The sequence below is a fragment of the Amaranthus tricolor genome, chromosome 12, assembly GCF_026212465.1.
Source record: "Amaranthus tricolor cultivar Red isolate AtriRed21 chromosome 12, ASM2621246v1, whole genome shotgun sequence".
NCBI lineage: Eukaryota > Viridiplantae > Streptophyta > Magnoliopsida > Caryophyllales > Amaranthaceae > Amaranthus > Amaranthus tricolor.
In genome coordinates, this window is record NC_080058.1 from 5171282 (window position 1) to 5243370 (window position 72089).

The 72089-nt window shown below is 33.2% G+C and overlaps 4 protein-coding genes and 1 long non-coding RNA gene across 12 annotated transcripts; 2 read left to right on the top strand and 3 right to left on the bottom strand.

The window, feature by feature from the left end:
* Window positions 1–13349: 13349 nt before the first annotated feature.
* LOC130828267 (uncharacterized) lies at window positions 13350–19906 on the top strand. The gene is made up of 3 exons (XR_009047352.1): window positions 13350–13483; window positions 13598–13693; window positions 19234–19906. It is a non-coding gene; the product is annotated as an uncharacterized LOC130828267 (long non-coding RNA).
* A 2869-nt stretch (window positions 19907–22775) lies between these two features.
* Window positions 22776–36374, bottom strand: LOC130828268 (uncharacterized). Of its 3 annotated transcripts, XR_009047353.1 has the most exons (8): window positions 35639–36374; window positions 31978–35172; window positions 31564–31707; window positions 31382–31449; window positions 30763–30813; window positions 30628–30687; window positions 29336–30538; window positions 22776–24705 (listed from the first exon to the last, which is right to left on the bottom strand). XR_009047353.1 is itself a non-coding variant. In XM_057694134.1 (7 exons), the coding sequence occupies exons 3-7, from the start codon at window positions 31649–31651 to the stop codon at window positions 30137–30139; spliced, it is 669 nt and encodes a 222-aa protein (XP_057550117.1). In that variant the 5' UTR covers window positions 31652–31707; window positions 32609–35172; window positions 35639–36374; the 3' UTR covers window positions 29805–30136. The 3 variants fall into 3 exon arrangements, 2 of the variants coding, with proteins under 2 accessions (XP_057550117.1, XP_057550118.1); XM_057694134.1 differs by lacking the exon at window positions 22776–24705 and having other exon boundaries at window positions 29805–30538; window positions 32609–35172; XM_057694135.1 differs by lacking the exons at window positions 22776–24705; window positions 31978–35172; window positions 35639–36374 and having other exon boundaries at window positions 29805–30538; window positions 31564–31963.
* A 517-nt stretch (window positions 36375–36891) lies between these two features.
* LOC130828467 (extensin-like) lies at window positions 36892–37263 on the bottom strand. The gene has a single exon (XM_057694454.1). The coding sequence runs from the start codon at window positions 37261–37263 to the stop codon at window positions 36892–36894; it is 372 nt and encodes a 123-aa protein (XP_057550437.1).
* Window positions 37264–49967: 12704 nt separating this feature from the next.
* On the bottom strand, window positions 49968–55606 carry LOC130828270 (uncharacterized). Of its 3 annotated transcripts, none has more exons than XM_057694139.1 (7): window positions 55262–55606; window positions 52725–52868; window positions 52543–52610; window positions 51938–51988; window positions 51803–51862; window positions 51201–51713; window positions 49968–50755 (listed from the first exon to the last, which is right to left on the bottom strand). In XM_057694139.1, the coding sequence occupies exons 1-7, from the start codon at window positions 55389–55391 to the stop codon at window positions 50717–50719; spliced, it is 1005 nt and encodes a 334-aa protein (XP_057550122.1). In that variant the 5' UTR covers window positions 55392–55606; the 3' UTR covers window positions 49968–50716. The 3 variants fall into 3 exon arrangements, with proteins under 3 accessions (XP_057550122.1, XP_057550124.1, XP_057550125.1); XM_057694141.1 differs by having other exon boundaries at window positions 55289–55566; XM_057694142.1 differs by having other exon boundaries at window positions 49968–50742; window positions 55262–55566.
* A 5393-nt stretch (window positions 55607–60999) lies between these two features.
* Window positions 61000–70740, top strand: LOC130828269 (serine/threonine-protein phosphatase PP1-like). Of its 4 annotated transcripts, none has more exons than XM_057694138.1 (4): window positions 61000–61447; window positions 62410–62969; window positions 63279–63363; window positions 64964–65102. In XM_057694138.1, the coding sequence occupies exons 1-3, from the start codon at window positions 61273–61275 to the stop codon at window positions 63330–63332; spliced, it is 789 nt and encodes a 262-aa protein (XP_057550121.1). In that variant the 5' UTR covers window positions 61000–61272; the 3' UTR covers window positions 63333–63363; window positions 64964–65102. The 4 variants fall into 4 exon arrangements, 3 of the variants coding, with proteins under 3 accessions (XP_057550121.1, XP_057550120.1, XP_057550119.1); XR_009047354.1 differs by having other exon boundaries at window positions 61001–61447; window positions 63284–63363; XM_057694137.1 differs by lacking the exon at window positions 63279–63363 and adding an exon at window positions 70367–70740 and having other exon boundaries at window positions 61004–61447; window positions 64964–65233.
* Window positions 70741–72089: the final 1349 nt, after the last annotated feature.

A 72089-nucleotide genomic window follows, 5' to 3' on the forward strand; every position in this document is an offset into this window, starting at 1 on the left:
GTTTTAAAATGTATGAATAAAATTAAAAGGAAAATAATAAATTAATTTAAATTAGATCCATGCAAAATGGACAATTCTAAATAAAAAATGAGTTTCATTTTGTACTCTTATAAAACTGTTTTCCATTGGCGCATTTGCACGCGGATTGACTTTTCCTATCAATTGGAATTCACCTAATTAATTTCAGAACCTTTTCCTAAACATATTGTTCACCTAAGATAAATTTTTAAAAAATAATTTAAAAACATGTGGTTATGTAAAACATTCATCCATATATTAAACATATCGGACATGTTAAAAAAAATACATACTCAAACAAATAAAAACTTATTTTCACTAATAAAACTCATATTCTTTATTTTCACTAATTTAAAAAAATTAGTGTTGTTATTTTAGCAATTGATTAGTATAAGACAAATTTTGGCTTATTTTGAATTTTCATCAGGAGTTTATTATTTATACAACGTGAGTTTGTATCTATTTAATATTTAATTTCACTAAGAAGGGATTTATTTTTAATTATGCAAATTGTTGAATATTAATATTTACCTCCGTATTATGAAAGGTATACACTGCATTCATGAAGGATCATTGCCAAGCACATAAATTAAAATTAATTTTATTTATATTTAAAGTACATAAATTAATAAATAAGAGTTAAGTTTTTATAGTTTTTCATCCATTTTTAACAAATATTTCACTGATTTTAAAAAACTATCGCTCACATTCCCTGATATTTTCTTATTTTATATTTCCGTTTTCTCATTTAGTTTTGGCACATTATCCAATGCACAAATTTAATTCTAAATATATCTAAATGTACTTATTAAAAACTATAAAAATTTAATATTAATAAAATTTATATTTAGAGAAATCAAATAAAATCCCACTTAAATATATTTTAACATCTAAAATAAGAATAAAATGCAAATTAATAGTAATTAATAAAAAATGTCAAAAAAACTAAATTTGACAACTTAAAAAAGTTTGAGGGAGTATTATACATTGTCCGCTATAAAAAGTTTTCACATCACAAATACAAATATAGTAATTAGTAAATTCAACAAGAAGAATAACTTAACCAAAAACTCATAACATTATTTCAATTACAACTATAAATAATTATCAATAATAAGGTGGAGGCGGACGTGGTAGTGGTGCATACGGAGGCGTTGAGCACCGCGATGGTGGTGGAGGAGGAGATGGTTTAAAATAATGAGGCGGTTGATTCCGAAGAGGCGGCGGAGGGCGTTTTGGTGGCCGTCTTCTGGTCTCCTTCCTTGTCCTAGAAGCATGGCCCTGAAGCTGGGCTCTTATTTTATCAAGACTATAGTAATTTGAAGGCAGGCGACCTGCCATGGCAACTTCACCATAGAGAAGTATCAAAATCAGAAACAAGTTTATAATATTTTTAGAAACTTTCATGCTTGCTGAATGCTGATTTGATGTTATAATGGAATTAAATTTAGGAATTTTTGTGCAATTTATTTATAAATAACAAAGGTTCACTAGCCGCTATGAGGAAGTTTCTGGGATTTTTCATTTTGCAATTTTGTATTGCTGTTTTCCATTTCTCTTTTTTTTTTTTTTTTTTTAATTTTATTTTTTTGCGTGGACTTTCCATTTCTCGGTTTAGTATTGACTATTTGGCTTAATTCACAAATCAACAATAAATTATTTTATACCCCTTTTAAAGTTTTTTTTTTGTCTTATCTAATTGAATCTTATATGAATTTATTAAGGTAGATCAGATCTAATCTGATCTCATTCAGTCTGATATAATTTAATTAGTTATGTAATTACTTAATTAATTAATTATTAGTATTATTATTAGAATTATAATTTTTTTGTTTATTTTTTTTTATTATTTAATTAATTTATTAATTAATTAATATTATTATTGTTAGAATTATTATTTATTTATATATAGCTATTTTATTAGCTGAGTAATTAAGTATTAATTAAAATTAATATTAATTAATTAATTAAATTATTAATTAATAATAATAATAATAATAATAATAATAATAATAATAATAATAATAATAATAATAATAATAATAAGTAATCATGATCTGATTTGATCTGCTCTGGTCTGAACGAATCTTATGTGATCTGATTTCAATAAAAATAAGTAATAAGTTCAAAAAATAAGTTGAAGAGAACAACCTCTTAATTCAACCTACTTATTTCACACTTGTCGAGGTAATATTTCAAATCTTAATATCTCTAATTGTGTAAAATTTAAAATTATAAAAAATTGATATTAATAATCTTTGCTTTGAGACAAGTGAAACAAAATCTCACTTGACTATATTTAAACTTAAGAGTGATTAATGAATAATAACCAAAAAGTAAATGGGACAAGTAAGATAAATAGGACAATAAGAGAAAGTACGTTTTTATTGGATGGTAGATATCTTATTATTTATTTTATTAGATAATAAATTTAATGGAAAGAAGTGGCAACCATAAACATCTAAAAATTATTAAAAGAAAGTTAGAAGAAAAATATATGGGGATTACAACTATTAAAAATTATTTTTATACAATTAGTGGGAAACATCGTGAATATAAACAATATAAAAATGTTAAAATAAAGTTGGTGGTACATATATAGGGACTGTAAGCATTATGGAAATATTAAAATAATGAAGAATAAGATTACTTTTTGATTAAATTTGTGCTATAAATAAAAAGATTCTTTATGAAAACAACAAATAAAACAACTAAAAATTTCAAATGGGAATACCTTTAATGATAAGGAGTATTATTTTTTACTTAAATTATTTGATTTTACATGTTAAAAGGAAATCATATAATATTTAGAATATGCTTGTATTCAAGAGTAAATATTTAAGAAAGGAAATAAAAGTTAAACTATTAGTTTTTTATGCTAATGATCGAGCTTGTGTTGTAAAATGTAGACATGCAGGTTTAGCTTCGCTCATCTCTCTTATTGTAGAAATCTCTCTATTTGGGGTATTTCTCGAGCCGAGACACTCTTTGGTCACATCCTCCTTTATTGGTATGGGTTGTCGTCTTTTATCCCTCCTTAGACCTTGATCATAGTTCTTATGAGCGAGATACCATGGGTACGATGATAATGATTGGGGTTATTGAGTTAATTTCGGATCGATTGAAATCGAATCTAATCAAATTCGAATTCATTTATATGGTCAGGTAAATATCGAATCGTCGGATTTGTCTTAAATTCTCAATTAATTAGTCTAATTAATTTATCAATTATGCTAATCTGTAGTCTAATTTCTCAATTATTCTACTTGGTAGTCTAATTTCTCTATTATTGTTCTTGGTAATGTAATTTATTTTTTGTTGTAACTACAAGTGTGAATGCAAATATTTTAAGTCGGATTTGGTGAAGAAACATTTTTTAATTGACTAATTTTGTCTGGTAAACAACTATACTAATATTAATAGTCATTATTTAACTTTGCTCTCACATTACTCCACTTATTGATTGACAACTATGAAGCTTATTTTAAATTAATTAATTTTATCACTTTATATGATATACAGACTACAGCTTATAAAATGTTGGATTTGCAACATTATATTATAGCCTTAAAAAAAACCCTCTTGCGTTTACATTGTCCTCCAAAAGGTCAAAATTTTCTAGGAAGAAAAATTAACAAGACAAAGTTGATACTTGCTCCCTATACTCTACACCCTGGCTTTCACTAGAATAAAAAAAATTTATGATTATGATTAAGTCAAAAAACACATAATTATAAAAGTAATTATGTTACATAGAAAAGCAATTATGATAAAAAATATTTAGAAATTAGAATATTTTTACATTATAACATAGTATTCTTTTTTTATATATGATAACAAACAAAATTAAACAAAAATCCTTCTTATCTTTCTATATAAAAAAAAAATTCAAATATAATTTCAAAAAATAATAAATAGGATAATTATTCAAATATTAATACAATATATCAAGTAAAAAATTTAGAATACAACATAAATAATCTAAAAAATTGAGCCCCATGGTAGAAATTAATTAATGAACAAGAACGACCTGAAGAGAAGGAAGTAATAAAATATGGAAATGTGATTATTAATAAGGAGGTGGTGGATTCGGTGGTGGCGGCGGAGGAGGAGAAAATATCTACTTGTAACGCACTTGTCTGCATCGATTAGTTGGCGGCGGCGGCGTTGGTCCTAGTGATGAAAAATTCGGCGGAGGAGGATGCACTGATCTGTTGAGACTAGATGGAGGCGGCGGAGGCGGAGGAGGATAATTCCGCTTGTAATGCACTGGTTTGTTTTGATTGGTTGGTGGCGGCGGCGTCGGTCCTAGTGATGAGCAGTGTGGCGGTGGAGGCGGAGGAGGAGGTTGAGGTGGAGGTGGAGATGGAGATGGAGATGGAGGCGGAGGAGGATATACTCGCTTGAAATGGACTGGTCGGTTTGCAATAGGCGATGGTGGGCGTCTAGGCGGCGGTTTCCTTCTGGGCTTGGGTGATGCAGCAAGCTGTAGAAGGTGGTCCTTATCCTTAATTTCATCAATATAATTGTAGAAATGCGATAATTGACCATAAATTAAAGTTGGTACTCTACAAGAAACTTGAAATATTGTAGCATGTTGTTGTAGTTGTACTATGAATAACACTAAAACTCTTATTTGTATTTTTGCTATTTTCATATTTGTTTGAATTGGACCAACAAATTCAAGGTAATGAATACTCAATACTCATGCACCCAACTTCTCTACTTGACACCCAACGTATATAGGCGGAATTTCTATTCCACTTGTATTTCTTTTATTTACTTCATCTGAATTTTAATAATTATTATAGTTTCTGTAATAATGATTAATAACTAACTGATTTTAATTGACTTATATTTCTCCATATACAATGTAAAATATAATTAAGGGAGTAGATTATTGTTTGATTCGTCTTAATGCATATTTTTTCATAATATTAACTTTTTAGAATTTTTGATGATTAAAATTATACATTGGATAACTTAAAAAACAAATTTGCAACAACTATTAACAATCAGAGGAAGAATATACATACTATACATTGAAGGGATAGGTAAAATCCAAGGGCAAATCAAAGATAACCGATGTCATGTTTAATTTTCGTGTAGTTTTAAAATTGGAGCCCTTCATTGTTAAAGTTGTTAGCTACATTAAAATCTTCATTATAAAACTACTTCTTATTCATTATAATTGTTCCATTTGATTTTTGCACGTTTTTCAATTCGCATATTCAATCATAAATTTCTCAAACTGTGTTTAATTAAAAAATATAAAATTACATTGAAACCAATTAAACAAGATCTCACTTGACTATAATTTAACTTATAGATAAAGAATAAAATACAAATTAAGAGTTATCGATATCAATAATAATGGGTTTGAGAAAGTATAATTGAATAAAAACTAACAACTTTCTAACTAAATTAAAATTGATTTTATAAATATCTTAAATTAAGTGTTTAAAAATTAAATAATTTTCGTCCCTAATGTAAGGAAGAGAGAAAAAAAAGTATTATTTTTATGGCTAACTATTATAATAAAGAAGTGTAAAATTTTAAGAATTGAGAAATTAAGAAATATTAATTTTTTATATTTAAGGTCTTTAATATGATCATTGATATGTTAAGTAAAACTTCAACCATCTATTTTATATATTTTTTTTTTTATGTATATGAGGTCTTTTAACTTTGGGGATTCTGTATGGATGGGCACTCTGACACCCATACTAAAGTCATATCCAATACGTTGAAAATTAATACTTGCTTTGCAAGTGAAATAAGACTCAATTTTTAATTCAACAAGAGAATATCACGTGTTACAGCAGTTGGTCTTTTAGATATTTTAAACGTAAAATAAATAAACCCTCTCAAATGATAATGTATCTTGCAAATGAGATGGTTTGATGATGAGACCGTTTTAAGAATTTGCATTTTGCTTTGTCTCCAACTTAACTGCTTCATTGGGATGATGACGACTTACATTCTTAACTAAGAACTTTTTGATTACAGTTTTATCAATGTTATATTGTGAAGTGTAAAAGTTGTTCATATTCTTACCCAGTGTATTCCGTTTATAGAAAAACTATGATCAGAATCTGGGGAGGGAAGAAAGACGACAAATAATATCCATGAAGGAGAGTGCGGTCAAAGAGTCCCTCGAATCAGGAAAAGAATCTTCAATGAGAGTGAAGCCTGCAACTACTCTGAAACCTGCAACTTACGACACACATTTACCTTTAAAAATAAATAAATGAATAAATAAAATAAAAATAAAAATAAAAATAAAATAAAATAAACATAAAAGTAAAAAGTAAAAGGTAAAAGGAGGTAGTAAGATAAAAATGAGTAAAAGAGCTATATATATAAAGGTAAGAAACTATACTAACGACGGGTAAGATGGACATGTTCAGTAATCTAAAACGTGAATAAGGCGCCGCCAACTAATCCTATCCCTAGTCAGATCCATAGAGAGGTGTAGTTCGTTCAAGTAACTTTTAATTTGTTCTTCCTGTAAGAATGATTCGGGTTGCATTCTCATTAGGAATAATGTTAATATATACAAGATTACAAACTATACTTTAGAAAACTAAATATTTTCCTAATATTCTACACAATCATAAGGATTTTACAAAATACGCAAGTAATCAAAAAGATATTATTCTACTATATTCTAAGACACCTCCGCAGTCGAATCGGGAGGTTTAGAGACGCTGAGACTGGAACGAAAAATCATAAAATAATACTTGAGGAAGGCCTTTGGTGAAAATGTCAGCAATCTGATAACGAGTTGGTACATGAAGCACCCAAACATCACCATGTTTTACTTTTTCACGAACAAAGTGAATGTCGATCTCAATATGCTTAGTGCGCTGATGATGGACGGGATTACCAGCTAAATATACGGCACTAACATTGTCACATAGACAAGAGTAGCTGTAGAAATAGGACAGTGTAGCTCAAGAAGTAAATTGCGAATCCAACTAGTTTCAGAAACAGCATTAGCAACACCACGATATTCAGCTTTAGCACTAGATTTGGAAAAAGTGGGTTGTCTTTTAGCGGACCATGAAATTAAATTATCACCCAGAAAAACACAGTAACCAGAAGTGGAGTGGCGAGTGTCAGGACAGCCACCCCAATCAGCATCAGTATACGACAAAAGAGTCGAAATATTAGAACGATATAACTGCAGACCATAGTGAATAGTGTCTTTAACATAGCGAAGAATGCGGTGAATAGCAGCCATATGTTCAATTCGAGGATCATGCATAAAAAGACAAACCTGCTGAACAACATATGAAATATCTGGTCAGGTGAATGTGAGATACTGCAAAGCACTACCTAGGCTACGATACAAGGTAGGATCAACACAAGGAGAACCAGCAGTAGCAGAAAGTTTGCCGGAGGTAGCAACAGGAGTAGCAACTGGGTTACAGTGAGACATGCCAGCCTTTTCAAGAATTTCAGAAGCATACCTTAGTTGAGAGAGAAAGAGGCCCGAAGAAGTACGATTAACAGCAATTCCCAAAAAATAATTAAGAGGGCCCAAATCCTTCATGGCAAATTCAGAGCTAAGTTTGGACATAAGAGACTCGCGGTGTAAATCAGAAGAAGCCTTAAGAATAATATCATCCACATATAATAGCAGATAAGCAATATCAGAATCATGACAATAAACAAAAAGGGAATTATCATAAATGCTGTTAGAAAATCCAATAGTAGTCGCAAAAGTGGCAAATCGGTGGTACCAAGCACGAGGAGCCTGTTTGAGACCATAAAAAGACTTACGAAGAAGACAAACATGATCAGGACGAGTAGGATCACGAAAACCCAGAGACTGATGCATATAAACAGTTTCAGTCAAGTGACCATGTAGAAAAGCATTCTTAACATCTAGTTGATGAATAGACCAAAACCTAGAAAGAGCAATACTTAAAACAATGCGAATAGAAGCAGGTTCCACAACCGGACTAAAAGTCTCATCACAATCAATGTCTTCCCTTTGAGATTTACCATCACCAACAAGACGCGCTTTATAGCGCTTAAAAGAACCATCGGACTTGGTCTTGACACGAAATACCCACAAGGACCGAATGATATTAGCAGTAGGTGGACGAGGTACCAGATCCCAAGTGTGATTCTCAATTAAGGCATCAAATTCCTCTTGCATGGCTAACTTCCAGTTCGGGTCACGAAGGGCATGAAGGGGAGATTTGGGTAAGGGAGAAAAGGAAACGGATAGGGCTTGGGAATAGTATTTGGGATTGGGTTTGAAAATACCATGTTTACTATGCGTAACCATACCGGGTGGTGAGGGTAAAGATGTAGTAGGGGAAAGAGTGGGAAAATTGGGTTGGCAAGGTACTGGACTGCGTGAGGCAGGCCCAGTAGAGGTAAAAGGGGGGTTTGGGAGTGCAGTTGAGCCGGAAGTGGAAGCAGGCCCAGAAGGGAAAGGAAAGCATGAAGAAGATTCTGATGGGCTGGAGGAAAATGCGGATGGGCTGGGAGCAAGCCCAGCAGATTGCTGAGGCTGGGAACAGGCCCAGTAGGTGGCTGCTGAGGTCGGGAAAGAGAGGATTGGAATGATGGGCTGGACGAAGGAGCAGGCCCAGTAGATTGTGGCTGGTTTGTTTGGGTTGTGACAAGCAAACGAAGAGAAATATTATCATCTAAGAATTGGTAGTTGTGAGGAGACGGTGAAGAAGATTGAGAAAAAGGGAAGGTGACCTCATCAAATAGAACATGGCGAGATATAATGATTTTACGGGATGAAAGATCATAACACTTGTAACCTCGATGAGAAGACGGGTATCCGAGAAATACACAAGGAGTGGAACGAGGGTGGAGTTTGTGGATAGTATTAGAGGGAAAGAGAGGGAAACATAAACACCCAAAAACCCGTAGATGAGTGTAGGTAGGAGACTTACGATATAGAAAATGAGTGGGAGTGAGATTATCAAGAAGTTTAGAGGGAAGAATATTAAGAAGATAAGTAGCCGTGTTTAAGGCGTGAGGCCAAAAAGACGGAGGAAGGGAAGCATGACATAAAAGAGTACGAATGATGTTATTGATGGAGCGGATTTTGAGTTCGGATTTGCCATTTTAAGAAGATGTGTAAGGACAAGAAAAACGAAGAGTAATACCCCGATTATTACAAAATTGATGAAACATATTATTGTCAAATTCACCCCCGTTATCACATTGGAAAGATTTTATATTAAGGTCAAATTGAGTATGAACAAAATTATGGAAATTCACAAACACATCATAAACTTGAGATTTGCAAAATAAAGGAAAACTCCACAAAAAATTAGTATAATTATCAAGAAAAAGAACATAGTATTTATACCCCGATGGACTAGAAATAGGAGATGTCCACAAATCACTATGAATAATATCAAAAGGTTTAGTACTCATAGACATAGAATTAGCAAAAGGTAATTGAATGTGTTTTCCTAAAGGACAAGAATGGCAAACGAAATGAGGATCTTTATTACATTGAATTAAACGAGAAGAATACAAGGAATTTAAAACCGCATTGCCCGGATGTCCTAAACGGGAATGCCAAAGACTAGAAGAAAAAACGGAAAAAGCCGATGATGTGGAAGACGAAGGAGAAGCTCCATGTGTAGATGGGAAAGGATAAAGGTCACCCGTGCTATTAGATCTCAGAACGATGCTCCCCGTGACCAAATCCTTCACAGAAAAGCCAAAAGGATCAAATTCAACAGAAACCATATTATCATGAGTGAATTTACGAACGAAAATAAGGTTTTTAATAAGTTTAGGTGCATGTAAGACATTTTTTAGAGTAAGAGATTTTTGGGAGGAAGGAAAAGAGATGTGTCCGTGACCAAGAACTGGAATTAAATTAGCATTACCAACAACAATAGCATTATTGAAATGATGCTTTAAAGGAAAATAAGGAAGTAAAGTACCTTGAGAGCGAGTCATGTGAGATGTGGCACCGGTATCCATATAAAATTGCTCATCCGGAGTAGACAAAGAGAGAGTGTTCATAGCATGATCGATGTCCGTAGGAATATAATTCATAGAAGCATTAGTCCTGGTGTGATAACTTTGTGCCGGTCGCGGACCAAGAAGACCAGCAGAAGATCCATTACTTGAAGGAGGAGGAGGAGCCCAAGATGTAGTGGGAAAGGAGGCAGCAGGCTGGGCCCAATGGTGTCCGGCCCAAGATTGCCATCCAGAATAAGGAGAAGAGGAAAAAGAGGATGGGCCATGATAGTTGCTGGGCCGAGAATAATTAAAAACATTGGGCCTGGAATAGTGTTGCTGCCAGGGGCCAGACGCATTGGCTGAGCCATGGTGGCTGCCACGGTGGGTCCGGCCACCATGACGAGAGCGGCGGTGGCCACCACGGTGGTGGGAAGAGCCGCGATTGTTAAAATGAGCGGAATTTTCAGAAAACGAACCTTTGGTTGTGGTAATAAGAGTCGAATCTTGAGCGGGAGAATTGTGTTTATGGTTGGAGCGTTCTTCCAATTCGAGCATAGAACGAAGAGTATCAAAAGAGGGAATGGGATTCATATGTTGAACCAAAGACCGAAAATTTTTATATTTCGAAGTCAACCCATGAAGAACTTGAAGAGCCAATCGATTATCGGTGATGGAAGTGCCAAGATTATTAAGAGAAGTAGCAATAGTTTCAAGTTCATTGCAATAAGCCTTTACATTGGAAAAAGTGGATAGAAAAATGTCATTAAATTAAGACTCAAGATGAAGAATTCGAGAAGTCTTATTATTTTTGAAATTGTTCTCAAGACGATTCCAAGCATCAAAGGCACAATCATCGGGACGAACTATAGATTGAAGGAGGGAGGGACTAATAGAGCCATAAATCCATGTGCGAACAATGTCATCAAGACGTTGCCATTTGGAATCTTTAGAAACTAAAGCTTTAGAGTAGTCATCGGGAAGAATATGAGAATCCACAAGGTGGGCTCGACAATGAAGTTTGAATTAATTGACCCAAGTATGGAAATTGGAACCATCTTCATTAAGTTGTATAGGGACACTAGTTTTAATGTTAGTAACCAAAGTAGCGGGATGAATTTTGGTAGGAGAGGCCATGGAAGAGAAAGAATAAAGAAAAGAAGGAGGAAGAATGATGGTGGCAGCCGTGAGATGAGCTGGCCGGCTGCAAGGGAAAGGAAGGGAGGGTCGGGATCAAAAAACCGAGGCTTCTGATACCATGTAAGAATGATTCGGGTTGCATTCTCATTAGGAATAATGTTAACATATACAAGATTACAAACTATACTTTAGAAAACTAAATATTTTCCTAATATTCTACACAATCATAAGGATTTTACAAAATGTGCAAGTAATCAAAAAGATATTATTCTACAATATTCTAAGACTTCCCACGTTCAGGGGCAGAGTAAAAATTGAATATTTCTATAAAGGCCCTGTGCAATTTTAAAAATTATGATATTTTTCTAACAATTTTGTATCTTTGAACACTTAACATATACTATATAATTTAATATTGAGACCTCAAATTTTTCCGGGCCTTATGCGATCGAATATGTTGAATATGCTCAGAACCTTTTATGCCCACGTTCTTCTAGGTCTACCTCGATGTGAATAAGGTAAAGTGTAAAAGTTAAATGTATAAATTAGTTCTTAATATCGAGTTAATTTGATTGTAACTGACTTATACCACTATACCAAATTTTAATACTTCTATTAATGATTACTTTAAATATCACTCTCTTTTCCGGCAAGATTAATCTCACTTAATTCTCTTTTGCTCAACTTACCTCATAATAAAAAAAATAGAAATATAATTATTACTTAAAAATATTTTGTTTTATTCTTTTTTGAAATGAGATTACTGAAAACTAATTGTTACTCCATATCAAACTTATAATCATACAAAACGAGAGGAAACTTAAAAAGAACTAAATAAACATTCATTAGAGATCAACATATGGCCATACATCTGATGAGATGATGCTTTAAAATTTCAGAAAAACAAGAGAAACTAATTATGCAAGAACTTTTATTATTACAAAATGACAACTGAAAGACTTGTTTAGTCTACATTAAAATATTGTCCTTTGGAGAAGGTGGTGTAGTGAGGAGTGGTCTTCTTGATCTTCTGTGTAAAGAAACAACTTCTGTGGTTGATGCCAAAAATGCATTCACCACTAAAATGGTTAGTATGAAATAAATAATCTTACTACTACCCATTTTGGTAGTGTTAGAAATGGGTACACAAAGCTGCTTTTATACTCCTTTCTATTAAATTTGTTGGTTACATTTTGATTAAAAAAGCTATTACAGTTTTAATTAAAGTGTAATCAATAAACTGGTCTTGACTTTTACACCTTCTTTAATTGTATTCACATATTTAAATTATCTTTTAAACATTATTTACGCCATTCAATTTCTCTCTCTACCATATATAGTACAACTGGTTTTGGACGAGACGACCTCATAATGGAACCGCACCGGCTCAATTTGCGCGTGTAACAACCTGGGCATTTTTTTCATTTTCTGGACATTTTTCAATTTTGATCTAAAAGTTATCAATTTTGACCTTAAAGGTATCAATTTTTCAAAATTGATAAATGCCCAAAAAATTGAAATGTTATTACTCGCGCGTGAAATGGGTCGACCCACACATCGTCTTAACTTGCGACGGTCTCGTCCAAGTTTTTGTGTATATAAAATACCAAAAAAAAAAAAGAGTTTCTCGTATTTTTCTTAAAAACTATTTCGATTCTAAATGATGCTAATTCAAGAGGACGGAATAGTATGGTGTAAAATAGGAAGAGGGGCATACTAAATTACTATTCAAAATTGAAAGTGGTGTTCATTTGAATCATTGTGTTAATTTAAAATCAGGTGTTTTAGGTCGATTTAAAATCGAATCTTGTATCCACATTAATTATTATATAAGTATAAATTTATTTTAAAGTTGAATCAAAATGAAAGTCGATTATATTGTGAAGTTATTTTGAGTGATCAAGTCTGGTTAGAACATCAACATCAAGTGATAAAGAAATTGAAAATATCATGATAATCTCAGTGAGAATTCCTCAAATAATACAAAAAACTAGAGTAGAGTAGTCCATACGGATGGTAATGGTATCCTTACAAAATGACAACTTAGAAAAATAGTGTACAAGTATTACTAGGGCTGAACATGGTTTGGTCTAAATCGTAAACCAAACCGGACCAAACCGTAATTTAAATATTTGGTCTGGTCTATGGTCTAAATGGTCTGGTCCGGTTTTTTTTTTTTTTAAACGGTTTACGGTCTGGTCCCGGTTTTAAAATTTACAAACCAAACCGGACCGGAAAACCGTATTAAAATCATATTTTAGGGGATTAGGGCAACTACTCATGAAATCCTGCTGGCTGCCTCTAATCTCCATCTCCATTTCAGATCGCGACATTCTCCTAATCTCCTCCCTTCCTCGCCTTCTCTCCGGTAAGTTGAATCCTCGCCTCCTCTCTCATTCCTTCTTCAAGGCTTTTGTGCTTCTGTGCTCTTGTTCTTCTCTGATAATCGCCTCCTCGCCTTCAACCCATCGACAATCGACAGTGCTTGTGTGCTTCTTCGACGCTTCGATGCTCCTCCTCCAATCTTCATTCTCCAATCTCAGCATTCACCACGGAATCAAGTGTAGAATCTCGTAATGTAAGTATATTGGTTGATTTTTTGATTTTTTAGGGTTTTTTCAAGATCTTTAACCGATTGTTTTATTGGGAAAGCCATGGGGAAAGCCTTCTGTTTTTACTGGTCAAAATGCCAAGTATCTGGTGAATGAATGTCGTAATGTTGAATGAATCTCTTAAGAAAAATGTGTAATTGCTTAATTTTCAGTTGAATGTTGAATGAATCTCGTAATGTTAAATTGTTTGATTGGAATTTGTTGGAATTTATCAGTTTTAGGGTTTGATTGGAATTTGGAATTCTGAATGTTAAATTGTTAATTATGTTGAATGTTGAATGTTGTTGATATGTTGTTGAATTCTGAATGTTGTTGAACTTCTGAATGTTCAAATGCAAGAAACTATCCTCACTCAATTAAAAAAATACAAAAAAAAACCGTAGACCAGACCAGACCGGACCGTTGGTCTGGTCCGGTCTGGTCTTTTGACTGGTCTGGTCTGGTCTGAAAAATTTCCAGACCGGAATTTCTGGTCTGGTCTGATTTTTCTGTCAAACCAGACCAGACCGGACCGTGTGCAGCCCTATGTATTACAAGTGGGGGCTCAATGCTCATACACTCAATATAAGACATGGCCACGACCAGAGGTGTTCATTCGATTGATCGGGTCGGTTTTGAACGGGTGTCATTCGGTTCGGTTGTATTTCGAATCGGTTATTTTTTAACTGTGCGTTACGACGGGTCACACTCGGGTCGAGTCAGTTAGTCACGGTTTGGTTGGAGATCGGTTATTCAAGCTATCGTGTTAGCATCGGTTCGGTGTCGGTTGAAGTTCGTGTTGAGTGTCAATCGGTCTCGGGTTATCATCGGTTACTAAATGGTTCGGTTTTGTCGGATACAGATCAGGTTCGGGCTTTTATTTTAAAAAAAAGAATTCGGCTACGTATTACTAATTACTATCGACCGAATCAATATCAGATTAAGTTGTTAGTCATTTTTTAATTGATGACAATATTCCCTTTATTTAAAGCAAAATAGTTAAAATGCAAATCAATTATTAATCATTATTACTTTGTTACTTTTACTTGTTTGACAGGAAATTATAATTATAAAGTTTTATCAATTTTCATCTAATTCGATTAAAAATAGTTAAATAAACATTGACCATTGATTATTAACTCTAAATATATGAAACCATGTATTTATAAAATTTAATTTATTAAAATATCTAACACTTTATTAGATTAACTAATAAGATGTTTGAATATGAGTCTATCATACTTCTATGTTAAAATTTGGATCAGGTCTACAACAGTTCGATATAAAATTCGTTGGGGTTAAGTCAGTTTTAGCCGGATCAAATTCGATTTCGAGCATAATTCGGGTCGGATATGACTCAGGTCGGTCATTAATAGGTTCGGGTAATCTCGGTTAAGGGTTATGTGTCGGTTATAAAAATCGGTTACAGCTCGGGTTCAGCTTTCCCATTTTCGGTTGTCAACCGGTTCGAATACTGTCGGTTCGATAAACCTAAAAAGGAACACACTTTTGGGTCGATTTACTTTCGGTTTCGGTTCTGATTTTCAAGTCGGGTCACTTTTGAACAGCTCTAGCCACAACTGTCGGTTTGGACAAATTTGTCCGTTTTCTCTTTATTAATATAGTGAAAATATCCAATTGCATTTCTATTCTGTGTAGGGCCCAAAATGTTCAGAACCGAGCGTGTACTTGCTTGACCTTTCATGCCTTTGGAAAAATGCTAACTTACCCCCAAATAAATCACTTTCATGAAAAGGATAACTTATTTTTTTTCTTGATTTTTGCTTGTTTGTTGTGTGCTTTTGAATTACTCTTAAGGGGCTGTTTTGGTATGGATGTTAAGAAATTAACTCAACTAAAAGTTTAAGTTGATGGTTTGGTCTTAATATATATTATATACTCTAACACGCTCTCTCACAAGAGAGTCTATTAGGCTAGAAGTGTGGATACGCAAAGGCGCTGAATATTTCACTTTAAAGGGATGGTTGAGATTCGAACCCGTAACCTCTTGTTACATTGGCTTCTGATTGAGTTAGTTCCTTAACAATAGAAACATAAAATGTAATGGGAAGGAAAATGATAAGGAAGACTAAGGGTAAAGGTAAGAGTTATAGTTATATATTATTTGGTATAACAATATAAGGGAAACACTTAGGACAACAACTACTCACAAAAGGAAATTTATTACTTGACATAAATGAGTGGTAACAAAATAAGGGTATCTACTACCCTAAAAAAAATTGGGTTAACCTAATAATGGTAATCAAATTTCTTACTTCACACTAAAATATTCATACCAAAGACTATCAAAGGTTCACTATTGTAAAATAAGTGTAAACTGTGCACTGCCATGCTTTGTACTGTTTTTGTACATTGTCCATTAATGACTATCTAAGTTAGGGCTATTTGTGCATCATTCTGTTTTCTTCTTTTACCTCCTTTTAGGGTGTGTGTGTCCATCAAATTGAAATTAAATGTGGCATTGCCCATGCTATTGTCACCACGAGCCGTGCCATGTAGTTGGCGTAAGCGGGTTGTGTTGTATCGTGTTTTGTCAAGTTAATATTAAAATCTTACAATGTATTATCGTTAGAAGAGATGGTATTAAGTGGTAATAAAAATTTGAAAACAAAAAAACCTTTTTGTGTCAAAGTTTCATTACCATAGAAATGACATGGAACTTATGATGAAGTTTTACACTATAAATCATTCTCATTACCAACATTTAGTACCAATAACCAAACAGACCGTATGTACACAATTCTAAAGAAATTCTCAAGAAACCACTAACCAGAGAAGAGCCAGAGGGCTGCCCATCTACGGATCCGTCCAGAGAGCCAAAACATAGTTGTTCTTCACATAAGCTAATTTTTTCTTCCCAGCAATCTTGTCATTAGACTTAGAGTCATGTCCAGTATTTCCTCTATACTCCCCCAGCGAGACGCCTTTGAACTTAATTGTTAAATAAAATAAAAATAAAAATAAAAATAAAAATAAAAGTAAAAAGTAAAAGGAGGTAGTAAGATAAAAATGAGTAAAAGAGCTATATATAAAGGTAAGAAATTATACTAACGACGGGTAAGATGGACATATTCAGTAATCTAAGACGTAAATAAGGCGCCGCTAACTAATCCTATCCCTAGTTAGATCCATAGAGAGGTGTAGTTCGTTCAAGTTACTTTTAATTTGTTCTTCCCACGTTCAGGGGCAGAGTAAAAATTGAAAAATTCTATGAAGGCCCTGTCCAATTTTAAAAATTATGATATTTTTATAACAATTTTGTATATTTAAACGCATAACAAATATTCTATATAATTTAATATTTAGACCTCAAATTTTTCGGAGCCTTATGCGGTCAAACGTGTTGAATATGCTCGAAACCTCTTATGCTCACATTCTCCTAGGTCTACCTCGACGTGAATAAGGTAAAGCTTAAAAGTTAAATGTATAAATTAGTTCTTAATATCGAGTTAATTTGATTGTAACCGACTTATACCACTATACCAAATTTTAATACTTCTATTAATGATTACTTTAAATACCACTCTCTTTTCTGGCAAGATCAATCTCACTTAACTCTCTTTTGCTCAACTTACCTTATAATAAAAAAATAAAAAAATAATTATTACTTAAAACTATTTTGTTTTATTCTTTTTTGAAATGAGATTACTGAAAACTGATTGTTACTCCATATCAAACTTATAATCATACAAAACGAGAGGAAACTTAAAAAGAACTAAATAAACATTCATTAGAGATCAACATATGGCCATACATTTGATGAGATGACGCTTGTTTCAGAAAAACAAGAGGAACTAATTATGCAAGAATTTCTATTATTACAAAATGACAACTGAAAGAATTGTTTAAACTTAGTCTACATTAATATATAAATATTGTACACTATTTTTAAATTTTTCTTATTTTCTATTTTAATATCGACTAATTTCATATAAAACTTTTACCGAAGAAGACAAATTGAAAAAAAGTTAAGACTTATTAGTGATTTGGTGGAGGATGTGGCAATGCCAAATGCGGAGGACGAAACCGTGGAGTCGGAGATGGAAAGGGGCATGGATAAGGTGGCGGAGGCGGAGGAGACGACGGTGGTGAAGGCGGAATAGGAGGAGGCGGGCTGAAGTGAATATGAGTATTGGGCTTTGGAGGAGGTGGTGTAGTTGGGAGTGGTCTTCTTGATCTTCTTTGTAAAGAAACAACTTCTGTGGTTGATGCCAATAATGCATTCATCACTAAAATGGTTAGTATGAAATAAATAATCTTACTACTACCCATTTTGGTAGTGTTAGAAATGAGTACACAAAGCTGGTTTTATATACCCCTTTCTATTCAATTTGTTAGGTTAAATTTTGATTAAAAAGCTATTACAGTTTTAATTAAAGTGTAACCAACAAACTGAAATGAAGAGTATATAATTTTCCAAGTATATTTATGTATATTTCTAATTCCTTTGTCTTGATAGAGTTTTATCAGAGAGAAAGGGTGAGATTTTTAAGAAAAAATAGATATTTGGAATAAATAAAGAGAGAGAATGAATTTCGTGAATAAAATTAAAAGAGAACTAAAGTATATAGATAAGATTTAAAGAAAATGGTAAGCCATTATCAAAAAAATAAAATTAATGTAAAATAAATAAAATAAATTAAAATGATAATTAATGCAAAATAAGTAGTACAGCTAAAGTAATTTATATCTTGAGCAGGTAATCAATTATAGGACTTAGTTGTAATGGTGGGAAGTTAGGTGGTAGAGTGGCAAATGATATAATAAATTAGTAGCAAATTGGTATGAGTTGCATATGGGTAAACCAATCCTGGATGCATCTACATATAAAAAATACTTCATATCCTAAAACAAGGGGCGGTGATTATTGTTGAAATTTTAGGTACTTCTACACTTGAATTTAATTTATAGAAAAATGTGTCTTGAACTAGATTGCTACCAACAATAATCGTTATCTTAAAAAATATTCTCATGTTTTTTATACTCTATAATTAAAAAGATATTTATATATTTGAATTTTAAGCGTAAATTTAAAGAGATAAATGAAGTATTTTCGTATGTCAATAATTTTAGTTTTACAATATTTAGTTAGGTTTTTTCTTATAAATTAACACACCACCCTATACTTGATGTTTACTATTGTGTTTATTGGGGTGGGTCGAGCCAACGGGTTAAGGGTCGAGTCACTTTTAAACGGGCTATAAACAGATTAGTTTGATAACATGTCGGGTTATTACCGGGCTTTGATGTGAAGACTTTTATTAGGTCGGACCGGGGCATTATTGGGCTTGATTTCCATAAAAAGATTTTAATATTTTTTTATATGACATTATTATATACATGCGAGTCGACCAACATGCTACAAAATTGAATTAAAAAATCATTGAATAAACTTTTTGTAATGGGTCAAGAGCGGGTCAAGTGTAAATGGGATTTGAACCGCCCAATCCATTTAAAATCCCGACCTGACTCGATCAGTTAAAATTCTGCGTTCGTTACTTGACAGATACACATCAAAGAACTGTGAATTGAAGATGAAACCTTAAGGAGCAAGGCATGCAATCAAACTAGCTAGAATAAGTGTAGAAATTAGACTAAAGGACATGAGGAAGAAGCAATAAATAGTGCTCAAACAAGCAATATGTGTGAGCAACATTTTGCGTTTGCTTTGTACTTCTTTGTAATTTTGTAGCATTATCCAATTTTAGTCAAATGCTTTATTTGAAATTGTTCAAAACTACAATAATTTATTATTAAGTTTAGTTTAGTCCATTGGTCAAAGTTTGACCTTTCAATCACGAATAAGATCAAATTTTACTACACCTAACATAGATTACATTCCCTTATCTTCTCCTTTAATATTTTACTACAATAATATAACATAAAAAGTATTTAAACAACAAGAAATAAATAAGTTAAAAAATTGCAAGTATAAATACAAAGTTCAATGCTTATATTAAAACTAATCAACACCTTAATCAAAACTCAAATGATCACCACATCTAATACCCAATTATTTTTTATCTTCACTATATTGAATGTCCTACAAAAATATAAAACAATAAATCATCCACACAAATAGCATTGCATGAGATTAGAGGATTTGCATGCTACATATTCTGTTGATTATACGATAATAGTAGAAAGAATTCAAAGGACTTATAAAATATACATACATCTTTTATTTATATAGGACAAACCATCCCAACAAGTCAAGCAGAAGGAACTGGACGATGGCCAGGTTCGTAATACCAATATATCGGGCCACCCGGTTTCGGAGGCGATAAGTGTGGAGGCTTTGGTGGTTTTGCTTTTGCCATCAAGATGATAGCTTTCCTTGGAGGAACCACAAAACATCCATTTAACACCAACACTAATATTGAAAATGACCAACAAATTTAACTTCATCTTTGTTATTGTAATGTGAAATTACTCTTGTTATTATGCTTTGTATATATAGAATTATAGATAATAAATAAGATTATAAATACACAAATTGTGCTCCATAAGTAGATGGATTGACTTTTACTTTGAATTAGTCATGCAATCAGAAATGCTCTATTGTAAATTTTGTTTCATACCTAAGATAAAACCAAATGCTTAAGTTATTGTCAAAGAACCATCTCAATCAAAAGCTTAAGTTAATAATTGAGGCTCCAGGATATATTATATACTCTAACACGCCTCTTCACACGAGAGTTTTTGAGCTAGAAGTGTGGACACATCACAAACTATCCATCTCATATCTGGCGCTAAATATTCCACTTTAATAAGGGGTGATTGAGATTCAAACTCGTGACCTTTTGTCACGCTGATTTCTTATATCATGTCAAAGAACCAATTCAACCAAAAACTTAGCCTCAAGATATGTTATACACTCTTACACTTATGCACTCTATCACGCTCAGTTACACAAGAGGCCGTTGAGTTGAAGTTTGAAGTTAAGATGTGACGTATTCCAATTCTCATATATGGTGTTAAAAATTTTGCTTCACACAAGAAATAATAGATTTAAACTTGTGACCTTTCCATTATGTTGACAATTCTATATCAAGAGATTAACTCAATCAAAACCTTTAAGCTGATAGATTGTTCTTAATTCATAATTCATCAAATCTATCACCAAGAAACAAGTTGACATAAATTACGTGTGGGTGTGTTGTTCTGTACAATTAAATATAGGACCACTAGATATTTATACGTTCATAATTTATATAATGCTTTTTAAAAGAATGAGAATTTGGAATTCATACATAAATGGGTAACAATTCAAAACCAACCCATTAATAAAATTCAGGTCAGGCTGATGAGCTAAATCTTAAATGAGTTTTATTCAACAACATTCTATTATTTCAATGTTATCAAATGAAATTCTACTTAGAGTGGAGTTTGCAAGTCAGATGTACACAAATTTACTCTTATTAGTGATAACACTAACAAATAGGTTGTTTTGCTAGACCTTTGATTAATAACATCATGTGCAAGTTCACATAAATACAAAGTGCACATGATTTAATGACTCATTTTACTATGATTCATTATAATCCGAAACCAAAGAATTTTAAATATTTGTCCCATGGAAATACGACACATTAAATGAGTATGGTTATGCTTCTATATGTGAGTCATCAACTATGTCCCTTATTTCCAAGGGAATAAAGATTTGCAGTTTTTTTAGTATGCATTTTAATGAACTAAAGTAAAATGATCAATTAAATCATATGCACTTTTATAAGTGAAGTTGCACATAATTTTTATACCCACGATCAATTGAAAATAATTTCTTTGTTAGTTTATTGCTCACAAGGGTAAGGTTATATACATCTAAGCTCAAATCCCATACTAAGGTGGGGTTTAAGGAGTCGGATGTACACAACCTTGATAACACTAATGTTGTGCCAAGTCCTAAATCTCCTAGTGTAGGAGATGACTTTGATCATCTCATTGCCTACTCCATGGCTTGCACATTAGAGAATCATGTTCAGCAGCGTGCAATGGGGCATGAGGGATTCAAGTTTGTATCACTCCATAAAATGATCAAGGAGAGAAAATGAAGTACCTTGAACAAGGCAAGAGATGCCTTGAATAAGACATGAAGATGCTAAAGGAAGACATAAGTTCATGTCGTGCACGAGGCAGAGTGAAGGAAGCAAGGTGTCTTGAACAAGGCACAACACACGGAGCATCCAGAAAAGGGTCACCTGCAGGAGCTCGTTCGAGCGTCAACTGCTTATTCGAGCAGCCTGGTGCTGGCGCATATGTGGGTTTCTGTTCCGTGGGTTTTACTTGAGGGGGATCGAAGGTATTTAAGAAGATACCACATTAAATCTCCTTATGTGTGTTTCATTGCCTCCATAGTTGTTGCTATGTTTTTCTTGTGTTTTTCCTTTTTGTTCTTCACTTGTTAAACTTCTAAACACTTTCATTTCAACTAACAAAGAGTTTATTGTTTGCGATTTACCCTTAATTGTTTGGTTTGATAAAGTTTTTTATATTCTCCTTAACTTGGTCAATCAAGTATAACTTTCAACAAATAAATTCATCAACAATCTTGTACACTATGTTTGGATGGAAGGAAATTGAGAGGAAGGAAGGAGAAGGAGAAGGAGAAGAATTTGGAAGGATGAAAAATCCCTTATTAATTTGGATAAGAAAATAAATGGGGAGGGATTTGAATGATAGGATCTAAAGGGATAGAATGTATGATATTTGTTAAGGTTTCAATCTTTCTAAAGTTGGAAAGATTTGAAAGGAAAACTCATCTTCCTTTCTTTTCCTTTCCTCCCTTCCCACCTAAACATATAAGAGTTGCTCCTCTTTCATTTCTCTTCGCTTTATTTCTCTCTTCTCCTTTTCCCTTCGTTTTCTTTTTTTTTTTTCTTCAAAATTATAATCCAAACATAGTGTTTATGAATTAATTCAAAATCTCAAGCTAATCACTAAGCAAGGCAAAATCATAGAGATGGAAAATCGAACACATAAACTTCAGTTACTATATATAGCTCTACAAGATGCATCTGTGCATTAAAGAAGTTAAATAATAAGATTACACAAAGAAATTAAGAGATGATTATCGATCATAAGTGTCGTTAAAAACGCTTAGTTGATAGGTGTCACCTCATGATATGCTAGTATACTCTATCACGTCTCCTCATACATGTCCTCCACTTACCTAACGCTTAATATTATTCCACTTGAATTAAAAAGTGGACGAGATTCGAACCTATGACATGTACATCTAATACCATGTCAAGAAATTAACTTAACCAAGTGAATTATGGAAACGAGTGGTTGAGATGGAAAGATCGAGTATAAATTTGTGAATGAGATTATCTTACATTACATTAACACTAGTTGATTATGAAGTAACAAGCAAACTAATCACTAATAATATATTAGTGGAACAGCCGGTCTCTTGGGAGATCGTCTCTTTGAGAAACGTCTCACATGCCCAACCCATTAAAACTTAATTAAACTAAAAAATGATAATAGACTAATTATATTAGAGATGGTCTCTCAAAGAGACCACCTCTCACAAAGATTTGTGTTAGTGGAGCACATTCATAAAGTAAAGATAGACATGTTGACTAACTTAAGTACAATAAAACTCAAATAATAATTAACGAAATCTAATAACCATTTATTCTTGATCTTCACCATATACAAACAACCCTCACAAATAGCATAGCTTGTATTTTTTCTCTGCTTTTATTTTAGTGTCAAATCAGATCAACTCGAACCATATGTAATCATAAAAGAATTGCTTGCTAAGATACTCAATACAACATAACATTCAATGAGGAGGTGCCGGATGACGGCCCGGTCTATTGTACGGGTACATAGGGGGCCCCGGTTTTGGAGGCGTTATATAATAATATGGAGGCTTTGGTCTTCTTGCTGTTTTGTCAGCAGCCTTTTGTCAGGATTATACTTAGCTTGTTTTTATGTTTTTAATGAAGCACATGTTGTGCACGTGCTCCCTTATGACCGTTATTGTTAGTTAGACGTGTCATTAACCTTCTCATTGTATTTCCTTCGTCCCATATGCCTATATATAGATGGCCTTAGCCTTGTAAACATCGAAGTTTTGTTAATAAAAATCAGAAAATTCACTAAGTGTGTTTTTCTTTTCAATTGCTGTGCAATTGGGTTACCTTGGCCACTTTTGCCCATCTTTGGTGTACGTGTTCTTAAGTGTCTTCAAGAACCAATATCACCCCATCCATAGAAACTGATAATCCTTTTGGAGTGCAAAGGGTGAAGCGTAGAATTGAGTGAATAGGAAGCCTGGTAGTCCACTTCTCAACATTCATTTCTAAGTGCCAGTTCATGGAATATCCCCTTTGTTTTGTGTATCAAATCCAATTCGTGCGTAATTGCTTCATCCACCATGCATAATTGGATCAACAAGCCCGAGACTTACGTAGATAATCAAATCAAGAGTATATACAATAATATGGTTTTAGCACGATACACCAGTCCAACTGATCGGAGGGTGGCGTGGTGGAGCGTTTCAGGCCTCGAGGGTCATCCGAAGATTTGGTTCGAATACCGAACCAGGGACATCCCATTTAACCCCAAGGATGCGTTACATATAATCTGCATAATAAGTCAGAAGATAATTGCTCTCTAAAACAGCGAAATAACTAGTGCAACATGTATTATTTTCTTCCAGGAAATAACCTGGAAAGTGAAGCAAACATATAATGATCTTTATCCAAAAAACTGCACATAATAAAACTCTAACTATATACAACTATACATTACGATAACATTCGGTAAACCACGGCCCACTGCTCGTGCGTTTTAACTCCTATGTCTCATCCATTTTGCGACATTTTGTTAAACCATATCAAAGCTCTTAAGTAAAGTGTTGAAAAATGTGTGGAATTGAGGAGTATCCAAGTAAAAGCAAGCTCATATGTGGGCGCTTTGGAAAGTCAGAGTGGCCTTATTCTTTTCAGCGCTGATGAGAAATCTGAAAGAAAAAAAAAACAGATCATTCGGTTTATGCTCTAACTGCAGTAATTACGCTTAATGATGTATATACTTGACACACGAACACGAGTAATAGAAATTAACAACTCGTTTGGTCAATGGTATTAAACATTGGTAATGAGAATGAAAACTAGCGTAATTTTGGTTGAAAAATCTCTTGGCTACCTAAATGGCCATGCTTGTGCAACTTCCGTCATCTCATCTTTTTCATAAAATTCATTCCAATACATTTCCATTAGAAGAGATTGTATTAGGTGGTAATGAAAATTTGAAAACAAAAAAACTTTTTTGTGATCAAAGTTTCATTATCATAGGAATGACAAGGAACTTTTTATGAAGTTTTACACTATAAATCATTTTCATTACCAACATTTAGTACCAATAACCAAACAGACTGTATGAACAAAATTCTCAAGAAATTCTCAAGAAACCACTAACCAGAGAAAAGCTAGAGGGCTGCCCATCTACTAATCTGTCCAGAGAGCCAAAAACTAGTTGTTCTTCACATAAACTAATTTTTTCTTCACAGCAATCTTGTCATTAGACTTAGAGTCAAGTCCAGTATTTGTTAGAAATTTGAGGAGTAGGTATGTGGTGGGTTTGTAGTGAAATTGTAATTGATGAATTTGTATTGTGAGATGGAGTCAATAATGATGCAATGCATTTATTGTAATGCTTAAGTTGTTACATGCAAGTCTATGCTCCTATTTATAGTAGGTTATGTTAGCTATTCTTCTATTTAGGTAGTGTATTCTAGAACAATTATTAATCTAGATTTTTTCTAAGATATTCTTAACTAAATTTTTTTATACAATATTCTAGATATATATATCCTAGATGTTTCTAGCTCAGATATTTTACATAGATATTTTGTATACATATTTTTTTAGTTATCTTAAGAATTTTCTAGATTAATTCTCTAATACTCTCCCTTAATACAACACTGAGCTGTTTTCTGAACCGGATGAATTTATCTGTTGGTAGTGCCTTGGTGAATATATCTGTTTCTCGACCAATTCTCGAATGAAGTGGTGTCGTATCTCGATATGCTTAGTGCGACTATGGAAAACTGGATTCTTCGTCATGGCTATGGCTGACATATTGTCATAATAGATAGTAGTTGAATCTTCTGTATCTTGTCGTAGGTCTTGAAGAATTCTCCTTAGCCAGACTGTTTCACATGCTGCGCTCGTAGCTGATATGTATTCTGCTTCTGATGATGATAGTTTCACCGTTGCCTGTTTCTTTGATGACCAGGAGATGGACTTCGATCCTATCTGAAACACGTATCCACTTGTACTTCTTCGATCATCAATGCCTCCAGCCCAGTCGCTGTCTGTGTAGCCCGTGAGCTTGTACTCATTTTTGGACTCGTACATTATTCTATGGCTCTTCGTTCCTTTGATATACCTGAGAATCCTCTTTACTGCTGCAAGATGTGCCTTGCTAGGTTCACTCATGAACCTAGAGACAATGCTAACTGCATGTACTATGTCGGGCCTTGTGTATGTGAAATAGATGAGAGATCCGACCATGCTACGATAGAGCGATGCGTCTACTTTCTCCTTTCCATCATATTTGGAAAGTTTCTCATTCGTAGCCATTGGTGTCGTCATTGGCTTGCAATCGCTCATGTTGAAATTTTTAAGCATATCTTTAACATATTTCTCCTGTGAGAGAAAAATTCTTCCTGGACCTTGCTTAACTTGCATGCCAAGGAAGTATTTCATAGCTCCAAGGTCGGTCATCTCATATTCCGACATCATTGCTTTCTTGAAATCTTCGATCATTTTTGAGTAAATGCCCATGTAAATGAGATCATCTACATAAAGGCACAAGATGAGAAAATCATGTGACTCTTGTGTCTTGATGTAAAGTGATGGCTCACTTGGGCTTTTTGTAAACCCATTTAGATTAAGATAGCCATCAATATTTCTATTCCATGCACGAGGAGCCTGCTTGAGCCCATAGAGGGCCTTTCGAAGGTGATACACCTTTTGTTCCTTGCCTTCGATTACATATCCTTGCGGTTGCTCAACATATACTTCTTCTTTTAACTCGCTATTAAGAAAAGCAGATTTGACATCTAATTGAAAAACTTTAATTTAAGTTGAGTTGCGAGTGCAAGGACTGACCTGATCGTCTCCATTTAAACAACTGGAGCATATGTCTCATTAAAATCAACTCCGGGTTGTTGTGAATAGCCTTTTGCAACTAGGCGAGCCTTGTACTTTTGAATGGAGCCATCTTCATTGTATTTGATCTTATAGACCCATTTGAGGCCTATTATTTCTTTGTCTCGAGGCTTGTCAACAAGCTCCCATGTGCGGTTCTTCTCGATCATCTTGATTTCTTCATTCATGGCGTCAATCCATTCCTCTTCTTGTGCTGCCTCTTGGAAGCCTAGTGGTTCGTTGGCAATGAGAGACATGATAGCATGATTACACTGATATTTATCCAAGTAGGCTAGAGGACGTTTGGGTCTTTGTGATCGTCGAACTTCTTGTGTTGGACTTGATTCTGGTGTTGGACTCGAGCTTGATGGTGATCTAGGGCTGCTTGGTGGTGATCTTGGGCTGTTTGGTGTTGATCTTAGCCTGCTTGGGCCTTCGCCTTGGTCTGGGCTTAGAGGTGGAATGACTGTCACTGGAACTTCTGGATTGTGAACTTCTAGATTGCTCTTGTTCCATTGCCACTGTGCTCCTTCATTGAATATGACTTCTCTGGAGATGATCAACTCCTTGGATTCGGGCTGATAGAGACGATATCTTTTAGACTCGTCACTGTATCCAATGAAGATACATTTTTCTCCTTTCCGTCTAGCTTATCCCGATTCTCCTTTGGGACGTGGGCATATGCAATGCACCCGAAAACTTTGAGGTGCTCAACCCTTGGCTTTCTTTTGTGCCAAGCTTCATACGGCGTCATGCTTCTTACTGCTTTTGTGGGAGACCTGTTAAGTATGTAAGTAGCTGTGTGAATAGCTTCTGCCCAAAAATGTTTAGGCAGATTTTTTCCTTGCATCATACTCCGAGCCATTTCAGCAATTGTCCTGTTTCTCCTTTCCGCAACACCATTTTGTTGTGGTGTGTGTCTGACTGTGAGCTCCTTTTTGATGCCGTGTTGTTTAAAGAATTTGTTGAATTCATTGCTTGTGAATTCTCCCCCACGATCGGTTCTTAGAACCTTTATTGAATGCCCACTTTGTTTTTCTGTGAGGGCTTTAAATTGCATGAAGTGGGATAATGCTTCTGATTTTTTCTCCAAGAAATACACGCACATCATGCGTGAAAAATCATCAACAATCAATATAAAGTATCTTTTTTCGCCAAGAGACGAATTCCCTGTAGGACCCCATATATCAGCATGGACAAACTCTAATGGAGCTCTAGCCCTCCAAGATGAGGTCGGGAATGGTGATCTATGCATTTTGCCATAGATACAACCCTCACAAATTTTCTTTTCATTAGTGATTGGTGGTAGCTCTATCACCATTTCTCTATTTTTTAACAGTTTTAAACTGTCAAAATTTAAATGTTCGAATCTCAAATGCCACAATGTGGATTCATTCACCATTGTACTTAGGGCAGAATTAGACTCCAATTGCATTTTAAGTGGAAAAATTTTATTTGGAGCCATTTTAGTGGTAGTGATTAATTGCCCCTTTTTCTTATAATATATGTGGTATTGATTATTATCAAATTTTACCATATAGCCTTTTTGGACTAACTGACCCACACCTAACAAATTTTGTGCTAGCCCAGGGACATAAAAGATGTCGGGAATGAATTTAGAGGAGCCTTTTTTTGTTTTAACAACAATTGTTCCCTTTTCGGAAACTTCCTGATTACTCCCATCACCAAGAGTTATTTGTGATTTTATATTTTCATCAAGAGTGATAAAGAAATTTTTATTTCAAGTCATGTGGTTGGAACAACCTCTATCAATGTACCATGTGCCATTTTGCTCTTCTTGAGCATTTAAACAAGTATAAAATAATTGATCATTAGAGTTATTATTTTCTATAAAATTGGCCTCTTCTTTTTGCCGAAAATAACAATATTTTTCAAAATGAGAGTGTCGTGTACATCTTTTGCATTTGTACCGACAGTCTCTTGTGTTATGGCCATTTTTGTTACACAATATGCAAAAAGAGTTATTATCTCGGCTCCCTTGGTTTTTATAATTTCCTCTTTCCCGACCACGGTTATTAAAATTTTTCTTTTTTGGTTGAAAATTATTTTCATGGCAATTTTTATTTTTCTCCATTAGAAAATTTTAATTTAGCCTAAAGGCTTGTTCTATCGACTGCTCATCAAATCTACGCATCCTTTCTTCATGAGCCAATAAAGAGCCCATTAACTCAGTCATGTTGAGCAATCTTAAATCTTTATTAGACTCTTCTATAGCAGCCACTATGGGATCGAATTTTTTTGTAAGAGTTCATAGTATTTTTCGGATTATTTTAACATCTTCAATTGTGTCTCCATTAGATCGAATTTTATTAACAATACTTGAGACTCGATCAACATAGGATTGAATTGATTCATTATCTGTCATTTGTAAGCCATCAATTGACCCCACAAAGATTGAAGTTTAAAGAGTATTACCTTTTCCGAGCCTCTATATTTTATCTCCAGGATACTCCACGCCTCCTTCGCTGTTGTAGAGGCCATTATCGTAGGTAGTATTGTTTTATCTATCCCACGATAAATTATGGAAAGGGCATAATGATCCTTCTTATGTTTTGTTTATATTGTCCTCTCTTTAAGGCATCCAAAGAAGCCTCTTCATTGGCATCTTTGGGTTTCTCTTAGCCATCTTCAATAATTTCCTAAATATCTTGGGTGATGAAGATAGATTTCATTTGCATACTCCATTGATCAAATTTCTCCCCTTTAAATATAGGTATCCAATTAACTTGGGAATTAAAAATGTTTATGTTTGTGTTTGAGTTTGTAGAGGAGGCCATTATATATTTTTTTTTGTGGAGTTAATATAATGTTGATATGACGGTTAGAAGATGGATGATAAAAAGTGGAGGCTTTGGATTAAATTGGCTCTTGATACCAATTGTTAGAAATTTAAGGAGTAGGTATGTGGTGGGTTTGTAGTGGAATTGTAATTGATGAATTTGTATTTTGAGATGGAGTCAATAATGATGCAATGGATTTATTGTAATGCTTAAGTTGTTACATGCAAGTATATGCTCCTATTTATAGTAGGTTATGTTAGCTATTCTTCTAGTTAGGTACTCTATTCTAGAAAAATTATTAATCTAGATTTTTCCTAAGATATTCTTAACTAGATTTTTTTATACATATTTCTAGATATATATCCTAGATGTTTCTAGCTTAGATATTTTACATAGATATTTTGTATATTTATTTTTTTGGTTATCTTAAGAATTTCTAGATTAATTCTCTAATAGTATTTCCTCTATACTCCCCTAGCGAGACGCCTTTTAACTTAATTGTTAAATCGTTTTCAGTTCGAACACCATTTTTTCGTTTATCTTCTTCCGAATTGATGCCTCTTAACTCAGCTGAGAAATCCTTCTTGACCCCATTATTGTCCTGCAAAGTGTCTTTTTGGGTGTTATGAACTTTCCTTGAATACTGTGTTGATGCAACGATTGCACCATCTATGGCAGCAATCAAACTCGGTGGCTTCTTGGGTCCAACAGCTTTCTTTTCCAATTGATACAAAGGCACGCACCCCGGCCTTAAATAATCAACAGTATCTGAGAGCGGGAATTTTATTAAATGTGGATTTTCAACTGGAGAAAGACCTCGAACCGCAGCCTCAGCTATCTGCCATTAACGAAAAGAAAAACTGATCTGAGAATCACAAATTATAGTAATCAATGAAATGAAGAAACAATGCATTATTATACATCTACCTTTCTTTCCAGGTCATAAATACCCTGATCACCGCGCATCTTCAGAGGATGTAACAGTTTCTGTATCAAGTAACAAGCTTTAGTAAAAATGTTCGAGATCACAATAGAATAGAACTCTTGTACACTTCTACATACCTGTGGTTGTTCACTAAGCCAACAGAATTCCGTCAATGCTTCTAGCCTTACCTGTTAATGGGATAGTACACTACAATCAAGTAATTTTTCACGCAAATCACAAATCAAAAAAACAAACTATTGTCGGTTTCAGGGCCTGATAAGGGTCAGGCCGGGCCGGATAAGGCAACTTTAAACTTAATATGGGCTTTAAATGGGCCGGTCTTTGAAAGCCCATTCCGGCCCAAGTCAACCCTTTTTTATCACTACAAATTATTTTAATCCCCATTTATCAACTTAATAATAATTAAATTGAAACAATATTAATAATATTCATTAACATTGTCATTTATAATATTTAAATTATACATCAATTTGTTATTTACAAAGGCTCCTTTTCGACCCTTATTGAGCCCTTTTGTAGCCCAATTCATTTTAATCATAGTAGAGCCCGTTGTAGGCCCGACCCGTTTTTGGCCCGGCTCTTACAAAGGCCTTCTAAACACAGGCCTGATAAGGGCTCAAAATGGGGGCCCGACCCATTGAAAACCCCTAGTTTCAGGCTATTTTAGGCCATTTGGAGCGAATCAAAAATTCAAAAAAAAAAATTCAAAAAACAAACTAGATGGTTTTTTCTTACCCCTTCGGGTACTGCTTTCCAACTAGATAGCTCGTCACATCTAAGACACCCAACAACTTCTATACAACCTAAATGAAAACAACATCACCCAAAAGCACATTTCAGGATATGCTTGAAGAAATTATCCTGTACTTTTTCATGTGCTTTTGAGAAGCAATAACTAATAAGCATGTGATTTTTACCAATAAGTTTTGAAACTGGATAATGCTCGGGAAATTTAAGATCAGTCACACCATCCAACGCATATATCTCCCTGTAGAAATTCTCCATGGCTTTTACGGTGGACTCATCTGGGACCTTGCTTGCAGCATGGATCCAAAGCCGACCTTCCAATTTCAGACATTTTTACTATTTAGAGCTAATGGAAAAATTATGAAACTGTGCATCGGCAATCAATCAAGTAACCACAACTTTTACAAAATAAAGTTAACTTAGATTGTTTTGTGGCTGTGCCTGTGTCTAAGGAAGGCGTCTAAGAGGATCAGAATTCAGAATAATGTTGTTCAGAAAATGCAACAGACTTTTCTACTTCCATAGTTTCATAATGTAAGACATTAGATTTGATACAATAGATATAAAGATACAAACTTACATACTTTATTGTTTCTTTTTACTTGCAACCCACATTCATGGCACACTTTGAGAAAGAGAATTGAGGATGTAAATAGACATAAGCTAAAAAAGTTCAACAAGCAATTAGGGAAAGATATAAGGTTACTATGGTTTAATATTAACTTGTTCTTCAACGTATAATCACTTGTTCAAAATGTGTGTTACCTCCTACTCAACTTAAGTGTATAATCTGATTTTTTTTTTCTGAGATAAGTGTATTATTTGACTTTTGACACTATTAAATTGTATTGTATTCTTAATTTATAAGTTATAATATAGTCATATAAGATCCTGTTTGATTCATCTTGAAAGATTATAAATATCAACATATTATAATTTTTAGTCATGCACACTTAAAAAAAATTAATGATAGAAATAGTACATTGGTAAATCTGCCGAATTAAGTGGGACATTTAGGCTAAATAGGAGGGATTTTCCTTTACTCATAGCAATGAGGCAATGACTTTCAAATGAAATGACCTAAAATCCTAACTCCTGAACAATATGTACTTTGTTCAAAAAATACTCATTAATATTTAGATAAAACAACGTATTTATGGAAAAAATATCACAAGTCAACCAAATATATTTGTTGTGTCAAGCTCTAAATCTCACTTTGATGGAGGTAAGTTCGATCACCTCGTTGCTTACTCAATGACTTGCACTATTGAGAATGATGATGAGTATGAACTGAAGCATGGCGTAATACGTTTTGGATCTCTTGATGAAATGACCAAGGTGGATGGTTTGGCGTGGCTTGATGTTAGCAAAGGAGTGCCAAAAGGGGCTGGTTCGACTAGTGGAGCACAATGGCTCGTTCGAGCCAAGGAACAGCTACAATCCAGTGGACATTGATTAGGCGCTCGACCACTCGAGCATGCTTGCTCGATCGAGCGAGCTACAACGTGCCAAAACAGAAACATTTTGTTTAATACGACATTCTTTGTGGGCTTTTGAGGGATTGTCTTAGGGCTGAACAGGGTTTGGTCTAAACTGTAAACCAAACCGGACCAAACCGTAATTTAAGTATTTGGTCTGGTCTACGGTCTGAATGGTCTGGTCCGGTTTTTTTTTTTCTTTTAAACGGTTTACGGTCTGGTCCCGGTTTTTAAATTTGTAGACCAAACCGGACCAATAAACCGTAATAAACTCTAATATTAGGGATTAGGATTTAGGGCAAACATTTCCTTCCTACTGCCGTAAATTAGAAAACGCAAAAGGCAAAGCTGCTTCTTTCTCCCATTCTCCTCTCTTCTTCCTCGCATCCTGCCCAGGCCCCAGCAGCCCAGGTCTGAGACGCCATTGATTAGGGCAAACATTTCCTTCCTGTCGCCTCACCTCGCTTCTTTCAACTCGTCAAGCTTCAACCCATCGACAAACGACCTCCTTTAAAGACGCCTCTGCTTCTGTGGTTCTAGTTCGAGGCTTCGACGCTCCTACTCCAATCTTCATTCTCCAATCTCACCATTCACCACGGAATCAAGTGTAGAATCTCGTAATGTAAGTATATTGGTTGATTTTTTTGATTTTTAGGATTTTTTTATCAGTTTTTGATTTTTAGGGTTTTTGTTTCATCCTCCATTTCTTCTTCGACATAACTAATTTTTTATTGTTAATTATAATTTTGATGATTATCTGGTTGAATCTTGAGTCTTTATATATTGGGTAAGTGTAATTTTTTGATGACCACAACTGATAAAGTTTGCATTGCTTTGAAGTGGTTTATGAATTACTGGATATCTTCTATTCTTTTGTTTACTGGATATCGTTTTGATGATTACCAAGAAGCAAAGGAATCTTCTTCAAATTGCCCTGCAGAACATACTTATCAGTAGTGAAGACAACTTCACAGTATATGTCTTTGATTAGTTTGTTAATTGAAATCAGAGTATACTTAAAGCATGGTATACAAGACATCTTTCAATAGAATATCCTTTGTGTATTCTAATATCTCCCATGAGATTCACTGTAACTTTATTTGCATTTAGTATGACAATATAATGATTTTTGTTAGTTAAGGACTTGTAATTATCAAACAAGGAAAGATTATAAAACATGGCTTGATTCTTGTTTATCTTAAATTCTCACTCAATAAAAAAAATAAAAAAAAAAAACCGTAGACCAGACCGTTCTAGAACGGTCTGGTCTGGTCTCTTGACTGGTCTGCTCTGGTCTGAAAAATTTCCAGACCGGAATTTCTGGTCTGGTCTGATTTTTCTGTCAAACCAGACCAGACCAGACCGGACCGTGTGCAGCCCTAGATTGTCTTAAGGCTCCCAAATATGACATGGGACTATATAAGGGGTCTTAGAAGTTCATAAGGGTTTATGAGAGAGCCTAATACTTGATAAATGTGTGTTATCTCCTACTCAGCTTAAGTGTATTATTTGACTTTTTTTTTTTGAGATAAGTGTATTATTTGACTTTTTGTTTTTTGAGATAAGTGTATTGTTTGACTTTTAGGCTAAATAGTACATTGGTAAATGTGCTGAATTAAGTGAGACATTTAGGCTAAATAGAATGGATTTTCCTTTATTCATACCAATGAGGCAAGGACTTTCATAATGAAATGACCTAGAATCCTAACTTCTGAAAAATATTACTTCGTTCAAAAAATACTCATTAATATTTAGATAAAACAACGTATTTATGGAAAAAATATCACAAGTCATCCAAATATATTTGTTGTGTCAAGCTCCAAATCTCACTTTGATGGAGGTAAGTTCGATCACCTCGTTGCTTACTCAATGGCTTGCACTATTGAGAATGATGATGAGTATGAATTGAAACATGGCGCAATACGTTTTGGATCACTTGATGAATGACCAAGGTAGATGGCTTGGCGTGGCTTGATGTTAGCAAAGGAGTGCCAAAAGGGGTCGGCTCGACTAGTGGAGCAAAATGGCTCGGTCGAGCTAAGGAACAGCTACAATCCAGTGGACACTGACTAGGTGCTCGACCACTCGAGCATGCTTGCTCGATCGAGCGAGCTACAACGTGCCAAAACAGAAACATTCTGTTTAATACGGCATTCTTTGTGGGCTTTTGAGGGATTGTCTTAAGGCTCCCAAATATGACAAATGCGTGGAATTGACGAGTATCCAAGTAAAAGCAAGCTGATATGTATGCGCTTTGAAAAGTCAGAGCGACCTTATTCCTTTCAGCGCTGATGAGAAAATCTGAAAGACAATTAAGAACAAATCATTCGGTTTATGCTCTAACTGCAGTAATTAACTAATTATGCTTAAGGATGTATATATTTGACACACAAACACGAATAATAGAAATTAACAACTCGTTTGGTCATTGGTATTAAACAGTGGTAATGAGAATGAAAACTAGCGTAATTTTGGTTGAAAAATCTCTTGGCTACCTAAATGGCCATGCTTGTGCAACTTCCATCATCTCATCTTTTTCATAAAATTCATTACAATGCATTACCGTTAGAAGAGATGGTATTAGGTGGTAATGAAAATTTAAAAACAAAAAAACCTTTTTGTGTCAAAGTTTCATTACCATAGGAATGACATGGAACTTATGATGAAGTTTTACACTATAAATCATTCTCATTACCAACATTTAGTACCACTAACCAAACAGACTGTATGTACAAAATTCTAAAAAAATTCTCAAGAAACCACTAACCAGAGAAGAGCCAGAGGGCTGCCCATCTACTGATCTGTCCAGAGAGCCAAAAACTAGTTGTTCTTCACATAAGCTAATTTTTTCTTCCCAGCAATCTTGTCATTAGACTTAGAGTCATGTCCAGTATTTCCTCTATACTCCCCCAGCGAGACGCCTTTGAACTTAATTGTTAAATAAAATAAAAATAAAAATAAAAATAAAAATAAAAGTAAAAGGAGGTAGTAAGATAAAAATGAGTAAAAGAGCTATATATAAAGGTAAGAAATTATACTAACGACGGGTAAGATGGACATATTCAGTAATCTAAGACGTAAATAAGGCGCCGCTAACTAATCCTATCCCTAGTTAGATCCATAGAGAGGTGTAGTTCGTTCAAGTTACTTTTAATTTGTTCTTCCCACGTTCAGGGGCGGAGTAAAAATTGAAAAATTTTATGAAGGCCCTATCCAATTTTAAAAATTATGATATTTTTCTAACAATTTTGTATCTTTGAACACATAACAAATATTCTATATAATTTAATATTTAGATCTCAAAATTTTCGGGGCCTTGTGCGGTCGAACATGTTGAATATGCTCAGAACCTCTTATGCCCACGTTCTCCTAGGTTTACCTCGACGTGAATAAGGTAAAGCTTAAAAGTTACTATACCGAATTTTAATACTTCTATTAATGATTACTTTAAATACCACTCTCTTTTCTGGCAAGATTAATCTCACTTAACTCTCTTTTGCTCAACTTACCTTATAATAAAAAAATAGAAAAATAATTATTACTTAAAAATATTTTGTTTTATTCTTTTTTAATATGAGATTACTGAAAACTAATTGTTACTCCATATCAAACTTATAATCATACAAAACGAGAGGAAACTTAAAAAGAACTAAATAAACATTCATTAGAGATCAACAAATGGCCATACATCTGATGAGATGATGCTTTAAAATTTCAGAAAAACAAGAGGAACTAATTATGCAAGAACTTCTATTATTACAAAATGACAACTGAAAGACTTGTTTAAACTTAGTCTACATTAAAATATAAATATTGTACACTATTTTTAAATTTTTCTTATTTTCTATTTTAATATCGACTAATTCCATATAAAACTTTTACTGGAGAAGACATATTGAAAAAAAAAGTCAAGACTTATTAGTGATTAGGTGGAGGATGTGGCAATGCCAAATGCGGAGGACGAAACCGTGGAGTCGGAGATGGAAAGGGGCATGGATAAGGTGGCGGAGGCGGAGGAGACTACGGTGGTGAAGGGATAAAAGTAGGAGGATTCGGGCTGGCGGGCCTTGCTTTATTGTGCTTTGGAGAAGGTGGTGAAGGGATAAAAGTAGGAGGATGTGGCAATGCCAAATGTGGAGGACGAAACCGTGGAGTCGGAGATGGAAAGGGGCTTGGATAAGGTGGCGGAGGCGGAGGAGACGACGGTGGTGAATGCGCAATAGGAGGACTTGGTTCTAAGTGCCTTTGAAAATTGGGCTTTGGAGGAGGTTGTGTAGTTGGGAGAGATCTTCTTGATCTTCTTGGTAAAGGAACAACTACTTTGGTTGATGCCAATAATGCATTCACCACTAAAATGGTTAGTATGAAATAAATATTCTTACTACTACCCATTTTGGTAGTGTTAGAAATGGGTACATAAAGCTGGTTTTATACTCCATTCTATTCAATTTGTCGGTTACATTTTGATTAAAAAGCTCTTAGAGTTTTAATTAAAGTGTAACCAACAAACTGGTCTTGATTCTCACACCTTCTTTAATCGTAATCACACATTTAAATTATCTTTTTAACATTATTTACGCCATTTAATTTCTCTCTCTTAATTAATTACTATATATAGTACAACTATTCTTGGACGAGACGACCTCTTAATGGGACCGCACCGGCTCAATTTGCGCGTGTAACAACCTGGACATTTTTTTCATTTTCTGGGCATTTTTCAATTTTGATCTAAAAGTTATCAATTTTGACCTTAAAGTTATCGATTTTTCAAAATTGATAAATGCCCAGAAAATTGAAATGTTATTACGCGCGCGTGAAACGGGTCGGCCCACACATCGTCTTAACTTGCGACGGTCTCGTCCAAGTTTTTGTGTATATAGTATACCAAAAAGAAAAAAAAGAGTTTCTTGTATTTTTCTTAAAAACTATTTCGATTCCAAATGATGCTAATTCAAGAGGACGGAATAGTATGGTGTAAAATAGGAAGAGGGGCATACTAAATTACTATTCAAAATTGAAAGTGGTGTTCATTTGAATCATCTTGTTAATTTAAAATCAGGTGTTTTAGGTCGGTTCAAAATCAAATTTTTTGTCCACATTAATTTTTATATAACTAAATTCATTTTAAAGTAAAATCAAAATCAAATTCGATTATATTGTCAAGTTATTTTGAGTGATGAAGCCTGGTTAGAACATCAACATCAAGTGATAAAGAAATTGAAAATATCATGATAATCTCAGTGAGAATTCCTCAAATAATACAAAAAAGTAGAGTAGAGTAGTCCATACATACAAATGGTAATGGTTATCCTTACAAATTGACGAACTTAGAAAAATAGTGTACAAGTATTACAAGTGGGGGGCTCAATGCTCATACACTCAATTAGGGATGGTCATGGGTCCAAGATACTGTTGGACCCACTTCGAATCCGCCCCTTTTTTAAGGGTCTGGCCCTTAATTTTTGAGATCCATCGGATCCGGGTCGGATCTGGATCTAAAAAATATTTGACGGGTCCGGATCCGGGTACTAAGGTGAAGACCCGGACCCTAAACTTGTAAATTTTATATTATGAATTTCTGATTTCTAAATTCTAATATTAATTTTTTTTATTATTAATATATAATGCCTTGAATATTGATTGCCTAATTTGCCTTCTCATTAATCTCCAGTAACTAGTAGTAAGGCACTACACTATCGCAGTACCAGTGTCCAGTAACTAATTTGCCTAATTTGCCTTGAATATAAACTACGTATCTCATTTAGTCTTTTATATTTGATTTTTAATCATGTATTTAGACAAGTGTTTTTACGTTTTAGTAATTATTTTGTATTTAAATTTTATGGACTCGAACAAGTGTTTGTAATACGATAATAAGTTGCTTACAAAAATACAAAAAGACTCATAAAAGGTTCAATTTTGACAAATCAAAGAGGCTTTGTATAAGACCCATTAAAGACCCTAGACCCGTCAGATCCGTAGGGTCTGGGTCTGAAATTTTGGGACCCTTAGGGTCCGGATCCGGGTCTGGATCCATAAAAAATAAAAGGGTCCGGGTCCGGGTCCGGGTCCAGATCTGGCCAGACCCGCCCCATGACCATCCCTACACTCAATATAAGACATGGCCACAACTGTCGGTTTGGACAGATTTGTCCGTTTTCTCTTTATTAATACCCAATTTTTATTTATCGCAATCTTTTTCATTTTATCGCCACCCTTCTAATGAAATTACGAATTTACCCCTGTTAGCCTCTTAGGTTTTGATGATGACTTCACTTCTAAATAAACAAACATGTTTTAGAGATTGTTTTGTAGGTGAATATTCGATTATGTTAATCGTTGATGAAGCCTATGACTTGGTTCGTGGAAGTTGTACTTATCTTAAATATCCAAGAAGTTGGACAATTGCTTTAGAAGTCAGCTTACTATTCCTAGAGTTAATGTTCTGACGAAAGTTGTAGATGGAGACAGTGCACTGTTCCCCACGATACAGGTCTGGAGAAAACATTGACTGGAAGTTACGAAAATTACGTTTTCTGTTTTCTTTAGTTAATGTAAAAGGTTAAAAGTTTAATTAGTTGCTTAATTAAATTAATTTATTAATTGGCAAAAAGTTTTTTAAACGCATAAAAATATGGAGAAGACTTATTCCTCATTTTGAATTAGTCTCCTATAAATTCGGACACCTAAGAGATTTATTCTCTACTTTGAACAAGTCTCATATAATTTAGGATCTTCCTAGTGACTCATGTACTATTAACCGTACAAGAGAACCGCAGCTATTTTCCACCTCTACTTTCAATAACTTCCCAATTTCTTTGGGAGCAAGTAAGTAAATGGAAGTCATGGGGTGAGTGCACTAAATGGAAATCGTGGGTTGAGTGCATTGATGGCTGTTCCCTTTATAAACGAGGGAAGCTACGCTCAAGCGAAGCATGCATTAAGAGTGTCCATTAAAGGGAGATCAATTAAGAAAAATATTCAAAGTTATTTTAATGCCAATTAATTCATTATATTTTTCTTGAGCAACTACTTTTTCCTTTACATGCTCTTCGTATGTTGTCCATCTGACTCTACTCTTTTTCTTAAATTTAGTGCATTATTATTATAAAAAAAAAAGCATTTAATTAGAATATTTGGAGTATTAGTTTTAAAATGCTTTAAAAATTATCAAACCAGGAAAGCAATTTCAAATCAGTAGCGTATAAGGGTGTAACTAAATATAATCAAATCAAACAAGTGAGTATTGACCACCAAATTTTTATATGTTTATATGATGTCTTTTAAGAATTTAACAATTTGGAATAATATTCCCTCTAAATAAGCCCGAGCCTTACGTAGATAATCAAATCAAGAGTATATACAATAATATGGTTTCAGCATGATACACCAGTCCAACTGATCGGAGGGTGGCGCGTGAGGCGTTTGGCGCGTGAGGCGTTTCAGGCCTTGAGGGTCATCCGAAGATTTGGTTCGAATACCGAACCAGGGACATCCCATTTAACCCCAAGGATGCTTTACAAATTAGATTAACATATAATCTGCATATAAGTCAGAAGATAAATAACTAGTGCAGCATGTATTATTTTCTTCCAGTAAATAACCTGGAAAGTGAACCAAACATATAATGATCTTTATCCAAAAAACTGCACATAATAAAACTCTAACTATATACAACTATACATTACTATAACATTCGGTAAACCACGGCCCACTGCTCGTGCGTTTTAACTTCCATGTCTCATTCATTTTGCGACATTTTGTTAACCCATATCGAAGCTCTTAAGTAAAATGTTGAAAAATGCGTGGAATTGAGGACTATCCAAGTAAAAGCAAGATGATATGTGGGCGCTTTGGAAAGTCAGAGCGGCCTTATTCCTTTCAGCGCTGATGAGAAAATCTAAAAGAAAAAAAACAGATCATTCGATTTATGCTCTAATTGCAGTAATTATGCTTAAGGATGTATATACTTGACACACGAACACGAGTAATAGAAATTAAAAACTCGTTTGGACAGTGGTATTAAACAGTGGTAATGAGAATGAATACTAGCGTAATTTTGGTTGAAAAATCTCTTGGCTACCTAAATGGCCATGCTTGTGCAACTTCCATCATCTCATCTTTTTCATAAAATTCATTCCAATGCATTACCATTAAAAGAGATTGTATTAGGTGGTAATGAAAATTTGAAAATAAAAAAACTTTTTTGTGATCAAAGTTTCATTACCATAGGAATGACATGGAACTTTTGATAAAGTTTTACACTATAAATCATTTTCATTACCAATATTTAGTACCACTAACCAAACAGACCGTATGTACAAAATTCTCAAGAAACCACTAACCAGAGAAGAGCCAGAGGGCTGCCCATCTACTGATCTGTCCAGAGAGCCAAAAACTAGCTGCTGCTGCTTCTTCACATAAACTAATTTTTTCTTCCCAGCAATCTTGTCATTAGACTTAGAGTCAAGTCCAGTATTTCCTCTATACTCCCTCAACGAGACGCCTTTTAACTTAATTGTTAAATAAAATAAAAATAAAAATAAAATAAAATAAAATAAACATAAAAGTAAAAAGTAAAAGGAGGTAGTAAGATAAAAATGAGTAAAAGAGCTATATATAAAGGTAAGAAATTATACTAACGACGGGTAAGATGGACATATTCAGTAATCTAAGACGTAAATAAGGCGCCACTAACTAATCCTATCCCTAGTTAGATCCATAGAGAGGTGTAGTTCGTTCAAGTAACTTTTAATTTGTTCTTCCCACGTTCAGAGGCGGAGTAAAAATTGAAAAATTTTATGAAGGCCCTATCCAATTTTAAAAATTATGATATTTTTCTAACAATTTTGTATCTTTGAACACATAACAAATATTCTATATAATTTAATATTTAGATCTCAAATTTTTCGGGGCCTTGTGCGGTCGAACATGTTGAATATGCTCAGAATCTCCTATGCCCACGTTCTCCTAGGTCTACCTCGACGTGAATAAGGTAAAGCTTAAAAGTTAAATGTATAAATTAGTTCTTAATATCGAGTTAATTTGATTGTAACTGACTTATACCACTATACCGAATTTTAATACTTCTATTAATGATTACTTTAAATACCACTCTCTTTTCTGGCAAGATTAATCTCACTTAACTCTCTTTTGCTCAACTTACCTTATAATAAAAAAATAGAAAAATAATTATTACTTAAAAATATTTTGTTTTATTCTTTTTTGAAATGAGATGACTGAAAACTAATTGTTACTCCATATCAAACTTATAATCATACAAAACGAGAGGAAACTTAAAAAGAACTAAATAAACATTCATTAGAGATCAACATATGGCCATACATCTGATGAGATGATGCTTTAAAATTTCAGAAAAACAAGAGAAACTAATTATGCAAGAACTTTTATTATTACAAAATGACAACTGAAAGACTTGTTTAGTCTACATTAAAATATTGTCCTTTGGAGAAGGTGGTGTAGTGAGGAGTGGTCTTCTTGATCTTCTGTGTAAAGAAACAACTTCTGTGGTTGATGCCAAAAATGCATTCACCACTAAAATGGTTAGTATGAAATAAATAATCTTACTACTACCCATTTTGGTAGTGTTAGAAATGGGTACACAAAGCTGCTTTTATACTCCTTTCTATTAAATTTGTTGGTTACATTTTGATTAAAAAAGCTATTACAGTTTTAATTAAAGTGTAATCAATAAACTGGTCTTGACTTTTACACCTTCTTTAATCGTATTCACATATTTAAATTATCTTTTAAACATTATTTACGCCATTCAATTTCTCTCTCTACCATATATAGTACAACTGGTTTTGGACGAGACGACCTCATAATGGGACCGCACCGGCTCAATTTGCGCGTGTAACAACCTAGGTATTTTTTTCATTTTCTGGACATTTTTCAATTTTGATCTAAAAGTTATCAATTTTGACCTTAAAGATATCAATTTTTCAAATTTGATAAATGCCTAGAAAATTGAAATTTTATTACGCGCACACATCGTCTTAACTTGCGACGGTCTCGTCCAAGTTTTTGTGTATATAGTATACCAAAAAAAAAAGAGTTTCCCGTATTTTTCTTAAAAACAATTTCGATTCTAAATGATGCTAATTCAAGAGGACGGATTAGTATGGTGTAAAATAGGAAGAGGGGCATACTAAATTACTATTCAAAATTGAAAGTGGTGTTCATTTGAATCATCGTGTTAATTTAAAATCAGGTGTTTTATATCGGTTTAAAATCGAGTCTTGCGTCCACATAAATTTTTATATAACTATAAAGTCATTTTAAAGTAGAATCAAAATCAAATTCGATTATATTGTAAGTAATTTGAGTGATCAAGTGTGGTTAGAACATCAACATCAAGTGATAAAGAAATTGAAAATATCATGATAATCTTAATTAAAAACACAGTCAGAAATCCTCAAATAATACAAAAAACAAGAGTAGAGAAGTCCATAGTCCATAGTCCATAGTCCATACAGATGGTGATGGTATCCTTACAAAATGACAACTTAGAAAAATAGTGTACAAGTATTACAACTGGGGCCTCAATGCTCATACACTCAATATAAGACATGGCCACAGCTGTCGGTTTGGACACATTTGTCCGTTTTCTCTTTATTAGTACCCAATTTTTATTTATCGCTATCTTTTTTATTTTATCGCAATTTTCCTAATAAAATTACGAATTTGCCTTTAGTCTTTAAAAAATACAAAATTGCCACTGGACTTAAAACTTCTATAAAACACTTCAAATTCATACAATAACACTCTTATCACTTCCAAAAACTCAAAATCTTTACATAAAATTAATCGGAGCTAAAGCTTTGGGATCGAAGTCGTTAACAAAAACTCGAGGTAATTTCTAAACAAATTCATTCGAAATTTCAAAAAAAAAAATCATACCAGTCGCGCAAATAGTGGGACTGTACCTAGGTAGAGTTGCACTGTGAGACTCTACCTAGGTTGCGACTGGTATGAACAAATTTTTTTTTTATTTCGAATGAATTTGTGTTGTTTAATTAATTTATTTTTTTTAGTTATTTTTATTTAATAAATGTTGTAATACATTATATTATGATAATGTTGTTATAAGAAGTAGTTTTGAATTTAAATTCGAAATTAAAAAAAAAAAAATCATACCAGTCACACTAAAAGTGCGACTGTACCTAGGTTGAGTCGCACTTTTTGTGCGACTCCACCTAGGTACAGTCGCACTTTTTGTGCGACTGAACCGCGGTTGGCTCGCAGATTATGTGCGACTGGGTTTTTTTTAAAATTATTATTAATTTTATTTATATTATTATTGTTATTATTATTATTATTATTATTATTATTATTATTATTTGTATTATTATTATTATTATTGTTATTATTATTATTATTATTATTATTATTATTATTATTATTATTTATTATTATTATTATTATTATTATTATTATTATTATTATTATTATTATTATTATTATTATTGTTATTATTATTATTATTATTGTTATTATTATTATTATTATTGTTATTATTATTATTATTTTTATTATTATTATTATTATTATTATTATTATTATTATTATTATTATTATTATTATTATTATTATTATTATTATTATTGTTGTGATTGTTATCATTATTATTATTATTAATTTTTTTTTGTTCTTTTGAATTATTATTTTTAATTTTATTTATATTACTATTATTATTATTATTTTTTTTATTATTATTATTATTGTTGTTGTTGTTGTTGTTGTTGTTGTTGTTGTTGTTATTACTCCAATGGTAAATTCGTAATTTTTTAATTTCAGGGGCGAATTCGTAATTCTATTAAAAAATGGGTGACGATAAAATAAAAAGGATGACGATGTTTAATAATACCAAAACTAAATTATTGTGGTTTTGACAATATATACTACTTTGATGTTTGACAAGTAACGTATTGTGCATGTTAGGTTATTGAGACCACATGGGTAGGACCTTCTTATTTTGATTTCCTCTTCTTTATTATAATTTATTAATATCAATTAAATTTTAAACTTTGATTTTTTTTTTTATGATTTTATGAATGAGATTAAAAGAAAAGGTAAATTTCCTATTCAAAAATTTATATGTTTTTCATATTTTTTTTGCTATATTTTAAATTTGAAACACGTTGCTAGATAATATAATACAATGAAAATTACACCGCTATTATAATGTCATATAGAAGACTTCTTTGTGTATGGTAATAAATGACTTATTATTTTTGATGAACACCAACTGTAGAACACCGTGAAGATTAAGATTGCGACACTTAAAGTCACTCCGAAACTTGATGATAGATCGAATGCAATATGCAAACTTTTCTTTTGTGATATTTTCCCTGCAAAGGCGTACTTGGATTTGATGTCGGAATTTCATAAAAAGATACAATCAATTTCAATAATCAATTAGTATTACAAAATGATTACTCTGAATGAATATGTGTTTGAAGAAGATAAAAATCTGGTGAAGAGTTAATAAAGTCCTTTACAAAATCTAGCATAAGAGAAAGACAATAAAAGTTTCTTAATTTTAGAAAAATGAATTATGCTTTGATCCTCATTTTAAAATTTTCATGCAACTCCTATTTACAGAATAATATTGCATATACATCCTATTACTCTCTTAATATAAAAGATAATTAATCAGTTGTATCATGAAGAAACCTCCTGAGACATCATAAAGCTCCATGAAACAGAGCTTTGTTTCAACGAATATTAATCGTCAGGAAACGAAAACTCATCGCAACTCAGGCCACTTATTGTTGCACTTTGCGATTCTGGTCCACCTCGCGATCAACTTCTACCTCATTTATTTTAGTTTTGTGTTTTTTGCATTTTAAAACACTTTTGACTATATAGATATAACTCTGTTTAAGTCTTATTATAATTATAGTACAAAAAAAATATCCTCTTAGCTCTAAATGCAACACTTTCTTTTTTATTCAATAGAAGGTGCATAAAATTTATCATAATATCGACACGTCCAATAATAATTGTCAAAAATATTGATTAAATTATCATAATATATATATATATATATATATATATATATATATATATATATATATATATATATATATATATATATATATATATATATATATATATATATATATATTTCAATTTTAAAAAAGAGTATGTTAAGCTTCTAGACAAAAAATAGTTGAAAATGACTAGTTAGATGTTTAAAGAGCAAAAAAACAAAAAAAAGTTTCTTAAACTACTTGCCAATTGAATTAGGAAGCAATAGATAAAATTATTATAATTCTAAGGAGTAAGGTTTGATAAGCTAACTAAAATATGATTGAAATGGTTGTCAAATGTACACTCAATGTGAATTGAAATGGTTGTCAAATGAAGTACTAATGTTTGAAAAAAAGAAATACTTAAATATATCGGACGATGGCCAGGTTCGTAATACCAATATATAGGGCCACCCGGTTTCGGAAGCGATAACTGTGGAGGCTTTGGTGGTTTTGCTTTTGCCATCAAGATGATAGCTTTCCTTGGAGGAACCACTAAACATCCATTTAACACCAACACTAATATTGAAAATGACCACAAATTTAACTTCATCTTTGTTATTGTAATGTGAAATTACTCTTGTTATTATGCTCAGTATACATAGAATTATAGATAATAAATAAGATTATAAATACGCAAATTGTGCTCCATAAATAGATGGATTGAATTCATTCAGTCAGCAGCTTTTACTTTGAATTAGTCATGCAATCAGAAATGCTCTATTGTAAATTTTGTTTCATACCTAAGATAAAACCAAATGTTTAAGTTATTTTCAAAGAACCATCTCAATCAAAAGCTTAAGTTGATGGTTGAAGCCCCAGGTTATATTATATACTCTAACATGCCCCTTCACACGAGAGTCTTTTGAGTTAGAAGTGTGGACACATTACAAACTATCCATCTCATATCTGGCGCTAAATACATCTAAGCTCAAATCGCATCCTAAGGTGGGGTTTAAGGGGTCGGATGTACACAACCTTGATAACACTAATGTTGTGCCAAGTCCTAAATCTCTTAGTGTAGGAGATGACTTTGATCATCTCATTGCCTACTCTATGGCTTGCACATTAGAGAATCATGTTCAGCAGCGTGCAATGGGGCATGACGGATTGAGGTTTGGATCACTCCATAAAATGATCAAGGAGAGGAAATGAAGTACCTTGAACAAGGCAAGAGATGCCTTGAATAAGACAAGAAGATGCTCAAGGAAGGTATAAGTTCATGTCGTGAACAAGGCTGAGTGATGGAAGCTAGGTGCCTTGAACAAGGCACAACACACGGAGCATCGAGAAAAGGGCTACCAGCAGGCGCTCGTTCGAGCATTAACTGCTTGTTCGAGCAGCCTGGTGCTAGGGCAAATGTGGGTTTCTGTTCCGTGGGCTTTACTTGAGGAGGATCGAAGGTATTTAAGAAGATACCACATTAAATCTCCTTATGTGTGCTTCATTGCCTCCATAGTTGTTGCTATGTTTTTCTTATGTTTTTCCTTTTTGTTCTTCACTTGTTAAAGTTCTAAACACTTTCATTTCAAAACAAAGAGGTTAGTGTTTGCGATTTACCCTTAATCGTTTAGTTTGATAAATTTTTTCATATTCTCCTTAACTTGGTAAATCAAGTATAACTTGCAACAAATAAATTCATTAACAATCTTTTACACTATGTTTGGATGGAAGGAAATTGAGGGGAAAGAAGGAGAAGAATTTGAAAGGATGAAAGATCCTTATTAATTTGGATAAGAAAATAAAAGGAGAGGGATTTAAATGGTAGGATCTAAAGGGATAGAATGTATGATATTTGTTAATGTTTCAATCTTTCTAAAGTTGGAAAGATTTAAAAGAAAAACTCATCTTCCTTTCTTTCTCTTTCCTCCCTTCCCACCTAAACATATAAGAGTTGCTCCTCTTTCATTTCTCTTCGCTTCATTTCCCTCTTCTCCTTTTCCCTTCGTTTTTTTTTCTTCAAAATTGTTATCCAAACATAGTGTTTATGAATCAATTCAAAATCTCAAGCTAATCACTAAGCAAGCCAAAATCATAGAGATGGAAAATCAAACACATAAACTTCAGTTACTATATATAGCTCTACAAGATGCATCTGTGCATTAAAGAAGTTAAATAATAAGATTACACAAAGAAATTAAGAGATGATTATAGATCATAAGTGTCGTTAAAAACGCTTAAGTTGATAGGTGTCACCTCATGATATGCTAGTATACTCTATCACGTCTCCTCATACATGTCCTCCACTTACCTAACGCTTAATATTATTCCACTTGAATTAAAAAGTGTACAAGATTCGAGCCTATGACATGTACATCTAATATCATGTCAAGAAATTAACTTAACCAATTGAATTATGGAAACGAGTGGTTGAGATGGAAAGATCGAGTATAAATTTGTGAATGAGATTATCTTACATTACATTAACACTAGTTAATTGTGAAGTAACAAGCAAACTACTCACTAATGATATATTAGTGGAACAGCCGGTCTCTTGGGAGACCGTCTCTTTGAGAGACGTCTCACAGGCCCAACCCATTAAAACTTAATTAAACTAAAAAGTGATAATAAACTAATTATATTAGAGATGGTCTCTCAAAGAGACCACCTCTCACAAAGATTTGTGTTAGTGGAGCACATTCATAAAGTAGAGATAGACATGTTGACTAACTTAAGTACAATAAAACTCAAATAATAATTAACGAAATATAATAACCATTTATTCTTGATCTTCACCATATACAAACAACCCTCACAAATAGCATAGCTTGTATTTTTTATCTGCTTTTATTTTAGTGTCAAATCAGATCAACTCGAACCATATGTAATCATAAAAGAATTGCTTGCTAAGATACTCAATAACAGTCAATGAGGAGGTGCCGGATGACGACCCGGTCTATTGTACGGGTACATATGGGGCCCCGGTTTTGGAGGCGTTATATAATAATATGGAGGCTTTGGTCTTCTTGCTGTTACCATTAAGATGAAACTTCTGTTTTCAGGAGCCAGAAAATATCCATTTAACACTAACATTAATATCAGGAACCACCACATTATTATTTTCATAATTGTTTTGGTAATGTAAAATCACTCTTCTTAATTACGTTTAGTGTTTACGGCTCACTATATATATTAAAATTAAATACACATATTGTGCTTAGTATTAATTATATATTTGAATTAAACTACACAAAAGTCAGCACAAAAGTCAGCATCTTGAACTTTTATGTAGTGGTGCACAAAATAGTTCAACATTAAAAATAATTGTTATATTTCGTTACGTATGCCTTTATGGTACAAGTTTAGAGCTGTGCAACGGGCCGGGGGCCCATTGGAGGCCCTTATTCAACCCTTAATTTCAAGGGTTTAAAAAGGGGTTGAAAATGGAACGGATTGTAAACGAACCTTACAGATGTGGGTTGGATAAGCGCTGTAATGAAAGTTGACGAAAGGCTGTATGAGCCGATTGTGAGTGAATGCCTGCTGAAGAAGACATGAGGAATGCAAAAGTAGCTGCTACTGATGATAAGAATACATGTATTCTTATGACTTATATCTGTGATATTAATAATCTTCAAAAAACTAAATTTTTTGTTTCAAATTTTTTTAATATTTTTTTTGTTTCATAATTAATTTTTGATAACAAAAAAGAACATAATATATTGGCCGTTTTAAACCCGTGTTTCTTTAAACAAGGCTCGACCCAACCCGGCCCAATTTCACAAAAGTCCGATCCAGCCTATTGCACAGGCCTAGGTACAAGGTGAAACCTTCTCTTTAAACTGACCCATTGATATTTATTATCTTAAAATGATGACTTATAACTTTAAAGTGATAACTTTTATATTCTTAGAATGATCAATTATAACTTTAAAAAGATTATTTTCAATTTTAAAGTAACCAATTAGAGAAATAAACTATTATATGGATACATATCTTAGTGAGACAATCTCATACAAAACTTGTTAATCACTTTTTCCTTTACATGCTCTTCGTATGTTGTCCATCTGACTCTACTCTTTTTCTTAAATTTAGTGCATTATTATTATAAAAAAAAAAAGCATTTAATTAGAATATTTGGAGTATTAGTTTTAAAATGCTTTAAAAATTATCAAACCAGGAAAGCAATTTCAAATCAGTAGCGTATAAGGGTGTAACTAAATATAATCAAATCAAACAAGTGAGTATTGACCACCAAATTTTTATATGTTTATATGATGTCTTTTAAGAATTTAACAATTTGGAATAATATTCCCTCTAAATAAGCCCGAGCCTTACGTAGATAATCAAATCAAGAGTATATACAATAATATGGTTTCAGCATGATACACCAGTCCAACTGATCGGAGGGTGGCGCGTGAGGCGTTTCAGGCCTCGAGGGTCATCCGAAGATTTGGTTCGAATACCGAACCAGGGACATCCCATTTAACCCCAAGGATGCTTTACAAATTAGATTAACATATAATCTGCATAATAAGTCAGAAGATAAATAACTAGTGCAGCATGTATTATTTTCTTCCAGTAAATAACCTGGAAAGTGAACCAAACATATAATGATCTTTATCCAAAAAACTGCACATAATAAAACTCTAACTATATACAACTATACATTACTATAACATTCGGTAAACCACGGCCCACTGCTCGTGCGTTTTAACTTCCATGTCTCATTCATTTTGCGACATTTTGTTAACCCATATCGAAGCTCTTAAGTAAAATGTTGAAAAATGCATGGAATTGAGGACTATCCAAGTAAAAGCAAGCTGATATGTGGGCGCTTTGGAAAGTCAGAGCGGCCTTATTCCTTTCAGCGCTGATGAGAAAATCTAAAACAAAAAAAACAGATCATTCGATTTATGCTCTAACTGCAGTAATTATGCTTAAGGATGTATATACTTGACACACGAACACGAGTAATAGAAATTAAAAACTCGTTTGGTCAGTGGTATTAAACAGTGGTAATGAGAATGAATACTAGCGTAATTTTGGTTGAAAAATCTCTTGGCTACCTAAATGGCCATGCTTGTGCAACTTCCATCATCTCATCTTTTTCATAAAATTCATTCCAATGCATTACCATTAAAAGAGATTGTATTAGGTGGTAATGAAAATTTGAAAATAAAAAAACTTTTTTGTGATCAAAGTTTCATTACCATAGGAATGACATGGAACTTTTGATAAAGTTTTACACTATAAATCATTCTCATTACCAACATTTAGTACCACTAACCAAACAGACCGTATGTACAAAATTCTCAAGAAACCACTAACCAGAGAAGAGCCAGAGGGCTGCCCATCTACTGATCTGTCCAGAGAGCCAAAAACTAGCTGCTGCTGCTTCTTCACATAAACTAATTTTTTCTTCCCAGCAATCTTGTCATTAGACTTGGAGTCAAGTCCAGTATTTCCTCTATAATCCCCCAACGAGACGCCTTTTAACTTAATTGTTAAATCGTTTTCAGTTCGAACACCATTTTTTCGTTTATCTTCTTCCGAATTGATGCCTCTTAACTCAGCTGAGAAATCCTTCTTGACCCCATTATTGTCCTGCAAAGTGTCTTTTTGGGTGTTATGAACTTTCCTTGAATACTGTGTTGATGCAACGATTGCACCATCTATGGCAGCAATCAAACTCGGTGGCTTCTTGGGTCCAACAGCTTTCTTTTCCAATTGATTCAAAGGCACGCACCCCGGCCTTAAATAATCAACAGTATCTGAGAGCGGGAATTTTATTAAATGTGGATTTTCAACTGGAGAAAGACCTCGAACCGCAGCCTCAGCTATCTGCCATTAACGAAAAGAAAAACTGATCTGAGAATCACAAATTATAGTAATCAATGAAATGAAGAAACAATGCATTATTATACATCTACCTTTCTTTCCAGGTCATAAATACCCTGATCACCGCGCATCTTCAGAGGATGTAACAGTTTCTGTATCAAGTAACAAGCTTTAGTAAAAATGTTTGAGATCACAATAGAATAGAACTCTTGTACACTTCTACATACCTGTGGTTGTTCACTAAGCCAACAGAATTCCGTCAATGCTTCTAGCCTTACCTGTTAATGGGATAGTACACTACAATCAAGTAATTTTTCACGCAAATCACAAATCAAAAAAACAAATTATTGTCGGTTTCAGGGCCTGATAAGGGTCAGGCCGGGCCGGATAAGGCAACTTTAAACTTAATATGGGCTTTACATGGGCCGGTCTTTGAAAGCCCATTCCGGCCCAAGTCAACCCTTTTTTATCACTACAAATTATTTTAATCCCTATTTATCAACTTAATAATAATTAAATTGAAACAATATTAATAATATTCATTGACATTGTCATTTATAATATTTAAATAATACATCAATTTTGCTATTTACAAAGACCCCTTTCCGACCCTTATTGAGCCCTTGTATAGCCCAATTCATTTTAATCATAGTAGAGCCCGTTGTAGGCCTGACCCGTTTTTGGCCCCGCTCTTACAAAGCCCTTCTAAACACAGGCCGGATAAGGGCTCAAAATGGGGCCCGACCCATCAAACACCCCTAGTTTCAGGCTATTTTAGGCCATTTGGAGCGAATCAAAAATCCAAAAATCAAACTAGATGGTTTTTTCTTACCCCTTCGGGTACTGCTTTCCAACTAGATAGCTCATCACATCTAAGACACCCAACAACTTCTATACAACCTAAATGAAAACAACATCACCCAAAAGCACATTTCAGGATATGCTTGAAGAAATTATCCTGTACTTTTTCATGTGCTTTTGAGAAGCAATAACTAATAAGCATGTGATTTTTACCAATAAGTTTTGAAACTGGATAATGCTCGGGAAATTTAAGATCAGTCACACCATCCAACGCATATATCTCCCTGTAGAAATTCTCCATGGCTTTTATGGTGGACTCATCTGGGACCTTGCTTGCAGCATGGATCCAAAGCCGACCTTCCAATTTCAGACATTTTTACTATTAGAGTTGATGTAAAAATTATGAAACTGTGCATCGGCAATCAATCAAGTAACCACAACTTTTACACAATAAAGTTAACTTAGATTGTTTTGTGGCTGTGCCTGCGTCTAAGGAAGGCGTCCAAGAGGATCAGAATTCAGAATAGTGTTGTTCAGAAAATGCAACAGACTTTTCTACTTCCATAGTATCATAATGTAAGACATTAGATTTGATACAATAGATATAAAGATACAAACTTACATACTTTATTGTTTCTTTTTACTTGCAACCCACATTCATGGCACACTTTGAGAAAGAGAATTGAGGATGTAAATAGACATAAGCTAAAAAAGTTCAACAAGCAATTAGGGAAAGATATAAGGTTACTATGGTTTAATATTAACTTGTTCTTCAACGTATAATCACTTTTTCAAAATGTGTGTTACCTCCTACTCAGTTTAAGTGTATTATTTGACTTTTTTTTTCTGAGATAAGTGTAATATTTGACTTTTGACACTATTAAATTGTATTGTATTCTTAATTTATAAGTTATAATATAGTCATATAAGATCTTGTTTGATTCATCTTGAAAGATTATAAATATCAACATATTATAATTTTTAGTCATGCACACTTAAAAAAAATTAATGATAGAAATAGTACATTGGTAAATGTGTCGAATTAAGTGGGACATTTAGGCTAAATAGGAGGGATTTTCCTTTACTCATAGCAATGAGGCAATGACTTTCATAATGAAATGACCTAGAATCCTAACTCCTGAACAATATGTACTTTATTCAAAAAATACTCATTAATATTTAGATAAAACAACGTATTTATGGAAAAAATATCACAAGTCAACCAAATATATTTGTTGTGTCCAGCTCCAAATCTCACTTTGATGGAGGTAAGTTCGATCACCTCGTTGCTTACTCAATGGCTTGCACTATTGAGAATGATGATGAGTATGAATTGAAGCATGGCGTGATACGTTTTGGATCACTTGATGAAATGACCAAGATGGATGGCTTGGCGTGGCTTGATGTTAGCAAAGGAGTGCCAAAAGAGGCTGGCTCGACTAGTGGAGCACAATGGCTCGGTCGAGCCAAGGAACAGCTACAATCCAGTGGAAACTGACTAGGAGCTCGACCACTCAAGCATGCTTGCTCAATCGAGCGAGCTACAACGTGCCAAAACACAAACATTCTGTTTAATACGGCATTCTTTATGGGCTTTTGAGGGATTGTCTTAAGGCTCCCAAATATAACAAGGGACTATATAAGGGGTCTTAGGAGTTCATAAGAGTTTATGAGACAGCCTCATACTCAATATTAACTAGGGTTTTAGCCAAGAGAGTTCATTCTACTTGTATTAGGGCATTTGAGAGAGATTGACATCAAAGGTTCAATCTTTACTTTGAGAGGTTGTTCTCAAAGGTTGTGTGAATTGAGTCATTAATGTATTGTTGAGTATATTAATAATAAGGTACTTGTTTTGAGGAGAGGTATATTTAGATACCTCATACATCTTCTGTTTTGTGTTCTCTATTATTGTGCTCTAATTTGTTGTTTTTCTTTGCACTTGTTTTTATTATTGTTCTTGCCATAGCGCATTCACAACAATATTTTCCCTTATCTCTATTCTAATATAAGAAGTAGCCGGGAATTACAGGGCCAGCTCTTTACAAGAGCTCCATGAGCCAGGGCTTAGGGCCCCTAGGGGCCTAAATTTTTTGATATGTATTTTTTATTTAAATATAAAAACGAGAATATTTTTATTTAAATGAAAGAGATAATTTAATAAATAGCAATGATTTAATGGTCATTTGTGACCTTGTGACCTTGTTAATGATTTTTTTTTTTGTTTTTGGATTATTGTTGGTAGATTTAATCTGGTTTTCTTTTTCATTGATAACCTTTGTGTTTAAGTAATTAAGTGGAGTAATATTTTTGATTTATTATATTTTCTAAATTAATAGTGTTTCGTCTAATTGATAATTTTAGTAGTTTATAAATTGTCACTATAACGTTTGTATTTTAAAAATTTGTTATTTTGTCTTCGCTCAGACCCCAAAAATTCATCAACCAGAATTGATTTTCTGTCTCCTTAAAAGATAGAACTAAACAATACAGAGGTAAAAATAAGAATATATGAACATACAATGAAAATATATCACTTTAGTGGGTATTCAATTTTGGGATCATACACTGAAAATATTTCACTAATTCAAATACTCAACCAAAAACTCCAGAATTTGAATATACCATTAAAGGAAAATCAATCAACAAATAAGAATAACCTAAAAAAGCGAATTGGGTATTCGATTTCGGGATCATACAGTGAAAACAAAAAGTGGGTAACAAAAAATAGAGGAAGAAAAGATCGACACCTCGAATAGGAGAAGGCCATGATCTACCTTCAATACGTTTAATACCATAAACAAGCAAAGAAGCCCAAGGTTGATGCATGGTCAAACATGGATCTGTATAATAATTTCTGGGTTGAATTCTTCTCCTCATTGCTCTTCTACTGATGCTAAACTGAACGATTTCTCAATTAATTGACAAAATATTTTAAAAAGGGGGATACTTTGCTTAACTTTTGCCGAATGGAACTTAATTTCTCTCGAATTTTGGTTCTCTAAATAGGGATTTTGTTTACCAGGTGTTGTGAATTGTGATAATGAATGACGCCGTTTTTATATAGGTGAAAATTCAAAGCTCAAAAGGGTAACCGTTTAAGCAATTAACTTTTTTTTTTCTTCTTGATTTTGGCTTTTGAATAGGTCAAATAGTCAAAAAAAAAATTATTTGATAAATGATTTTTAAGGACCTAAAAAACTTTAAGAAAAAAGTTAAAAACTATTTATAGCATTTTAAGCCTATTTTTTCTCTAATAAATTTTCAATATCCAACAAATAATTTTAACCAAATATCTATTAACAAATGGGTTAAATAGCTAGTTTTTTCGATCAATTACTTCTACCTGTTCAAATCAGTCAACAACTCAATCTAACAGTCACTTGACAACAAGCCTATGGTTAGAGACTTAGAGTAAGAGCTAGAGTTTGCGTCACAATCAAAATTAAAGTCAAGAACGAAAACAATACAAGATCTCAGAGAGTAAGAAGACTAGTTGAGTTTAAAAGAGATGTATCATTGATTTAACTTCTAAACATATTATTATCATCGCACCCAATTACTTCGTGTATAATAATTATGATTAGGATTTAAGAAGGTTGAAAGACAACAAATCATACCAATAAAGAAGGATGCAGTAAAAAAGTTTATTTGCTCGAAAAAGACCTGCAAAGGAAAGCCATGCAACAGACAAGATAAAAAAAATACGACAAAACAATGTAAGATAGAAATTAAGGCTAATAACATGACCAAAGAAATATAAAAGCGATCATAAAGGTTGGAACAACAAATAAAGCATAGGTAACATAAGTGTATGGTTGTAGGCGTAGGTGACTATTTAAGCTGTAGGATACAAATATGACGTTTCCAACTAGTTTTATTTTTAATCAAGTCCACAGAAAGGTGCAACTTCCTAATGTCATTCTTTATTTACTCCTCTCATGTTTTCATAGGCATGTTGCGCCTTCTTTTTCATCAAATGTGATTCTTTTCACTCTTCTCACAAACATGTCGGTGGGCTACCTTTGCACATGTCCAAATCATTTGTTATCACGCATCTTTGTAGAGATGGGTGTAAACCCCTAACCTTTTCCTCAAATTTTGGTTCCTTATTTTATTCATCATGGTGTGTCCACATATTCACTTTTTATCTGCATCCCTGCTACATCTATCTTATGTTCATATATCTTCCTAGCTGGCCAACACTATATCCCATGCAACAGGGCGGATTTTAATTACAACTCATTTGAATTTACCTTTAATCTAGTAATTGCTTTCTGATTAAGTCATCTAACTTATACATTACATCTTAATTCATTAATCTCCCAATAACTTTGAAAAACTGATCCAAAATATTTAAGGAAATTTTTAATCAAATATCGGAGCGAGAGTTCAATTAAAAAGATAACGCTTGTTCAGAGGAAGAGATTTTTGAGCAAGAGTTAGTCCTTTTTCAACTATGATTCAATATCATTATTTAACGTCATTTTGTTCTTGAGTCATTATCCCTTTTCAATTATAATTCAATTTCGTTTCAACTAAATTTTAAATTTTGTAAAATGCTAAGAATGTGATATTTTTAAGTCATCGAATAAGCCAAGAGATTTTTTTAAGTGAGCGTCCAAGAATAAAACAAAATAATGATAATTATTAATTAATAAATACATGACTAGTCTAGACATAAAAAATAAATAAATAAATAAGAATAAAACAAAATAATGATAATTATTAATTAATAAATACATGACTAGTCTAGACATAAAAAATAAATAAATAAATAAATAAAAACAGCTTAGAATTAGAAACATAGTATCACTCTACTCAAAAAAAAAATATGGTATCACAAGTCTATATAATAAAATATCATAAGTTTGAATTTAATCTACTTCTCATTTTAAATGAAACATTTAGCATCATACAAAAACATAATATTACAAGTCAATATGACAAATGCCTCTTGTGTGATAGCTTGAGAGGACATGATAGAGTATGACATTATAGCATATCTCGAGACTTCAATCATCAAGTAAATTTTAAATTGAGGTGATTTCTCATATAAGTACTCTTAGGTGTTTAATGGGGTGGGTCGGCCCAACGGGTCAAAGGATAGGGTCACATTTTAACGGGTTATTAGTGAGCTGAGTCATTAGTGGGCCTTGGTATAAAGGGTCGGGCCGAGTAGGATAATAATAGAAATTGGTTGAGAAAAAACATTTAGCACTTTTTTTATAATTTTTATATGATATTATTATATATATATATATAGGTGGATTGACCAATGAACCATGACATAAATTGAAAAAACTAATCTATAAACTTTTAAAAAACGAGTCAAAATGAATCGAATTTAAATGGGCTTTGACATCCGCTTCAACCCGGCACGTTAAACATCTATACATCAAATACCTGAATAAACTCGATTTGTAGTAGTACCTATATTTCCGAATCATTTTCCTTAAAATTGTTCAAAAAATACCCACTACAGTTAGAAAAAATAAATTCGAGCATATTATCCACATAGAATAAGATTTTTTTAAAATAAAAAAATTCTCTTAGCCGTATGTTAAGATTAAAATTCAAAATAGCCTATATTTTTGTTTGACTTGGCAATTTCGTTCTTTTCGAACATGTATTGTACTATCACATACCAATATGTTTTTGATTGACTATTTTTAAATGTTGTCTGGACATTATTTTAGAAATAATTTTTCTTGTCGGAGTTATGTGAGTGATTTTTTTTAACAATTTTTTTTGGTAAAAGTTATTTATTTTCCAAAACTTTTTCGCTTTTTCTTCATATATACTTAAAGTAAAAATAATACCTTTTTTATTTCACAATACTCGCCACATTTCAATATTAATACTTTCTCTCCAATCTTGTTAAAATAATTTTAATTCGTGAATAAGATATAACATAGTTATATTAAATCTTGTTTTATTCTTTTTAAAATCTAATTTTTTAATAGGTAATTTATCATAATTTTACATTTAATCAAAATTAAAATATTCAATATTAAAATATATATTAAATTACGTGAAAAAAATTATAAATATTTCTTTTGATTTTAATTAGTTGATACAGATAGTGACATTTCTCCTCACAAGATATTATCTTTAGCGATTAATAAAAACCAAAAAAAGTATTTGGTAAGGGACAAAATATATAATTACAGCTAGTCTCTTGAGAGATCGTCTCTTTGAGAGACGTTTTTTAAGCCCAACCCATTTAAGATTAATATCTACTAACTGTAATATCTTAAATGTCTACTTACATCATTCTTAATGCATTTTTACAGTATTTTAAAAAATAGATAATAGGCTGGTCCAATTAAAAATAGTCTCTCAAAAAGACCGTCTCTCACAAGAATTTGTGATATAATTATGGACATTGGACAACGAATTCCAAAAACAAAGTAGTCCTAGTCCTAGTCCTCAATGTCTCACGGATATCCAATAAAAATTATTGTGAAAGACGGTCTCTTTGAGAAACCATCAATCTAATTGAGCTGGTTCATTATATATTTTTTAAAATATTGTAAGTAGGTATTAAGAATGATGTAAGTAGACATTTAAGATATTAAAAGTAGGCATTAAAAATATGCTAAGTAAGCATTAAGGATAATGTAATTTGACATTAAGAATACGATAAATAGACAAATCTCTAATAAACTGAATTTGAAATACGTCTCTTAAAGAGACGGTCTCTCAATAGATTAACTGAATGTTCAAATTCCCATCATCATTCTCATCAACACACACTCCCAACCCAACCCATCATTATAAATAGGGATGCAAACGGGGCGGGGCGGGGTGGGTATTGGCGTTACCATCCCCATCCCCATCTGGTAAATCAATTCCCATCCCCATCCCCGTGGCAGGTATAATTTTTTTCCCCGTCCCCGCCCCGATGGGTTTGTACTAATACCATCCTCGCCCCGCCACCCATCTGGGTATCCATCCCCGTCTAATACCCATTTTACCCGCCCCACCACTCGTCAAATTCCCGCTTAATACCCATCTGTGTCACATATTTATATTCAATTATTTGGGCCTTAAAACCCATAAAACATATCCAAACTCCAAAGTCTCAAACAAAAACACATATCCAAAGTCTCAATTCAAACAAACATATATCCGAAGTCTCAAACAAACACATAATCAAAGTCTCAACACAAATATATATGTCTAAAACAAAAGTATTTCAAGTTTCAACATCAACTCAAAATCATCTAAATTAAATCAATCCAGAATAATTTCATCACTATCAAATTTCATTTCGCATTCTTCTTCTAACTCTCCAACAATTTTAGCAAAATCCTTGTCCTTGAATTCTCCACAATCTGCAAACACAAATGTTTTTATAATCAAAATTTATCAATGCATAAAAATTACACAATATTGATAGGATTAATGCTTATTTTTGAGGGCAGCTTAAATCCAATTTTGAGAACACATTAAAGCTTCAACGGCTTGAGGTAGTAGTCGACTACGATAAGGATCAAGAATTCTACCACTTGTGCTAAAAGCCGACTCGGATGGAACCGTAGAAATAGGAATACTCAAAATATCCCGTGCTACTTGTTGAAGAACGGGATATGTGCTTCCATTTGTTTTCCACCAATTTAAAATATCAAAATTATCTTCAAGTGGTATGTTAGCATTTTTCAAATACTTGTCCAAATCAGATTTTTCATAAATTTGATTTTTGTCTCGCTCTAGAAATTGTGCAAACTCTTTCATATCAACATCATCACAAGAACTCCCACCACTTGCTAAATTGGAAGGTAGTTGCCTCTTACTTTGAGTATTCTCACTCCTAGACTCATATTCATAAACCCGTTATACGCGGCACACACACCCATCTTCTACTTCCTTTAATTTATCCGTCGGTCTCTTGAGAGATTGCCTCTGTAAAAGACGTCTTTCAAGCCCATTTCATTAAAGCTTAAATAAATTAAAAGCTGATAGATAAATTTTTTATTAAGACCGTCTCATCGTGAGACAACCTAACTTTGGTTGGCCTAATATTAACTTTAAAAAAACTGCAAAAAAAATTGTTTCTAACTTACTTAATCAGTTTTTTTAAAAAAAACATTAATTGAGATGCTTGTATGGGCCCGTCTCATGGTGAGACGATCTCATACAAGACTTATTGAAGATGATAATAAACTGTCTAAATCAGAGACTCTTAAAAAATCATTTCTCTCAAAAATTTGTATTAATTTAATTAAAAAATAGAAATTGTTTTTATCTCAATTAAAGTATGAAGCGTTTTAAATTGATTCTCATCAAATTTTTAATTTCCTAAATTGTAATTAAAGTTCAAACTTATATCCATATTGATTTTTATCCAATTTTAAATTTTTTATAGTCAAACACAATTAAATAGTCGAATAATACTAATTTGTTGGATTTATTTTGAACAAATCTACCCATAATACAAAAATAAATAGAAATTTAATCTTTCAATTAATTTCAAATGCTTCTCACGCGCCACGATTCTCTCTCAACAATTCTAAATTCTTCTCTATCACCCATTATTCAATCTTTCCCAAATTATTTAATATCTCTACAATACTAACCCTTCACTAAACGACATCCACTTTGCCATTAAACGACAGTATCCTCTACCAAATTCCTCCGAAATCCTACTTTCTTAATCAATCATCTTCTACAATCTAGAAGAACGAACCCATAAAGCTAAGGAAGAGTTTGTGCTTTTTCAATAGTGTGTTGGTTTAAAGAAATTGAGATTGAGTAAATGGAGCAATCTGTTTTAGATGATATAATTCGTCGACTATTAGAAGTTAAAGGTCGTCCTGGGAAACAAGTTCAGCTTTCTGAGTCTGAGATCCGTCAACTTTGTTTAGCTTCTAAAGATATCTTCTTAAACCAGCCGAATCTTCTTCAAATTGAAGCACCCATCAAAATTTGTGGTACTTTTTTTGCTTCTTTTTTCATTTTTATGGCTTTTTTGAAAAATTTACCATCTATGTTTTGCTTATTTTCTGTATTGGATTGTGGGTTAGTGGGGTTTTTTATCGCTTAATTATGGTCTAGTTATTTGGGTTTTATTATTTTTTCTGTATTAGTTTGTGGGTTTTTGTTTTTTTATTGCTTAATTATAGCCTAATCATTTACTTTGATGGATTGTGTTAACTTTTTCCTATTGTTTCATTATAGTTGTGGTCCCTTGATTGATGTGCTACAGTATTTTTTTTGTTTGATTCCACCTTTTTGAGGTTTTAAATGCAAGTTTATATTGTACTGCCAAGCCCTAATATTTGGAATTAATTGTTTGATTTGAACAGTGAATAACAACTAAATGTTGATGGAGATGATATATACTAGTTAATCTTTTTGGTTGTTTGATTTTAATTTGTTGTGGAAGGGGTTTGGTGGGTTATTTGTGGATTTTAATAAATAAGGTTCATTGGTTTAAGCTCATGTAGACAAGGTGAAATATGGTTTTGCTGCTGATTTGATTCACTTAAGTTCTTGTGATCTAACCTAAAACACATTGTGGATGATTTAGATCAAGTTCTGAATTTTAAATTATCCAATAATCTTTTTCTGGTTAATAACTAAGGAAATACGGGCTAATCATGGTTTGCCTAGTGGTTAGGTTCGATTCTCACACCTACACAAAGGATTAATCCCTTCTCCCTCTTGCCTGTTGGGATTCTATAGCCTACCCCGAATAATATACTCTAAAAATTTGGCTTTTTGAGGTCTGCTTAAAAATAGTATGTTTGGAAATTTCAGCTGCATTACAGTAGATGTGCATACAGCTCAATTAATTTTTCAAGTATAATCCATTTTGATCTAAAAAGTGTATGTTTGATTGATGAAGCATTTGATATTCATGTCTAATAGCTTGTTTTCATGTGACTCACAGGTGATATACATGGTCAATATTCTGATCTTTTGAGACTTTTTGAGTATGGTGGGTTCCCTCCTCAATCAAATTACTTATTTTTGGGCGATTATGTTGATAGAGGAAAACAAAGCCTGGAGACGATTTGTCTTCTTCTTGCATATAAAATAAAGTATTCTGAGAATTTCTTTCTATTGAGGGGAAACCATGAGTGTGCTTCCATAAATCGCATCTATGGATTCTATGATGAATGCAAGAGGAGATTTAATGTTAGATTATGGAAAGTCTTCACCGATTGTTTTAATTGCCTACCGGTTGCAGCCCTTATTGATGACAAAATTTTGTGTATGCATGGAGGTCTTTCACCTGATCTCCACAATTTGGACCAGATTCGTAATATGCAGCGGCCTGCTGATGTGCCTGATACAGGCTTGCTTTGTGATCTTCTATGGTCAGATCCTAGCAAAGATGTAAAAGGCTGGGGTGTGAATGATAGGGGAGTTTCATTTACTTTTGGTGCTGATAAGGTGACGGAGTTTCTCGAAAAGCATGATTTGGACCTCATCTGTCGTGCACATCAGGTCAGGAAACAAATATTGATTTGAAGCTTTTCTCTTTTTTTGTGCTATAGTGAAGACTTCCTGTAACATCCGTTTTTTTTTTTAAAAAAAACTAAATAAATAATTTTCAGAAATTTTAAAAATAATAATAAAAAAAAACTCCCATTAACAAATAACATCTCACTTCTCCCTCTAAATCTTATAAATAACCTCTCTTACCTATTATAAATTAAATCAATTATCCTTAATTCATTCACATTATTACTCACACTTCCTTTTTCTCCTACAAACTACTTCCTCCATCTTCCAATTGCTTAAAATTTAATCAAGAAAAGGCAAGATTTTGATATTAAAGACAGCGGATTCGTAGACAGAGATTATTAGGAGCGTACGTTGTCTAGGATCACGTGACAAGGTAATTCTCAATGTCCATCTAATTAGGACTATCCCGTTAGTATTATGTGCTAAGTGATAATTAATGTGTTTAAATGGGTGCATGATTTGATATGACATTATTTTGTATGATATTATGTTTAATATATTCTCAAATTATATTTACTATTATTTTTGTCAAACTTGAATTTATAATTACTATTTTTGATAAAATTTATATTATTATTTTGATAATGAAACTAGATACGGTTTAATCTGAAAGAGAAATATTTATGATATTAATATTGCAATTGAATATTATTGAGATATATTTTTGTTGGGAAAATTTACGATCCCAAAATAAAATAAATAATGTATGTTTGATTATTTGTTTGTGTGCTCGCGACTAATTATTAAAATATATTAAATCACGTAAAGTGTAATACGAGGGAAATGAATTATATTTGTTGTGATCCAAGTATAAGGGTGATGAACAGGTTGTCTTGTTTGGTTAGTATAGCTGCTGACAGGTATTATTATTTCTGATACTTGATACGATGTTTGGTCTTCTTTCTATTTGTTGTGATCCAACTAGAAGGGGTGTGCACACTAGGGTTCCCTGAGACTACTCTGCTGGCCTTGAATTATTTGGGGTGACGACCTCCTGATGAAGTAGGTATAGGGGTAAAGCCTCGGCCTACTGGCGTTCTCGTTCCCTCAAATTAAAAATTGATTATGTGTTTGTCATTATTAAATATCAAATTAATAAATTGGTTTATGTGATATTATATATTGTTATTTTCAAGTTGTTTTTCTTTTAAACTCAGCTATATATATCATTTTTTTAAAAAATTAATTTCCATTTTGATTATATTTTATTTTCTTAAATCCTTTTCAAACTAGATCGTCTTACGGGATGGAGTTGGAATTAATCGATTTTCTGATTTTGAGAGTTTTTCCATTGTTTTTCTTGTATTCTTATGTTGCAGGTTATTGATGGCGTGAGAATCGTGGAGTGAGGATCACTTAGAAATATAGCTTTTATTAGAATCGTATTTCAGTTTAAATTTTACCTTAGGTTGTTTAAATTTTATATGGACACAGATTACGTTTCAGTCTTTTCTTATGTTGTAAGACCCTTTGTTGGATTTAAAATTGTTAAGTTATTTCTTAGTCGTTAAGCCTTACATTTATTTTATTAGAAATATATGTGGCGGTAACACTCCCATGAGTAGGTTTTGGCTCATGTTTTTCATTAAAGGTGTTTTCAAAAGTTCGACCTATTTTGAGGGTGTTACACTTCCTTTTGAGAAGGATGTATGTAAATTGAAACTAATGCTTTCAGCTTATGATTCTACTGAAGGCTTGTGCTTGTTTAATGAATTTTGATTATGTCTAGAGCTATGTTACTCGGACTCTTCATTTTGCTTCACATAACCGTGTCTGATCTGATCCTCGAACATTGGTATGGCACTTAGACACTTCATTTTAGGCGTAAAATTGAATATTTAGACGTATCCAGCACTTAAACGCGTACCAGTATCCAACATCAGTATCAGAGTCCAAGTAACATAGGTCTAGAGCGTACCTAAAAATTTCTTTTATTATATGCCCAAAACTAATTGATCTTGTTGGCTATGCAGGTTGTGGAGGACGGATATGAATTTTTTGCAAGTAGGCAGCTTGTAACAATATTTTCTGCTCCTAATTATTGTGGCGAGTTTGATAATGCCGGTGCTATGATGAGTGTGGATGACACTCTGATGTGCTCTTTCCAGATATTAAAGCCTGCTGAAAAGAAGCCCAAGCTTAACTTCGGAAGCAGTACTACAACTGCTAAGTCTGGTAATGGTGTCAACTTTTTTGGAAGCTCTACAACTATGAAATCTGGAACTTCTGTCCCAGGGGTCAAGGTAATTGAGCTTCTGATTACCACTTGATACATTTTGCAATTGTTGAAGTCAATGTTCACTTTAATGTTTTGTGTTATGGCACTCTATTCTCCCCTTTCCCGTGGCATTATTATCAACATCTTTTTTTCTCTCTTGTGTCTAAGCCTTGCCCCCTTCTAGTTATCGTTGGGATGTGTGATTTGGCTTTCCTCTTCTTGATCCAAAAGTCAGATTTATATTTCAATGTTTCTCCTTTAAAGGACATGATTTTGCTTATTCAAAGTCAGATCTTTGAAACCCCTTTTGATTTTGTCAAGAAAATCTGCCAATCTTCACCCTCTTTCAAGATTATGGTAAATCAAATCACCGAAAAAAACGTGTTTGTGCAAGTTATGTAAGCATTACACTCCCAATCAAGTTGGATTTTAAAGTGCCTTCCGTATTGACGTTAAATTATTGGTGGCCAATTAGAGTTTTGCAATAACTTTATACATGCTACTTCTTTTATCTATTTTGTAAATGTACGGGGGGCATTGAAAGATGATCTTGCTGTTTTTGATGACAATACACGGTCAACTAGACACTGTTAAACCATTCATTTCTCACCGGAAACTGATTCCCTTTCTTTGGTTCTATCTCTTTTTTCTTATTCTCCTGCATCTCTTTATACCTAACAATTAATAATAATAAACACTTAATAATATCCTTATCTCTCTTTACGCATTTCCTTTCCATTAAATTTCCATTTGTTATATCAACTACCCCGTTAATAGATAATACTACCTTTGAAAATAAACCTCATCCTTTCGGGTCTCCCAATAACTTCTAATGTAGTTTGAACATTCACAGCATATTGTAACATCATAGTCTTCATCTGCAGCTTATTTGTTCATCTGTTGTACATACAAAATACATCTAACAACTCTTTGATATTCGAACTTACTGCCTGTCTATCTATTGACCTTCGTTCTATTTGTAACTAATATGATATCTTCTGTTCAAATTTAAAGCAAATCACGTCATCTTCAGAGAGTGATTTTTGTTTCCTTAAACAAGAATATCATTTTAGCAGACCACTAATTTTTATAATTACACCCACATTTTGTTCATAATCAGACACATTTTGATTCAAAGAAAAGCAGCCCCTTTTAACATAGAGCTATCATTTTCCTGTATTATGCCTTCTCCACGCTGCTGAGAGCTCTTCTTACTTGCAAATTTATTTGCTTTAGCTTCTTGGTTGAGCTCTTCGTTGCATTTATCAGGAGTTCAGCCCCTAGCTATTTTACTCTTGGATTATAAAGGTTCGCAACATTTTCAATGAATTTATGATAGCTTTTGTCATCAAAAGAAAAGTGTTCTTGAGTTTCTGATAGCAGGGAATTCTTCTATGAAGCATAGCCATGAAAGTATGGACTATGGAGAGATAAAAATAGCACATTGTATTGAAAATTCTTAAACCCGGTTAAGTGTTTACAATGAAACAAATCCGATTGTTAAAAGTGCAAGGGAAGATTAAAACTAAACAGGGATAGATTGACAATTCTTCACATAACCTCTTTCATCCTACTCTCCTTTCTATATATAAATATTGCAATCAATCCACTTTTCCCTTTTCACTCGTTGCAAACTAACTGTTTGGTTTCCCCCATAACGCAATCTCTTTAATTGATGTTTCCTCTATTGATTGTAATCCCTCTTATAGACTCCTATGGTTGTGGCCGTTGTACCCCTCATTCCCTCCTCCAAGGGATGAGTCGGAGGATATTCTTGAAGGCATTATCCCTTCAGGGATGTGTCTGTGCCTTACATTTAGTGATGAAGGGATAATACGTAGGATATTCTTGAAGACATTATCTGCTGTGGCATTACAATATAATTTTAAGATGCACCCATAATAGTAAGTCACTAGTTGCTCGTAGAGCACGATGGGATTATGATTTGTGTATATTAAGGGCTAACTTGAATAAGCTAGTCCTTTGTTCATAGAAGACTTCTTTCTTAATATCAAAGCTGTACTTTGAATATCTAATGTTAGTAGTTTGAGGATAATCTAGTAAAGTTGAGGCTAATATATTGCATGAGCATCTGCTCTGCATTTTGGAGAAGTTTGTGCTCAATCTAACTTTTTGATCTTATTGCAGTATGAGTTGAGCTTGGGCAACCCAGCCTTATAAGGCCTCCTTTATTGGCCTATATCTGAATCTATCTAAACTGATTAGCCCCCATATGAATGTTTTGGCCATTGAGTTAGCGGCAAAGACCAGGGCTTAATTCCTAATCCGTATGGCCTTCGTTTTACAACAAAATCCCAACAATAAATGGCATATGAAATGAGATGATTCAGATCTCCTTGTTCATTACCATTTGCCTCATGTTATCTTCACATTGCAATCCTGACTCTCTTGAGAAAGGAGAACATCAATGGGAAAAGAATTATTCAGATTTTGTTCCTATTCATGCTTTGACACAAAGGTTTTGCAAAATTCACCAATGCAAGTTTATCCTTTAAATTTAAAGTTGTACATTGATTTTCTTTTTTCTTACAATATTTCAACATACCTCAATAATTATACTTTATATTTTTCTCATCAGGTTTTTCCCCTTTTTTTTTTTTTCTGATTTAAGTTTTGTCAACGGCAATAAAGTGAATGATGTCTCTTATCTTTGTTGTATGGTCTAATGGAATGCCCATAATTGATCAATCAAGCCAAAACATGCTGTTAGATTTATAATTACGTGCAAGTTAAGAACCAAAGATTGGTGACAATATAACTCTTTTCTAAAGGATTTAGAGGTTGTTTTTAAGTCTAGACACTTGAAAATTACAGTTGCAGAAAAGGCTTTGGCTTGAAGAATTGAGTTTCTGGAACCCAAGGAAGTGGATCAGGAATCCATTTCTACATGAAATATTCTAGGAATTAGCAGTCCACAACTTTTATTGCTACATGTGCAACTACTAGGTGACCAACATCATTCACCCTACAGTATTTGAGCAATCCCCAAAATTCCCCCAACTCCCAAGTTTCATGACATGGCAAGTCAAAAATCGTGTTTTTTTTATGTTAATCCAACAAGCAAATTCAAATTTTTACTCCACCTGATTGTCAAGTTAAATTACATTATAAACAAGTTGAGTTGCACTATAAGTTACGGTGACGCACACAAAACCCGAAAACTACCCCACCCAAATATCTCACATGCAAAACCCCATTGAATTCTCAATTGAAGATATCTATTCTAGAATGACCTTTACTTATCTATTTCCATAGTTATCATGAATTTTGTAGACCCAAATGTGTGACCTTCATTTTCCCGAACTCAAAACTTTTTCCTATTTGCATATACATTATGTTGGCTCACCAATCAATAGCCAATTATTTCTTCTGCTCTTATGGCTATCAAGTTAATCTACGAATGAGTATTGGATACTTGATGCCCTCGTAATCTACACAAAATCGCACGATGTATCTATCTTCTTAACCATTTGTATCGTGCTCGAAGAAGGGCTTGTGAAGGGTTGTATGATTGGTCATATCACAAATTTGTGTCTTAATCAAGTTTTCCCTTTGTCTCAAAACCATGGAGTGCTCATGACTTATAGTTGCTGGTGAAGCTTCTTGTAGTGATGACTGAAATCATTTAAGTTTGGGGTGTAATCGTAATTGTAATTAGGTCAGAGATACACCTATGCAGGATCTACAACTTGTCCATGTGATTCATCTCTATTAAGTAACTTCTTTAGTTCAAAGTTTTGATCATAGTCTTGCAAGTTTTTTTTTGTTCAATCCAAGAGGACTCCGAAACTTTTACATCTATGATATTCAACTTCACTAAGCAACCTTCTCCTATGTTCAAAGTTTCATAATAGCCTTGTTTCTACTCTTGTTCATTCTAGTATTGCAATTCGTCATCATAGCTCCCAATATCTCTAACCATTATACACTAATTTATAAGATTTGGCAAATTCCAAGGTGATTGTGCTACACACCTCACCAAAAGATGAGTAAAGGAGCAAGAGTATTCCAATTTTCTCCACTATGGATTAGGATATTTAATTATGGGTTGCTCCTAGGTTAATCCACACTGTTACCTTGAATGTTTTATCACTTTATCGTATTAGGGTTCACGTTTTCAAGAATGTCGATTTGTGTTTGTAGTCTATGTCTTCTTCGTCAATAACAAACAATACATTCTAGACTTCTATACCCTATGGATCAGCTTCCATCGTTACACAAGTCCTTTTTGTATGTTTTGTTGTAATTCCTTGTGAGATAACCTTCTCATATCTTTGTTGGGCTTGGAAATTTGGAATAAGTCAAGTTTTTTCTGGAGTTGTGGTGGGGTTTTGCATAATCATTTAGGATTAAGTAGGAGTAAATAAGGGTAGTAGATGATGAAGTGTTCGGATGGATTTTCGTGGTGGTTGTTTTCGGAGGGTAACTAGTAGAAGAAGCCAGGTAAAGGTGGCAAAAAGTTGGCAAGCATCGTGCCAAAACAGGTCGGATCAAAGCGGATTCTCTTAAATTTTGGCCATGTGATGTGAGGATTTCAAAATATGAAGCCCATGTGTGCGTATGAGTGTTCAAAAACCCATTTGACTCTGAAATGTGTCGAGTTCTTGACTTGTATTCATGGGTCTGGTTATTTAGCCAGTTCATATTCCATCCAATACACAAATATCCTTTTTAAAAATTAAATAAAATGGGTATTCGATTATTTCGTTAAATACTTGACTACCTTGACCCATTCAAGGGATTTAAACTTAAGGGGCCGGGAAAAAGGACCAAACTTTCAAATTCTTAAAATTTCGGGCACCCGCATTTACGAGTACCCAAAAACACAGGTACCAGTTATGAACATCCATGCCAGGTAGACTTGTAGCTATTGTTAAAAATTTGCAGTTAAATAGTGTGTTTGCCTTGTGGTGTGTTACCAATTGCTCTTGGTTTGAGGACGAGGGGTTAGGTATTCGTAATGGAAGATAATTTTCATTTCGCTAGTATACATTATTTGTTTTACTCTTATTTTTAGTTAAACTATTAGTTAGTATCGCTTTGAAAATCATACCTCACAGCCCGTTTTTCCCTTTTCTCCTGCTGCTAACTAGCCATAGTGCTGCAATTGTGTATATATCCTTTTATTTCATTTCAGGCTTTCAGCTGTTAACTCTCCGTGTCACTCCTATGCAGTCATTCCTTGACGCTTAAGTACGAGAAACAGTGGATTTTGTTGAACTGATAGTTCACAGTACACAACTTTCCTGATGCTTTAAGTTACAATGAACGTGATCCCGACTCAAATTGTGAAGAGTACAGATTTGGTTCACTTCAGTATAGAGTATTTTGTTTAAAAAGGTAACGAGAATCTTAATGTGAAGGGACAGACTATCCCGGTTGGTAAAATGTAAAGCTGGGGTTTTCCAGGAAGAAGACTTCTTCGCTGCGCCCGTTGCTGTCACAACTTGTATGTACACTTAAATTTGTGTCTAACAATTCTCTTCTCAGACTGAATTATGTCTTAACTCATTTTGTTTAGCATTGGCAACTTTTGATACAAGGTAACCGAAAAATCGTTTCTCTCGACAATTTCCCCACCCCTTTATTTCTCTCGTCTACCCCAACTAAAAAACCGTGGCTCTTTCAACCCGTTTACTTGTTTCTTGATTAAAGGAGGTTCCGATAACAAGGCCCCTGATACGATTAGCAGCTTCTCATAGGCCATAGCCCCCGCACAGGCAATCAGCCGCTTCGACACGCACTCAGCAGCTTTGTCCAGTCCCCACATAAACCTAATGAGCCAACTGCCCATCCTTCGCCAAGCGATCCCCTTTTTCGCCTTTGTTTAGTTTGTTTCCTACTTATGACTCCACTCCTAGTTAACACCCTTGTGTTATCACACCAATGTTGCATTTTTTCTACACCAAATCAGTTTTTAACATTAAAAATTGTGAAAATGTAGGATCATATATTCATATTCATAACATATGAAGTATTTGATACTACTTTCTATTATCATTATCAAATAGAAGTATTAAAATGTGGCAAGGACAAACTAGCAAGTAGCAACTGACACACACATTAAACTGTAGAATATAATAGTTGGATTTCGCATATTTTATCAACTATGAGTATTATTATTACAACAAACCGTCTCATCGTGAAATGAGCCCATACAAGCAGTCTAATTAATGCTTTTCTTAAAATAAAAACTGATTAAGTAAGTTAAAAATAGTTTTTTTTGTGCAGTTTTTTAAGTTAATATTGGGTCAACCCATAAGCCGTCTCACGATGAAACAATCTTAATAAAGAATTTGTCTTATTAATAATAATAATAATAATAATAATAATAATAATATTATTATTATTATTATTATTTGTTAATTAACATTATGCTACATTGCTATTTTAGCAAAAGCAAAGAAATAGCAAAGAAATAAACAGAGTAATAAATGTAGGAAGTATGCATTGTAGAGAGGTATTGTAGGTGAGGTCTTGTCTTAAGTAATAGGATAATTAAAGTATTTAATTAAGGAAACATAAATAAAATGTAGGAGTAGGTTTAGTGGGATATTATAAATGGAGATGTCAAAAAATAGTAATAAGGTGGGATTTATTTCCTCTGTCCTTTCGGTTTACATCATTTGCTAGTTTGAATTGTTCTATATATTTTGCATTTTAATCTTATCAGTAATTCTTAAATGAGACGGTCTCAGGGTGAGACCATTTTTACTGGACTGATCTTATATATAATTTTTTGCCTTAAAATGATTACTTATAATGTTAAAGTGATCACTTATAATTTTAATATAATTACTTCATATTAGTCTTAGAGTGATTACTTATAACCTTAAAACGATTACTTATGATCTTAAAGT

Excerpts from the sequence above, each read along its gene's own strand:
- LOC130828269 (XM_057694136.1), top strand. The coding sequence starts at position 61,273 with ATGGAGCAATCTGTTTTAGATGATATAATTCGTCGACTATTAGAAGTT. Across the intron at positions 61,448-62,409 it reads AGCACCCATCAAAATTTGTG|GTGATATACATGGTCAATAT; the intron begins GTACTTTTTTTG and ends TGTGACTCACAG. Across the intron at positions 62,970-64,963 it reads TCATCTGTCGTGCACATCAG|GTTGTGGAGGACGGATATGA; the intron begins GTCAGGAAACAA and ends TTGGCTATGCAG.
- LOC130828268 (XM_057694134.1), bottom strand. The coding sequence starts at position 31,651 with ATGGAGAATTTCTACAGGGAGATATATGCGTTGGATGGTGTGACTGAT. Across the intron at positions 30,688-30,762 it reads GGCTTAGTGAACAACCACAG|AAACTGTTACATCCTCTGAA; the intron begins GTATGTAGAAGT and ends TACTTGATACAG. Across the intron at positions 30,539-30,627 it reads TTTATGACCTGGAAAGAAAG|ATAGCTGAGGCTGCGGTTCG; the intron begins GTAGATGTATAA and ends CGTTAATGGCAG.
- LOC130828467 (XM_057694454.1), bottom strand. The coding sequence starts at position 37,263 with ATGGGTAGTAGTAAGAATATTTATTTCATACTAACCATTTTAGTGGTG.
- LOC130828270 (XM_057694139.1), bottom strand. The coding sequence starts at position 55,391 with ATGAGGAGAAGAATTCAACCCAGAAATTATTATACAGATCCATGTTTG. Across the intron at positions 51,863-51,937 it reads GGCTTAGTGAACAACCACAG|AAACTGTTACATCCTCTGAA; the intron begins GTATGTAGAAGT and ends TACTTGATACAG. Across the intron at positions 51,714-51,802 it reads TTTATGACCTGGAAAGAAAG|ATAGCTGAGGCTGCGGTTCG; the intron begins GTAGATGTATAA and ends CGTTAATGGCAG.